Source organism: Miniopterus schreibersii (genome assembly GCF_964146895.1).
Source record: "Miniopterus schreibersii genome assembly, chromosome: 9".
NCBI classification, from domain to species: domain Eukaryota; kingdom Metazoa; phylum Chordata; class Mammalia; order Chiroptera; family Miniopteridae; genus Miniopterus; species Miniopterus schreibersii.
Window position 1 is genome coordinate 6664312 of NC_138118.1, and position 72089 is coordinate 6736400.

General features: G+C 43.4%; 2 protein-coding genes across 2 annotated transcripts; both read right to left on the reverse strand.

The window, feature by feature from the left end:
• Window positions 1–20507: 20507 nt before the first annotated feature.
• Window positions 20508–21467, reverse strand: TAS2R39 (taste 2 receptor member 39; the record flags this gene model as incomplete). Its single annotated transcript, XM_081148047.1, has 1 exon — window positions 20508–21467. The coding sequence occupies one exon, from the start codon at window positions 21465–21467 to the stop codon at window positions 20508–20510; it is 960 nt and encodes a 319-aa protein (XP_081004173.1).
• A 15146-nt stretch (window positions 21468–36613) lies between these two features.
• On the reverse strand, window positions 36614–41111 carry PIP (prolactin induced protein; the record flags this gene model as incomplete). The annotated part of the gene is made up of 4 exons (XM_081147715.1): window positions 36614–36738; window positions 37052–37166; window positions 38916–39021; window positions 41017–41111. The coding sequence occupies 4 exons, from the start codon at window positions 41109–41111 to the stop codon at window positions 36614–36616; spliced, it is 441 nt and encodes a 146-aa protein (XP_081003841.1).
• Between the last annotated feature and the right edge of the window lie 30978 nt (window positions 41112–72089).

Below are 72089 nucleotides of genomic sequence, written 5' to 3' on the forward strand. Positions count from 1 at the left end.
AATTAATGTTTGTCATAGAGGAGACTTTTGGAACATTTACTAGGGAGCGATAGATGGTGCTAATATTGGGCTTTCAATAAAATGGAAGTTCCACGTGGCGAGTTATGTAAGGACGCAGGCCTCACACCCACTCATCTGTGGTGCTCGGTGGGAATCGCTTTCTGCTAGAAGTTAAAAATGGAACATGTCTGGGACACAGAGCTCAGCACCTGTAAACTGGAAGGTTCTGGGACTGTTTGATGAACCGGACACAGCGTCTGCTCACTCGCACAGGCCGGGCTTGGCCACAGCAGAAAGCTGAGGAGAGTCGTTGAACTGTGGACGTGAACACATTCTCATCGTTCGAGAAATCTCGCTGCCTGTGCTAAAACAGCAAAGATTGTTGCCACGTAATTGGCCCTTTGGGTTGACACTGTGGATGGTTCTCGGAAAAGGTACCCATAAGTGGTTACAAAACGTCACGGAGAGAGTTGTCCAGCATAGAGCTACTTGGTTCCCTTTCCTCTCTTAGAATTGGTTTCTAGAGATGGAAAGTGATGGGAATTGTGTGACACTGAAAACTGCCTTCCCAAATAGCTTATTGATTTCCACCTCTGTGAAGATAACCTCCCACTGCTCAGGGCTCCTTTATCAGCTCTTACCTATAGCGTGAAATGGGACCCACGGTGTGTTACAGGACAGAACACTTAGTACGGGGACACTGGAATGCCAAACAATTGTGCAAAGGGTTTTGAAAATTTTTGAAAATCATGTTTGAAAATGCCTACATTTTTGCACAGCTCCCTCCCCCTGCTGCCCCATTATTAAACTAAGTAAAACTAGCCCTGGCCAGTGTGGCTCAGTTGGTTGGGTGTCCTCCTGACAGAACCGGTGCACTGAAAGGTCACCGGTTCAATTCCTGGTCACAGCACAAGCCGGGTTGTGGGCTCGATCCCTGGTAGGGGGTGTGCAGGTGGCAGCCGATCCATGTTTTCCTCTCACATCTATGTTTCTCTGTCTCTTTCCCTCTCCCTTCTTTTCTCTCTAAAAATCAATTAAAAAATCTTCAAAAAAAAAAAACCTAAGTAAAATTAAATATCACCCCAGTATCACTCCCAGTCAAGGCTACCTGTCAAGGCTGAATTCCATATTCAAGCAAACATGACACAAGATTTAATTTAACCACAATATGTTGGTGCCAAAGAGAAATTTGCAGATTTCTGGTTCCAAGACAAAAATTTAAAAAATTCTCAAAGAAAAATGTTACAAGTAAGATAGATATATGTTTTTAATATGTCTTTATTGATTTCAGAGAGAGGAAAAGAGAGGGAGAGAGGTAGAAACATCAATGATGAGAGAGTCATTGACTGGCTGCCTCCTGCATGCCCCCGACTGGGGATAGGGCCCGCAACCCGGGCATGTGCCCTGATTAGGAATCGAACCCTGATCTCCTGGATCCCAGGTCGACACTCAACTGCTGAGCCACGCCCAGCCGGGCACAAGTAAGATATTTTAATTTTTATCTTTTCTTTTTCAATTTTGAAGTCAACATACAATCATCAATATCCTATACAATATGCATGATGTAGTATGGTTGCAAACAAAAAAAGTTTGGAAAAATAAAGTTTGGTTATTTTCCAGGAATGACTTTTTCTGCCGCATGAATCCACAGACATTTGTGTCCCCAGCTTCTGTAGACCCTGGAATTTTTTTCAAGGACCTTTTAAATGCAAGTCGCGTGTGGACAGTGAATGAAGAGGCCAGTGCTAAAGCATAGCTGACAGTTTTCACCAGCAGATGGAGCGCGAGTCCTTCTTGAAGAAACCGAGCAATTACTCAGCCCGTCCACTAGTGGGCGGCGTGCTCCTCCTTTCTGACTGCAAGCCTTGGAAAGCCTCGACTTTTGGCTGAAAGTTTTCCCTGCCCACTTTTTAGGCACAGCTCTGGGTCCTTATACTCACGCTCAGAGTCATGTCAGACAGTTTTCACGAGAAAGTGTATTTTCTTTTGGTAAAGTATCTGTTATTAACAGAATGGTTAAGATTTATTTTTAAAAGACAAATTGCGGAGCGGGAAGATGGCGGCGCTGTGAGAAGCGGCAGAGGCCCCCGCTCCCAGCCACGGACTCGATTTCCTCCTGAAATCCTACGGAGCCAGCTGGGAAAACCAGAGACACATACCTGAGTGGGGAGCACTGAAGACACATCACGGAGTCCGGTAAGAGCGGGGGCGTAGGAAGGGGGAGGCCCCCTGAAGCCTGTGCTGGGCTCCGGGCCCCGAGGCCTGGAGGCTGCAAAGCTCCCTCCCCTCGGGAGTGTGGACCGGCCTCCAAAAGCGGGGATCCCCACTGGGAGCGACGAGAGGGGAAGGGGTGCCCTACACGCGGGGAAGGGGGACCCAGGGGAGCGGTGAGTCCGTGAGGAAGGGACGGCGCCTTCCTAGGAAACAGCCTCTAATGGCGGACGGCGCCTTCCTAGGGAACAGAGCCTCTAATGGCGGCCGGCGCCTTCCTAGGGAACAGAGCCTTTAGTGGCAGCTGCGACCGGCGTCTAATGCTCAGGGTGCCGACCATGCGAAGGCTGTCCCAAAGTGTGTGGCACCCGAGTGGTGAGGGACCAGGGGTTGGAACTGAGCAGCCACACACGGGGCCCCTCTGCCTCCCTGTGGGGCACCGTGTTGAGCCCCAGAAAGCACTGAATCTGCATGGCGGGGGGAGGGGAGGAGCCCTCCCGCCCTGAGCTCCCGGTGCCCTGAGGCTGGGATCTGCGACCAGCCTGGAGGGGCGCCGTGGTGGCGCGTGGAGCCGCCCCAGCTTTGCTGAGACCAGTGGTGTGGGGAGCTGCGTGGAGCTGACTTCAGGTCCCCTCCCGCTGGGGGCCTTGGCACACGGGTGACAGGATCCTGCGGGGCAGACTCTCTGCCTGTGTGTTGCTTTGTGCGGTTGTGAGTCTGATCGAGGAACTGGCTCTCCCCTTCCCTGCGTGCACTGCACGGAAGGACCAGTGGGGGCTGCAATTGGGGTCTGCGCAGTAGACAGTCTGAGGGGCGGGCCTGGTGCGACAGCCAACCAGAGCTGAGCAGGGAGGGGCGGAGCCCGCCGGCCTCTCCGGCAGCCGGGAGCACCGCCCCCAACAGGAGAGGGGCGGTCCCGCTCCCTGAGGCCCAGACACACCCGCAGGGCACAGTCTTGAGGGGATGGGAGAGCAGCTCATAGGAGGACTTTACAAGAATAAGACTCTCAGGGACTGTTGTTTGGGAACTGGAGGAAACGCTGAAAACCCCTGCTGGGGGCTGGGCAGGCAAAGGGCTCACTGGCATGTTCTTTAATCGAACCCACTGAGCCCAGGCTGCTGAAATGGCCCAGACAGAAAAGGCAACAGGCTGAGCTCAATCTGAAGCTGCAGCAGGCCAGAGCCTGGGGGACTAGAATCAGAGGACAGGGTAGGGACAGAGGAGCTGGCGGTGGAGCAGAGACTAACTCCCGCAGAGTGAGCGCCTGACAGTGACACCTCTAACGGGAGTGATACCCTGGGCTACACTAGCCACCCTATACCCTAAAGACTCTACAGAAGACTCTGGAGTCAGACCAGGCAACTACAAGGCTGCAAAATAGCTGACAAGAGGAGGTGGCCCACAGAGAGCCTCAGATCAACCATCTACCTAAGGACACCAGAGCCAAACCTAGACGCTCCTCAGAGTGGGTGATACACAAACACCTCCCAGGAGAACGGAAATCAGAATACAAAACAGTGAGTCTCAGACAACACAAGCTGCCCAGAAGAAACCCACCTGATTGACTGTCTTTTTCTTTTTTTCTTCTCTTTTTCCCTTAGGAAGAAGAGAAAGGGGGGAAAAAAATAATTTGTTTTTTCTTCTTTTTAAATTTTATAATAATTTAAAAAAATTAAAAAAAATTTTTAATTAATTTTTTTTCTTATTTTATTTTATCGTTTCAAAGAATTTTGTTTTGCTTAGCTTAGTTTTGGTTTTGTTTCTCTCTTTTGTTTTGTTTCTTTGCTTTGTTTTGTTTTATCATTGCTTCTAATATCAAGACTTTCTTGGTATTCCTGCTTAATGGCTGGGACTTTATCATTATAACCAACAAGTTTATTGCTTTTCTCTATAGTTTCCCCAAATTTCTTATTGGACTCCCTCCCTCTCTCTCTCCTCTCAATCCATTTGCATAACTTCTTTTTTTCCTCCCTTCTGTCTTCCTGTCTTTTTCTTAGATTGTTAGTTTCTCTTATTCTATTTAATGTAGTTTTAGTTTTTCATTTTCAGCTATTATCCTATCCCTATTCTCTCCCTTAATTGTTTGCTGGCCCTTCTTTCAGAATCTTTTCTCTGCCTCTATTATGTCCCAGTAGCTTCTCTATTTTTTACATTTTAGTTTATTATTATTATTATTTTCTAAATTTTAGTCACTATTAACAACAAAATACTTCTCTCTCTAAGCTTTACTTTTCTTTCTCTTTTTTTTTCAAAGCTATTTTTTCCCCTCTAGATCTTGTGTTCTACCTTCACGCTTCCAGTTCTATTTTCACTTGGGTTGTCTTCATTGTGACTGTCAAGATATTTTGTAAGATACCCTTTGTTTCCTGGAAGTTTAGTTGGGTCTTGTCCAGCCTTGCCAGCACCCGTACAACAGCTTACATGACGAGGTTGGGGCTGAGACACACAGTTAGCCAACCTGAGAGGAGAGTCCTCCCAAGAACTGGTCAACAACACTCTAGACCCAACCACAACAGGAGAACCCAAAGAACCCACAAAAGGGACACGCCTATAGCAAAGAGCTCAGAAGTATAAGGAAAACACGCCTCTGGGCTCCACTGGTCTCACAATACAAAATCCCTCCCCACAAGACTGGGAGACAGCAAATATACCTAGTATACAGATACAGACACTAAGACCTACCAACATGGGGAGACAAAGAAACAATCCCCAAATTAAAGAAAAGGAAAAATCACCAGGAAAAGACTTTGATGAGATGGAGTTAAGCAAGTTATCAGAAACAGAGTTCAGAGTATTAATTATGAAGATGTTCAAGGAACTTAAAAAGACATTAGATGATAAGATCGAGGACCTTAGTGAAAACATGAAAAAAGAGATACATGCAATAAACAAAACTCAGAGATAAAGAATGCTGTTTCTGATATCAAGAATGCACTGGAAGGAATTAAAAGCAGGCTCAATGAAGCAGAGGATAGAATAAGTGACTTAGAAGACAAGATAGAAAAAAATCATTCAGTCAGAGCAGCAAAAAGAAAAAACACTTAAAAAGCAAGAGGACAGTCTAAGGGAGCTTTGGGACAACATGAAGCAAAAAAACATTCCCACTATAGGAGTGCCAGAGGGGGAGGAAAGAGAGAAAGGGATAGAGAACTTGGAGGAAATAATGACAGAAAACTTCCCTATGCTGGCGAGGGAGAAAGCCTCACAAGTTCAGGAAGCACAGAGGGTTCCAGAAAAGAGGGACCCAAAGAGACCCACTCCAAGACACATCATAATTAAAATGGCAAATGTCAAGGACAAAGAAAATATTAAGGGCTGCAAGAGAGAGACAAGCAATGACCTACAAGGGAAACCCCATAAGGCTGACAGCTGATTTCTCAACAGAAACTCTTCAGGCCAGAAGGGAGTGGCATGAAGTTCTCCAAGTAATGAAAAGCAAGAACATGCAACCAAGACTGCTTTATCCAGCAAGGCTATCCATTTAAAATTGAAGGTGAAATAAAGAGCTTCCCAGACAAAATTAGGCTAAAGGAGTTCAGTACCACCAAACCAGCATTGCAAGAAATGCTAAAAGGACTATTCTAAGAAAAAGAAAGAATAGTGAGAGAAGGGTACATTAGCATAAAGGGGAAAAATGGCATTAAATAAGTTGGTATCAATAATAACCCTAAATGTAAATGAAATAAATGGTCCAATCAAGAGACATAGGGTAGCTGAATGGATAAGAAAACAGGACCCAAATATATGCTGTCTACAAGAGACCCACCTGAGAGCAAAAGACTCACACAGGCTAAAAGTGAAGGGGTGGAGTAAAATATTCCATGCAAATGGAAAGGAAAAGAAAGCTGGAGTAGCAATTCTTATTTCTGACAAAACAGACTTCAAAATAAAGACCATAACAAGAGACAAAGATGTTCACTACATAATACTAAAGGGATCAATCCAATAGGAGGAAATAACCCTTATAAACATTTATGCACCCAATACAGGAGCACCTAAATGTATAAAAAATTTCTTGGTCGACTTTAAGGGGGAGATTGACAGCAACACAATCATAGTGGGGGACTTTAACACCCCACTGTCAGCACTGAACAGATCATCAAGACAAAAAATCAACAGGGAAACACAGACCTTAAATGACTCACTAGACCTAATGGATTTAATTGACATTTACAGAACATTTCACCCCAAAGCAGCAGAATACACATTCTTCTCAAGTGCACATGGAACATTCTCAAAAGTAGATCACATGTTAGGGCACAAGGCAAGTCTCTACAAATACAAGAAGATTGAAACCATATCAGGCATCTTCTCAGATCACAATGCCATGAAACTAGAAATCAACCACTATAAAAAAACCCAAAAATATTCAAACACATGGAAGCTAAATAGCATGCTATTAAAAAATGAGAGGGTTACCAAGGAGATCAAGGAAGAAGTCAAACACTTCATGGAAAGTAACGAAAATGACCAGACAACAACCCCATATCTATGGGACACAGCGAAAGCAGTCCTGAGAGGAAAATTCATAGCATTACAGGCCTATCTCAAACAAGAAAAAGATCTAATGAACCATCTAACACAACAACTAGAAGAACTAGAATGAGAACAGCAAGAAAAGCCCTGAGGAAGTAGAAGGAAGGAAATAATAAAGATCAGAGCAGAAATTAATGACATAGAAACTAAAAAAAAATACAAAAAAATCAATGAAACCAACAGCTGGTTCTTTGAAAAGATAAAAAAGATTGATGTACCTTTAGCCAGACTCATCAAGAAACAGAGGGGAGCCAAATAAATAAAATCAGAAATGAAAGAGGCGATATAACAACTGACCCAACAGAAATACAAAGGATTCTAAGAAAATACTATGAGCAACCATATGCCAACAAACTGGACAATCTGGGTGAAATGGACAAATTCCTAGAAGCATACAACCTTCCAACACTGAATCAAGAAGAGGCAGAAAATCTGAATAGGCCAATTACAACTAACGAAATTGAAGCAGTAATAAAAAAACTCCCAGCAAACAGAAGTCCTGGACCAGATGGATTTACAGGCAAGTTTTACCAAACATTCAAAGAAGAATTAACACCTATTCTGTTCAAACTATTCCAGAAAATCCAAGAAGGAAAATTCCCAAACTCTTTTTATGAGGCCAGCATCATCCTAATCCCCAAACCAAATAAAGACACTACACAGAAAGAAAATTACAGGAGTTGAGTACCCATTATATTATCTGATACCCGTCAGGATCAGGAACATAATGTTTCACTTGACAAAACATATTTTTAAATTAAAAAATATATATCTTGAAAAAAAAAGATAAATTGCAGGTAAAAACTAAATTACTTAGACTAACCTGAGTTGACTACAGAGCCTTTTCTAAGGAATCTGAAAGATCAGACTAGGATACCAATACTGCACGTGACCTGAGAGCTCACCATTCCCAGCTGAGTGAACTAAGGCCTTAGAAAGTGCAGGCAGCTAGCTGTCTAAGTCCACACACCTGTGAGGTCATTATGGGGACATCAAGTAATGCATCTTGGATAGTCTTTCACTGGCCTTGGGATTTCTGTTAAAGTTCTCTGCAGGCTCTCTCTACTTCCATCATCACATCTCCTCTGCCTCCAACTCTCCCGCCTCCCTGACTCTTGTGATTACATTGGATCTACCTGGATAATCCAGACTCATCTTCCCATCCAAAGGCCCTAAACTACATCACATGTGCAAAGTCCCTTTGACCTCGGAGGGTACGTGTTCACAGGCTTCCCACGTTAGAAAGAGGACATCTTTGGGGAGGGCCTTCTTTGGCCCACCACAATCAGCACCTGGGTACATGCCAAGCAGAGGGCATTGAGCAGCCAGATGCACCAACACTGGTCAAGTCCTACCTTGTGCTTTCTAATTCCATATTTCCCTGCCTCCTCCCAGGACCCGAAAGCAGCCGAGCAAGTGGGAAAGGAGACTGAGAAAAACAGAGCTCACCCCAATCTTCCTCATCGCTGGAGCAAGAGTGGAGCTGAGGGGCTTGGGTCTAGCTGGAGAGAGGACAGGCCTTGACATTGGATGGCAGGTAATGGTTTTGATTACAACAGGACTGAACTTTTTCTTTTTAACTGAAAATTACGCTGTGTTAATTCCTAACACATTTGGAAAGCCACGGCTCTACCTGAGGGTTGCTCATGGCTGGAGGAAGGAACTCAACAGTGAAACTGAAGGCAATGATGGAGTGAGAAAGCCATCCCATGTGGTCCCTCGTAGACTCCAGCTCATTGAATGAACCTGGTGCAGGTGACTTTGGGGAGAGAGGGGATTTCAAAATTCTACTGATTCACTCCACGAACTGGAAAGACCGTCTTCCTGGGGGGCGTGGGTGAGGTGACTGAGTGTTGTGCCCATTGCACCAGGAAGCTGAGAGGTGGGGGATGTCGGATGCCCATGGATTTCCAACAAACACTGGATGATTCTTCTGTCATTTAGAAATTTGGGGGGAAAAAGTAGAGGAAGGATAGAAAAGAGTGTGGAAGAGGTGGAAAGACCTGGACTGATAACTATGGACACTCCCATGGTCACGAACAGCTGGACAACATTTTGAATCTGTGCTGGCAGGAAGATCTGGGGCATGTGGCTGCCACGGGGAGGGAGGCACAGGGCTCATCTTGGCAGCTCTGAATCAGACGTTAGCATGCCTCCCAACTCATGAATGTCTGGCCTGCCTAAACCCTCAAACTACAACCAGGAAACTTTCACCAGCTTCTTGAGGACACCCATTAGATGTCTAAACCCAGGTTTCTCCCTGATGGCGGGACCAGGCTGCTGGCTTCACCCCTGGGACCCGGGAACAAGCCTACAAACGGTGAGTGGCTGAAACCAAAATTACTACCTACAGGTCTTATTACATGCGATATATAATTATAATGTCTATGTTAACTCAATAATGACAAACATATTCTACTGACAGTTCTTCTACAAAGACGGATATAATGGTTTGGGGTGAGGAGACATTTTTGGAAGGAGATTACGAAGCACCAGCAGTGGATGTGTGTGTCGTGTGGGAAGCGGGACCTTGGTGTGTCTGTTGGAATAGAATGGATGAGTCAGGATAAAGTGCAGCAGGTACTGAGCATAAAGCAAGGAAACAAGTGGATGTTTTGTGTCTTCCTCTTCATATAGGGCCCCGGGAAACACAGAGCAGGAGAAGGGGGCACCAGCCCTCAACAGAGCTCCAGGTCCAGAGACAAGAACCCAGCTCCAGAGTGACATGGGGGGGCAGGGAGCAGGGAGGGTCCTTAGGCAGAGCTCACCTTTCCCTAGGTTCTCAATGGGCAGTTGAGAGGCGACTCCAGGTGCATTACGGAGACTAGAGTCGGACATTGTTGATGCTTATCTGGGTGTGTGTGCTGTCTCCATGCCCGAAATCTTACCTGGGACTGTCTGGCAAAAGAATCTGGGTACCTGGGTAATTTTGTTTTCCTGAGGTAGGCGGGCAGAAGTAGCCAGAGGAATCTACATCCTGTCTCTCTCCCTGTGTCTGTAGCTCTCTACCCTGGGAACAGGGGCTATTGACTTTGAATTGCATGTAATTCAGTCTCGTTTTTTGAAAGTAAGGAGATTGTGCCTGGTCACATGGTAGGCTCTTAATATAAGTCATTTGTTGAAGGAAGGGAAAAGGAAGGAGAAGGGAAACTGGGGAGGAAGGAAGGACTGAAGGAAGGGAGAGAAAGAGGAGGGAGGGGAGAAATGGGGGCGTCCTCTACGTGTCCTGTGCGATCTGTCACATGGATTTGCTTCAGGACGTGGCTCAGGGGCCTAAGGAGGAGGCAAGCTCTGCCGAGGAAACCCGAGGTTTGGGTTGTGACGGAGAAAGCAGGGAGGCTGCTTTGCTGCCAGATCTTCAAGGTTTGTGGGGGCGGGACCAGAACTATTCTGTGAGTGAGATAAGAGGCGTTCCCAGGAGACGGGCTGAGTTACCAGCGAGCTCAGGGACCTGGGGTGCTGACTGTTCCTGAAGAGCTGCCCAGTACACTCAGCTAGCCCCTGCTTTCCTCATTACTGCCTGGCCTTAAGATCACTTTCTTCACTGCCCCCGCCCTCTCCTGGGCTCCTTCTCCCTCACTGTCCTTGTGTTCGACACTATCGGCCTTATGCTCTGCACTTTTTTTTTTTCCTGGGGTGTGTGTGTGTGGGCGAGGGGGGGGGGTTGTCCACCTTCTATGATCCCTAGGAGAAATCACCTTTGCTCTCACTTCACAAATACCCAGTGTGCTCTGCTGTGACTTTCCAATGTGTCTGTTCTGAGGTGGCTGGAACTTGGGTAGGTGCAAACAAGGGGTCCCCTGGATATTAAATGTAAAGAATCTAGGTATAGAGCGGGCGTTGACCAGTGTTTGCGGGAGTTAAAAAATGCTCAAATGCATATTCTTTACTCTTTACCTTTCTGCGTGCTCAATGCTGTGTTCACGTGTTCTCCAGTAAGGACCCCAAGTCTGTGACACCCACAATCAAGAGGGTTGCTTCCTATTTTGACAAGTGTAAGCCACTACGTTTCTGAAGGGAGGTGGCACAATCTGGACATTCCCTAGGGAAGGCAATGCCACCTGTTCTGCTTGCCTGGGGTCAGTTAGGGAGTCTAAGTTGCAGCGTTGGGAGGCTGATTACAAGGAAATGAGGGAATAAAGTAAGACATGCCCTTTCCTGCCCACTGTCCTCTTCTACATATCATGGGAAAGAGTTTTGAGTCCAGCAGAAAACAGGAGCTCGTGGAGATGCTGGAGCCAAGTGAGACAGGAATGCTGCCCTAATAGGGCTCGGAGTCCCTGTATGTCCCACCCCCTGATAGGTAGCTGGGCTGTGTCATTAGCTCTGGCCAATGGGCTATGAATAGGAGACTTGTGACATCCTCTCCAATGCACAGAAGAGCAAGTGCCCCTGGTCACCTGCTGAGGTGACCCCTGGGGCCTCCTTTGAGCTGGTGGAGCTCTGGCTCTATGCAGCCTGGATCCCTGAGATGTCCTGTGGAGCACAGCTACCCTGGGAGTGTGTGGGGCTGAGGGGGCTTTGGATGTGCAAGAAATGAACTTGTATTTCTTAAGCCATTAAAACTCAGACTTTTTTTCTTTAAAGAGAAAATGAATTTAACTGGATACCTTAAATAGTACAATATTTAGTTTAAAAACATTTACATAGCACTTTATCATTTATAGAGCATTTTTTCATAGATACTATTTCCTTTAAAGCCCACCACTCTGCTAAGGCAATTTTTGTTTCTCTTAGCTTCTATTCTGACTTAAATTCAGACTTGTAGGAAAGTTGCAAGAAGAGCCCAAAGGTTTCCTGCCTGCCCTTCACCCAGATTACCTAAACGTCGCTCATTTCCTACGTTGCTTGACTCTTTGTTCTAAGTACGTATCACACATATCACTTTTCCCTGTGAACTGTGTGAGAGGAAGCTGTAGATATGATGCCCCTTCCCCCCTAAATACTTCAGTGGGCTCCCTAAGACCAAGGACATTAGGATTGTGGGCATTGCAGCCCAACCTACCCTACTCCAGACGAGTACAAACTGTGGTGTAGACTCCTAAGCGGGAAGGGTTAGTAGAGACAAGAGGTGGAAGCTGTAGAGCAGAGGTTACACAGGGTCCATTAGGGAAAGCCAGGCCAGAATTTGGGAGCTTAGAACCTTAAAGGAAACAGGTTTGTAACTGATGTTTTTATGATATGACTGATTTGGTATTTAGGGGTCCGGATAAGGGCTGATGGGAAGGGAATTACTGTATTCAGGTGTGTGGATAGAGATGACTTCAGGAAAACCTAATTCCTAAACAAGATCAAACTGGACTTTGTTTCTACTTCGTGCCCACAGTCGGCTATTACTGTCGCAGTATATTGAGATGTTTGCACTCATCACTGTTGTTTGCTCCAGGCCTGAAAATGTGCCCCTGGCAATGATGACATTACTAAACAGGATGCAGTTAATGAAAGTACAGGAAGCTGTCTTTGGGTGGTGTTGGAGGGCTGGCAATTGCAAATGACACTCATTCAACTAAAGGAAACTCCAAGTCAGCTTAGGAGGAGTGAAATGGACTCAGCAGTCCCAGTTTCCAGAGCTTTGTCTTTTCCCTTCACTCCAGCTTTCAGTCTGTGCCCAGGAACCGGTTTGAATGAGCCACCGGTTTATTTGCAGCCATCAGGGATCTGGGGTGTAGATGCAAACGACAGTTTTCTCTGGTAAGTGTCCGTGGCAATTGGATCGGTTTCTGATTTGCATTCCCAAGGCCTCGGGGATCTCAGGAAACCACATCTCACAAGGCAGTCTGGTGGGGGTTATTTTTAATCTCAGCTATAAATGCTAGTCCATCATAGCTCTTAAAACTGAAAGAGCTTTCATTTGTGAGGCAGAGGGTAGCAAAATTCTGGAACCAAGAAGGAGATAAGAAGAAGGGACTCTGGGGACAGAGAAGGCTTGGGGATCAGGAGTGAGATGTGGACAGAAACAGATTTGGAGGCCGCTGGCTCTTTGGGGGACTTGAGCAGTGAGAGTGGAGGCGTTTGCTCAGAGAGAGCATGTGGGAAGGGAGACCTACCTTGGGCATTGTAAGCATTCTGCAGTTTCCCTTCAAGGTCTGTCTTGTTGACATAAGAAATCATTCAAACCCGTGAAGAATTTTTGTGAGATTTCCTGAGCCAAACTGTTGACAATTGCTGGGAAGCCAAAACCTCAACGGATTGAGATAATGCTCCCGAGAATGGCAGTTTTGCACTTTGTTTTATACATTACAATCAAAAGAGGAGATGTAGGTGGGTTACATGAAATTCTTTGGTGATAGATTAGGGAGGTGGGCAGAAGCAAAGTGAGGAAACCTCTGGAATTGGAGGAAAGCAATATGATAGACATACACTTCTTTTACGTAGGTGGGTGCAGGATAGTTACCAGTCAACAATCAACTCAATAACAGTGAGGGATTCGTGGTCTCCGTAGAGCAGTGCCTGTGCTTTGAGGGGTCTGGAAAAAGGAAAATTACTGTGACATGCCAACGATATGTTATCGTAGATGCAAAAAGACAACAGACAGGCTCAGTGAAGGTAAAGATTGACCTTTGTCAGGGAAGATACCAGCCGAGGACATGATTACCCACCATAAACTACTTTTTAGTTAACAGGTTTTAATTTCAGACCATCCTTTGTGGTTATTTTAGGTTTCTGAGTTTGCAAGGCCACCACGCAGGCCTTCCCTGAGCTTGTCAGGTTTAGCATGTGGCCCCTTTTTGTCCACAGTCTCTTTATAAATTATCCTTATTTTTGATGTTAGCAGTGACTTCTGAGGGTCCGTCTCAACTATTCTAACCACTTCTTGATCTCTTGTCTCCCACTGGTCTGGGCCTTGCCTGCAGAGCACTTCACTCCAAGTTCTAGTCCAGGTTCAGAAATGGTTTGTGTGCAGCCAGATGTGAGGATATTTGGAAATCTCAGATCAGCTCCCATATAAAGCAGGAACAAGTTTTTAAATTTGCACACTGAGTGAGTAAAAAAGCAATGTACATTTTAAAAGTAATTTATTAATCAGTATTACCCCCCATACTTTGAATTTAAAACATTTAAAAAGTAATCAGTTTAATATCGGAGTAGGGTCCCCCCAATCCACTTGGTGGGTGAAAGTGTAATTCTGGGTAAACTCACTCATTTCACGGTCCACTCATCCCACTCAAGATACTCTCTCCTGATTCTAGCCTGGCTGCTAGTTAAAGGCGGGAGGAAGGTGGTTTGGGCTGGTCTCCAGGCCAGAGGTCCAATCACCAGCCCCCTCTTTCCCATCTGCAGAATCTCTCCGAAATCAGTTAAAAAAACTCCACACACACACACACACATAAAATGACTCCATAGAGAAAGCAGAGAAGGCTGAGCCACAGTTACAGAGCAGCAGAAAGAAGGATGGGGAGGGGCTCATGTGCTCTTTTTATAGAATGGGAGGTGGATGGGCATTGACTATAGGTAGCAGAACAAGACTTTGAAACTTAAATGGTCAATAATTGAAAGGTAACGAGAATAGGAGCTGAAAGTAGGAGATTTAACTTGTAGAGTTTGGGAGGAGCATAATACGGAAGTGACGCTTCCTCCTGTTTCGGGGTAATGAGTCAAAGGGCATCGTTTATAGACGATAAAAAAATTCTTGTGTATGTAGATGTATACGTGTGTGTGTGTACGTGTGTGTGTGTGTACGTGTGTGTATGTGTGCGCGCGCACATTTGGAGCTCTGAGAGTAACCACCACAAAAACTAAAGCCCGAAGTCAATATAAATGTTGCTTTTGGGGAGTGGAAACTGGGGCGAGGCAGGAAACTTGCTTTTCACAAAATATTCAGTGTTTGATTTTCTTTTTTGGGGGGGGAGGGGGGCCTGAAGCTGGTATTACTTTGATAATAAAAATAATTTAAAAAATAAACTTCAGAAACAACTCTAATTTCATCTCTATAATTTTTGTGGGGAGATTTATAAATGAGGAGTAGTATTCTGTTTTTCTAAGAATTGCCAATCTCGTTTTTTAAAAAGCCACACATGAGAATTGGTGTTGTGATGCTTTCGATCGACAGCTTTTTGGCAATGGGGTTATTCTGCAGGAAAGTAAGCCTCACAGCATTATCAGAAAATAGTGACAAGACGTTGTTGACGTGTGACGTGTGACAGGGACGTCCCAGTTACCTGTGACTCAGATGGTGGGGAGCTGCTTGCTGAGGAATCTGTTTCCTGTACATGTTTTCTCCAGGTGATTTGCTGATGGCCTTGACGCCGTGTTTCCAGGAGCCCATGGTTATGCCTCAATAGTCATTGACTTAACATTTTGAGCCCCTGAGAATGACCAGATAGGAAAAGGGGTTTACAGAGCACACCTCCCAGTTTTCTCAGCACCCAGCATATTATTCAAAGGCCATTTGTTTAGGTACAAGGAAGCGTGCCATCATTTTGCATATCAAATACTTAAAAAAACCCAGCAAGGACAACAAAATCCTCTGTAGGGATCGAATGACAAATAATGATGCAGGTCTGACAGTCAGGCCCGAAACAGTCATGTTCCTTCCTGGAAGGCTTTCATGGTGTCAACAAAATGTCCTATTACTTGTTGGTAGCTTTTGGGGATGGCACATGGGCGCCTGCGGGGACACGGGCTAGCACAGCTAAGTCTCTGGCCCAGCGAGGACCCCCCAGAGGTGCCCGCGCCTGCAGATGGCCCCGTAGACTGGTTGTGAAGTGCGGGAGGCTGCTGGCCTGTTTTCCTCTCAGGAGGGTGGCCCCTTTCCACTCCAGGTGCCGGAGCAGTGAAGCAGTGACTCAGCCTGGAGTCCGGGACCTGTGATGAACAGACTCAAGTGATCTGTAGCATCTCTTTCCTGCATTGAATGTTTCCATCCGCGTCGGGCTCTTTTGCCTTAATTTGCTCGTAGAAGTTCGGGAAACAAGACCGTTTAAGGGTCTCTGCATTTTCTTGAACAGAAAGAGAAACAGTGCTTCGATTTCCAAAAGAATTTAACCCAGTTCTCTGCGGATGGGAAGAGATGGTGGGCTGAGTGTTATTTGCTGAATTTATCAGATTAAGTTCTAGAGATCGTGATCCAAAGTTAGATGCTATCCCCAGCGAGGCTCCTTTTAATAATGAATGCGGTCATCTCTCAGGCACTTTTTCTATGAATACATTATCTTAATTACTGTTCTGCGCCCTCCCGTGGGGTCAGCATTACTATTCGCCCCCTAACACTTTAGCTTCATGACAAGCCTGTCTTCCCAGGGGGTTAACCCTCTCTTTCCTCCTTAGTTTTCAGAATGTTTCTGCTATCGTTGCTTTAGTTTTGAAAATAAAGTTTATAGTCAGTTTGCGTAGAAAGTTTTTGGCATTTGTGTCAAAATCACACTAAATATTGATTTATGGAACTGTTACATCCAATGACATTGACTCTTTCCTCTCAGTGACCTGATAGCCTTTGTACTCAATCAGATTTCTGCTTTGTACCTGAGGCATTTTAAGGTGGTCTTCATACAGGTCTTGCTTATTTTGTGTTAACTTTATTGTCAGTACTTTATCTTTTCTTACTTATAAGGACTCCCTCCCCTTCCATATTTCGTGCTCCTATTATTTGTAATACCTTTCCAGTTGTTTCTTTTAAGTGTTTTATTTATACCATTATATCATCTGCATATAATGATCCTTCCAATTAAAAATTACTTTTGTTTCTCTCTTATATTTGCATGGGATAGTATCTACGGACGATATTAATTAATAGGGTGGAAGTGAACATCTTTGATTTTTTTCCTGAATTTAATATAAATAATAGTGTTTCCCCCTAACTTATGATGCTGGCTATTAGGTTGAGATAGATGTATTTTATCACATCAAAGAATTATTCATTTGTTGTTATTTTATTAAGATTTAAAAAATAGGAATAGATGTTAAAATTTTCTCATTAAAAAATCGTTTATGAAAATTATTATATGATTTTCTTCCTTTGTGTTGTTAATATGGTAAATAGCATCGATATATTTTCTAATACTAAGCCACTTTTTACTTTTATTGAATAAACCTGTGTTCTGGAGTTCTTTGTTAAATTTTATTTAGTATTTTTGCATAAATATTGGAAGGTGAAATTGTTTTGTAGTTTTTGTGGAGAAAATTTTGTGTGTTTTGATATGAAGATTATATTTACTTTATAAAACAAATTTGGAAGCTTCCCTTAACTTTTATGCTACGAGACAATACATAGCCTTGACATTATCTGCTTTAAAAAAGTCTGTAGAATTCCCTTGTAAAAATATTTGATCTTGACAATTTTCTCTGGTTCTACTACAGTGAGTATTCTGTTTGGATTTTCTCTCTCTCTTGGAGTCCATTTTAGTAAATTACATTTTTCTAGGAACATCTATTTTATGTAGGTTTTCAAACTCTTACATAGATTTGAACAAAATGACTTCTTAAGAGTACTGTAATTTCTCCAATTTGTGCTAATTTTTTCTTTATTTCTTATTTTGTGTGTTTTTATGCCTTTTGGGTTGATTATATAAGCAACCAGTACTAATTTTATTTTTTTCAATGAGCCGTCTTATATTCATTTTAATTCTCCCATTTCTGATCTTTAATTTATGAAATCAATATTTAATGAATTGTGTTTTTCTTCTGATTTCCTTAGATTTATTTTGTAATTATTCTTATAAATTCTTGGTTTGGGTTTATAATTTTTTAAATTATAATTAAAAAAAAATCTCACTTATACAGCTCCTTCCTGGCTAGGTTGATCTGACACCCCCACCCCCACCCCCCATGTTGCTTATCCTGTGTTATTTTCTGTGCTTTCCCACAGAAATAGGAGGTCTATGATGACAGCAGCCCAGTTTATTTTGCTCAATACTGTATCCCTAGCACCTAGACTAGTGACTTCCATATAGTTGGTGTTCAGTCAATAATAGTTAATAAACAAACACTCTTCTAATCATATACATCATATAATAGAAATAAATGACTAACCGATGAATTGAATGGGGTGGGCAAGGTGGTGCGTATAGAAAAACAGACCCATAGATGGTTCCCAGAATTCTAGCTTCATCAGTGGGAAATATTTTAGTGATATTTAATATTAGTCAGCTGGAGAAAACTGAAGGAGAAATGTGTTTGGGGAGGAAAACTTAGAATCCTGTTTTGAGTGTGCTACTTTTGAGATGCCTCTCGCCTACAGGCTTCAATATAGTTTTTGTATTCTAAAAGATTTTAAAAATTAATTTCAAAACTCTGCAATCAGCTTCTTAGTGCTCACATTCAAAGATCACAGATATTTGGGGAAAGCCTCAACGACGGAAGAAAGAAAAGAAAATACACAAAAATGGAACTTTTAGGAAGGAGAAATAATGGAGCAGGGAGAAAATTGTTACAGCATTTCCAATCATTTTCTTAACAGAGGGGCCTTCTTTCTATCGAAATCTTAGGAAAGGAAGAGAGAGTTGGTGGTCTTACAGATTTGCTAACGGGAAGATGAAGGAATGTCCTTCGAATGACCTTAATCAAAGAATGTAAAGGCAACTTCATCTGGAAAATAAAGCAGGGAGAAGAGGGCTTGGAGGTTTCAGGATGGAGGAAAAGATAGGACATAGTCATGTTGGGTAGTTAATGAGTGACTTCTCCAGGGACATATGGGGTAGAAATGTCCAATGATGTTACTCATTTGAGGCTGAAGAGCGTGGATCTAGGAACATAAGTTCATCCAGTTTTGAAATACTCTCAAGTTACACTAGGCTGCTTAGAGGTAAAGGTGGAGAGCTACAAATGGTCGAGTTCATCTAGATGTGGGATTTTCCAGATGCTGGGCGCGAAGAGGGAGAGGGCCAGGAAGCTGGAGTGTTTTGTAGTTCATTTATGCACAAGTATATTAGGGAAAGTTCAAACATACCCTGAAATAGGGAGACTAGTATAAAGAACCCTCATGCACCTGAGGCCTTCTTTGACAGACTAATCTAAACCTCTCTCCTCTTCACTCCTTTGCCCTGGGCCAGTTATCTTAAAGCAAAGCTCAGATGTAATCTCAGTCCACCCGTAAGGACCCAAAGTATTTTTAAGAGTGTGGGCACAATGCTTAACCAGTAATCCAAGCTAAATATGAAAGGGAAGTCAAGAGAGTGAGAGAGAATATAGGAATGTCAATGGTTGAAAGCCCATGACCTTGAGCGGTTGCCCTTGAGCGAATGAATAAAGTGGAAAATAGGAGATAGGGAGAGGTTTGATCCATGAGTTGGGTGTTTGCATTTTTTATAATCACAAGCATAGTGAGAGGGTCAGTCAACCAATTAGCTACAGTCCTCTCCTTCAAACCTTTCCTACTTACCTAGTTTTCTTTCTTATAAAAAACACCAATATAGCCCGGCCGGGCGTGGCTCAGTGGTTGAGCATCGACCTAGGATCCAGGCGATCGGGGTTTGATTCCCGGTCAGGGCACATGCCCGGGTTGCGGGCTCGATCCCCAGTCGGGGGCGTCTGGTCAATGACTCTCTCAACATTGATGTTTCTATCTCTCTCTCTCCCTCTCCTTTCTTCTCTCTGAAACCAACAAAGATATATTTAAAATCACACACACACACAAAAAACAAACACTAATATAAATCACAGCGTTATGCATAACAATGTTGAATCATTATATTGTGAACCCAAAACTAATATAACCAATATAAGATCGTATGCCAACTATACTTAAATAAAAAAAATTTTAAATTGAAATTAATGCATACATGTTCTGAGCAGTTCAAACAACTTAGAAAGTTAGAAATTGTGATGTAAATGTTTCAATTACCCCCAGATACCCAGCCATATCCAGAAGTCCCCTGTTAATCATTTCTGGTACATCCTTCCAGAAACTTTATATACACACATATATACACGGGAAGCATTTGTACATTTCATAAAAGGGCATAAATGGAATCATAAAGTATCTCCTTGCTTTTCGTACTGAACAGTATATTGAAAGTGTTTTCATTTCAGGATACATGCATCTGTCTCACTTTGAAAATGTTTACACAATATTCTGTTTTGGATGTATGAGTGTCCTCATTAATGAATAATGCTACGATGGGGATTTTCTTGCACAAACTCTCACATATGTGCATATATATGACCATACCTTATCTGTGGGAAAAATTTGTAGTAATTTTTAGGTTAAAGGGTGTTTTATGTACTGTTAATTTTGGTAGATATTTCTGCAGCATTCAGGTTGTGTCTTTGGAGAATGGAGACAAAATGCATTTCCGCTGTTGCTCGGAAAGCTTCCTGGGTCACCTGATTGTCTAAAAGGCACATGGATGTGTAAGGAGAGGGGTTGCCAGGAGTTCTGGTTGCAGAGCCTGCCTCTATTTTGGTGGCTATGTCAACTCTGGCTGCACATCAGAATTATCTTGAGAACTTAAAAAACTAAGTTCCAACACCAGAAGTTTTGACTTAATTGACCTAGAGTCAGGCCTCGACATTGGAATTTCCAAAAATCTCCCCTAGAGATTCTAATTTGGAGCCAGTGTCTAGAATCACCGCTTTATATAGAGCAAGGGAGGCAGAAATAGAAGGCTCAGGTGAATGATACCAGTTCAGCATTACTAAGATTGTGCCCATGAAGAAAAAGAGAGAAATTAAAAACAAGCTCCTCTACAGAAAGCCACACCAGGTGAAAGGATCCGATCAGGTTTGGGGAAGAAAAGAGGGGGGAAGAGAGAGGTCTGGGTGAGGGAAAGGCAGAGCCGGCTAGACCAGGTGCCGTGAAACTCTTTCGATGTCGGTCATAGAGTTTACTTTTTTAGGCAAAGATGAACTTGAGACTGAAGTTTCTTCCAGGCTCTTCTCAGCCCAGAGTTGTCCTGAATCAGTAGAATGGAGTGACCAGCAGGGTAGGCAGCCATGATGATTTTGCACAAAACATCCCAGGAACTGTTGGCATTGAAGAAGTTGGACATATAGAGAAATAGAGCAACGGCGTTGAACATGTAGAGAATGAAAAAGTAGCTGATGGCTCTGATGGCCCCCAGGTGCGCCTCCATGCTGGGGTCGCTGGAGCCGGTGGCATTGCTTCCCATGTGCAGGGTGTGCCTCTTGAGGGAGATGATCAGCAGGGAGGCCGCCAGCACGAACACGATGAGAGGAATGAAGAACCCCAGGCTGTAGAGAAGAGCCAGGTTGACCACGTTGGTCTCAGTGAAGGATACTTTCTTAGTGGAGTTGGAGGAGGGGATAGGGAAAGAATTGTTACAGTAAACGGTGTAGATGCCGTAGGAAAAGAGTGTGCTGTAGCCCAAGGCGAAAAACACTGAGAGCCACAGAAGCCAGGGCATCAGTCCAGTAATTCTCCACTTCAGCTTGAGAAAAAGGTGGTAGGAGAAATCAGCAATCTTCACAAAGTAGAAGAAACTGAGCCAGGAAGAAAACCAGAGACTACAATAATGTAAGAATATGAAACTTACTTTGAATGTATCATATATACCATCTTCATAATAAAAATGTGGCGATGTTGAGTGAAAGGTGATTTCTAGCATCATCAAGCTCTGGAGAGCTATTCTGGATACACTCAGGAAAAACAGGATCCTGCTACTCATGGAGACTGCCTTGTTCTGAATCCATTCAGCTACGCTTATAACCACAATGAACCCATTGGCAACGATACCAATGATGCATTCAGTGCCTATAACTGTGAAAATTAAGATGATTTGAAATGGTGACGACTCATCTTCTTGGGGAGTGCAGGTTTCGGGCATCCTGAGTCGTTACTCCTCTTTGGTGTCTAAGGGGAAATGTCTCCCTAGAATTTGATGGGCAGATCCTTGGTGACTCCTACTATTCATGTCACAAGAGGAAGCAGTTGATGGAGCATTTCCAAATTCACTCATTTGTTTGCCTCAATTCTTAGCTCCAAACCTGGAGATGCAAATGATGGAGGGATTTGGTGACTGATAGTCTTCCATATCCTCTTGGACATGTTGGTATTAGTTTAACCATGGGGCCCAGGGAAGGACTTGAGGAGTCACTCTTTTATAAACCACTGACATGGTATTGAGAGTCCTGTTCTCTACTAGCTCCAGTTAATTCAAACATCTTTGTACCAAGTCACCATGCAACTTAGTTCCACTTGTGACTTTAGAGAACTGATTGAAAATAAAAATAATTTTAGGGACATATATAGTTCTGATGATGTGCTAGGCAATGTGTGAACACCTTATATATATTACCACATTTAAGCCTCACAACAGTCCTGTGAAGAATGTACTTTTATTATCTCTATTTTGCAGGTGAGGAAACTGAGACTAAGTAATTTGTCCAAAGTCACAGACCTAGAGAGTGATAGAACTGGGATTCAAACTGAGCCAGCTGGTCCCAGAGTCCACCTTCTTACCCACTATGTTACACTACCTAGACCTGTGGGTCCTTTTGTGCATTTCCAAAGACTAAATGCAGGCTGACTTGACTGTAGCCTTTGTTCCTGATGGTCTTTTATGATGTCCTCACTATTTAAGGGGAGAATACTTGAGTAGGGGGGAAAAATTAGTTTTTCACCTGTGAGGCTTCCTTTACAGCTCACACAGGACACTTCTGACATTTCTGGTCACCAAATGTTTGGGTTTCTCTCCCCCTCCACATCAAGCAATTCTGGGTGTCTTACAATTTAATTCAGTTCTGACACTATCTACCTGGAGATAGCATCAGATACCACAGGTTAAGGGCCCAGTCCCACAAGGCCGCCTCCCACCCCATGTGAGATGTCAAATGCAAGTCCAGGTTGGCTCCTGTATTTCTGACCCATCAACTGTAAATCAGGGGTTCCCATGACTCTCTCCTCCTCAGGTTTGATTAGTTTGCTAGAGGCTCATAGAACTCAAGAAAACAGTTTACTTACATTTACAGGTTTATTATAAAAGCATTCAGATGAACACCCAGATGAAAGAGAGGGGTAGGGCAAGGTATGTGGGAAGGGGCATGGAGCTTCCATGTCCTCTCCAGGGAACACCACTCTCCCAGCACCTCTACCTATGTTCAACATCCCAGAAGCTCTTTGAACAGACCTTTTGTGTTTTTATGGAGGCTTTTTTACACAGGCAATTTGATTAAATCATTGGTGATTGTATTCAATCTCTAGCCCCTCAGCCCTCCTCAGAGGTGGGTGGGGGGCAGGGAGTAGGGGGGACTGAAAGTTCTAACCCTTTAATCACATGGTCAGCTCTTCTGGCAACCAGTACCCAGACGGCTTAAATTACAGAAAAAGGTGGTTTATACCCCATGTCAACTACTTTTGCTGCACTAACACCCCTTCCTTCAGATTGGATCTACAGCCTCATGAGTGGATGAATTCACCTTGGCTAGGTTTTGGAGGAAAAAAACCCAGGTGTGGTTTACAGATGAGTTGGTTCAATTTATTGTTTTGAACTAAAGATGGGCTGTATTTCCACACTAAAACTTCACTCAGGAGTGTTCTAGAAACACTCATCTGGGGGAAAGACCTCTCAGTGGGCAGAGCTGTAAGCAGTATACCTGGTTATCAACTTTGCATGGAGGGAAAAGTGACTTAAATCATTAATATACATGGACAGTTGAGCAATAGCAAGTCTCTTGGCTGGTCTGTCAGGGGCCTGGTAGGAACATTAGAATTCTCAACAGAAGGAGAGCTGGAGAAGAGCCATCTGGATGAATCGTCAGATGTGAAGACAAAGTGTGTGGTTCTTTGCGAATTGTGTTAGTGCTCATAATAAACTATCTGACACAGAGGAGACACTGAACAATTAGGACAGGATGATTGGTTCAATGGATGTCAGCCAGCTTCTGTCCTCAGCTACTCCCATGCTTGTGTGATGGCTGACGAAGGAGTGATTGATGCTATGTACGTGGTTCTCCCCATAAGTGATTCAAATGTAGCTCTTGACCGTTCAACAACACAGACTAATGCTGAGACCTCAGTAGAGTACCCTCTCTCAGAGAGACCATTTGGTAGAATAATGATTTCTGAGTACCCTGGATGCTTTGGACTCTTGAGGGGCAGTAGTTGTCTTAAGAGGGATTGATATCTATTCAATGTATGGATGTCTTGGCCAGTGCCACTATCTGAGGGCTCAAGAGTGTTTGATTTCTAGACATGGGATCCGATCTAATATCTCCTAGGTCAAAGGAATTCCATTTGTTTTTTTAATGAGAGTGTTGGCACATGATCAGGGAATTCTACTGGTTTCCCATTAACTACATCATTAGGAAATTACACATAGCTGCTCGTTGATGAAGTGTCTTTCAGCATGCTAAGGAGATAGCTTCGGGATAACACCAACTAGGCTGATGGCCATGTTCTTCAGAATGTGGCATATATTTGGAAACAATGGCTATTCAGTAGTGCTTTGTCTTTGACAGCTTGACTATGTTGGCCCAGAAAGCCAGAGATCAACATGGTCTCTCTTACCATCACCTCCAGGGACATTGTGGTTAGGAGTTCAGCAAACCTGAGCTCCTGTGAGTCTTTTCCTTGCCATCAGATGAAGAGGAGGAAGGCATAACCATTTGGGGACTTCAGATTAGTTGACATTTCACATAGCTAGGAGGGGTGCTGGATGTAGTTGGACTAAAATAGGAGGGCAACTTGGAATCTTTGCCCAGCTCTACCCTTAATTTTAGTGCTCGCACAAAAAATGCCCTCTCTCTGGGCATTTCTTTTTGTAGGTTAAATGGTGAGAATTATTCCTGTCCTTTCTCCATTTTCTAGTGAGTGAATGGTCATTATATTTTGTCTCAGAAAGTTTCTTGAAAGACTAGTGCTTTAGAACTCTGGGCAGATACAGTCCTAAGTTGTGGGGAAAGGACACACAAGACACTGAGAAGCCAGTGGGAAGTTTATTTACAGTCCATAGATGCCCACAAACTTAGGGTGGCTCACTTTCCAGATCAGCATCATTGGGTGATATGGTCCACAACAGAGACTTTGTAACCAGTTTTGGGGTACAATTCCACATCAGGAGGGCATCTGCTTTGTTCTGACACAACCTGAGCCATCCCTGTAATGGTTGCATTTTCTGGAAAGAGAAAGGAGAGCTATGTCCGGCAACAGGACTCCACACCCCTTCACTCTGGGCTTTTCAGGCTCCACCCACAGACCATCTCCTTTCCCTCTTTACTATCTGTGACTCAGCTCCCATTTCTCAGTCTCATCCATAAGGCACAGATGGTCCTAACCAAACTCCCTCCCTTCACACTCAACTTTGTCCACACTTCATACTTTCTCTGGGTTGTATTTTATTCTTACTCCAATGCCTTACTCCTTTTGCTTTCTGCCACTTCTTGCTGCCCCCTTTAATTTTGACCTCTCTCAACATCCCCCCTTACACAACATTAGTGCTCAGGGAGGAAGTGGACTCACTCACCTGAAGTTTGTATTTCCTAATAGAATCTTCTTATATCACACACACAGGCAGTGTAAATAAAATTACCTAAGGGAAAAGTGACACTTTGGCTCGTCTGGATTGTGGCTTCAACCTGAGGGGAAGAAGGCGTGGAAGGGTCACAGATGGTACAGATTTGGCTGATGCAGACCTGGATTAACCATTAAACAAAATAAGCACATTTTTTAGGGCACCACAGGAAGGGGGTACCAGGGATTCCTCCCCCCTCTAAACTATCATCCTTAACACTTCAAGTACCATACTGTTCTTTTTTTTTTTAAATGTTTTTATTGATTTCAGAGAGAAGGGAGAGGGAGAGAGAGAAACATCAGTGATGAGAGAGTCATTGATTGGCTGCCTCCTGCACACCCCCCATTGGGGCTCATACTGTTTTTTAGTCAGCTTTTTTGGGAATTCTTTCTAACTGCCACATTCAACTTTAACAATTGCATAAAGAAAAGATGTTTTCTTTCGATGGTGAATGGCTGCAGTTTAAAAGTTGGGTTTGAAGTGTCATCAGGTATTACACTTGATTCTGTCTTGTAAAAAAGAATACAAGCAGAGCCATTTCAAAACGGAGTTGGACTTGCCATCCCAAAGGAATTGCCTTACATATTTTATTCCTCAAACCTTTGGGAGGTTAAAACTGGGCAAAATAACATTTGGACTGGGCCTAAAGCAAAATTGTATTGACAACAACTGTTTGCAAAGCTAATAGAAGAGCAGGCATTATGACCACCAGACTGAAAATTAAAGTCATCCTTTAGAGTTAGTATCACTGTGTCAGATTAACTGAATCTATAGAAATTCCCTCCTTAGCTTATTAACACCCACAGAAATTCCTTCTATTCATGTAATTATTCCCCTTCTCTTTCTCATAAATGCTCCTTGGCTGCACCTCCTGATAGGAACACTGTTTGGGTTTCTGCCTGAATCAGTTTTTCCTGAATAGCTACTTTTCTTTTGGATCTCAAACACCTTCTGCCTCTTCCTTTGGCCGTTTATTTTTAGATTATTTTGTGTCAGTATCAGGACCTGATGTGGCCTCACCTTTGTGAACTGTTGTCTCCTGGAACTAGGGCATGGTACCTACAGAATCTTTTCTGAGCTCATCACTTCATGGACCTCCTTCCAGACTGTGAAGCCTTCTCGGGTTTGGACCACCCTTTCGTTGGTTGATGTTGGTACCTTTATTTGAAACCAGGAGGGGTTTTCCCTCAGAGAGGAGCTCGCCCTAGGCACCGCTGTCCCAGTGCTCACATGCAGCTGCTGGCACAGGAGTTTGCTACCAGATGACAGTTTTTCCTTCAGGACGAAACCTCCTCCAGCTGTGGCAGTGAGCAACTTGAAGCTTGGTACCACACGAGAAGAAATATTTTTTTTGTTCTCAGGAAGGATTTTTCACAGTTCTCATGGCTGTAAAAAATTGCATTGTGTGTGTGTGTGGGGGGGGGAGGAAGCACCTTGCAGGGGTTTTTCCCTGGTGGGCGAGTACTTCTTTTGCTGGTCGCTCTTTGTTTTTTTTCGTTTTTGTTTTTGCTCATCTCTGTCTTTCACATTGTTGTCATAAGAAAGATGTTGTAGGGGAGGGCAGAGGCATAAATCCTATAAACCTATTTTCCAGGCCAGGCCCTGCAAACCAAGGAGCGTACAGATCTCACCAGACTAGCACCTATTGAAACAAACTTGACTGTGGGTGACATGTACACGAGGTGAAAGCCATTGCTAAGGGAATCCTGGAGCCAAAGCAGCAAGATGGGTGGGCCCAGGTCAAGCATGGAAGAGTCAATGGGATGCTTGCCACCTTAAAAAAAAAAAAAGTCAGCTACCACGACAGGATAGAGAGGTAATGGAGCCCGTTGGATTGCACATCCCCCTGGGTATCAGCCTGGCTCTGGGCGACTCCAGGCTTAGCAGACGCTGCTCACGGCCGTATTTCCCTCTCACCCTGAGAGTCTGCCTTCTGACCTCCGCCGTTCACACAGGGCACCCGCCTGCCTGCGTTTGCCAGTCAAACCACCCGGGGGATTCTGATGAGCATCTCTTCCGTCTTCTCGCCCTCAGCGCTCAGGGGCATTTCTCTTTAACGTGGGATCTTGACCTTCTGAAAGTTCCCCCAAAGCTCCCTCCTTGGCAACTCCAGCTAGGGACACGTACAAGCATTTGGGTTCCTCCTCTTGGGTCTTTTTAGAGTACAATGGCCCCACTTACAAAAGTAAAACACGGATGTTCATTGGGGCATGGAGGAGAACCGTTGTTCTAAGCCCTCTCCAAGTCCCGCCTCCGTCATGGGGAGGGTGCGAGCTGCTGCCGGGCGCACCGGGCGAGCTGGGCTGGCTGGACCCGCCTGCACAGGGGGTCTCGGGAAGTCAGAGAAAAGCCCCTCAGGGGCTCGGGTGCAGGAGGAGCTGAGCAGTAGCGGCGGGATGGCGGGACCCGAGGGGAGGGCGGGGGCGGCGGGGACCCGAGGGGAGGGCGGGGGCGGCGGGGACCCGAGGGGAGGGGACCCGAGGGGAGGGGATCCGAGGGGAGGGCGGCGGGGGTCCGCTGCAGGGCCTCTCCCCGGGCTGGCGGCTCGGCTCGTCTCACGGCAGAAGCGCAGCCTCGGCGGCTGCAGGCCCAGGCCCAGCGCTGAGAGGCGCGCCGCTTCTGTACGTCTCATTTCCCCATCTGCCGAGGCCCATGGCACCAGGGCCGCCATGTGACTGGCGCTGCGCTCCGGCCCCCGCAGCCGCTACACCCAGGCTGCACGTGGTGAAAGTGCGTGGGCTGTGCCTGGGGCCTTCGTTAAATTCGATGATATCCTCTGGCGTTTGGGAAAGGATAAATCTTCTTTCAAAGGAACCAGTTGTCCTCATTCTGCCCGGGCTTGTGCTGGGCCCTCCGCATCCGATCCCGCCCCTGGGTCTTCCCGGGGGTTGTGCCCTTACCCTATCCAAGGATTTCTCCCAGGCTAGACTCCTACCCTGTATGGCGGCCATTTTGGCTCCTACTGCGCCTGCGTCAAACTTCCGCTGGCTCGACTGGCTTCTACTGCGCATGCCCCAAAGTTTTTGGTCATCGGGTTTCTACTGAAGTTCTTGTTCATCTGGTTTCTACTGCGCATGCCCCAACGTTCTTGCTCATCCGGTTTCCACTGCGCATGCCCCAAAGTTCTTGCTCCTTCGATTTCCACTGCGCATGCCCCAAAGTTCTTGCTTGTCTGGTTTCTACTGAAGTTCTTGCTCATCCAGCTCTCACTGCGCATGCCCCAGAGTTCCTGCTCATCCGGTTCCCACTGCGCATGCCCCAGAGTTCCTGCTCATCCGGTTCCCACTGCGCATGCCCCAGAGTTCCTGCTCATCCGGTTCCCACTGCGCATGCCCCGGAGTTCCTGCCCGTCTGGCTTCGCCTGCACGTGGCTCCGCAGAGGAGTCCTCCCCTCGCGGCTTCATCCCTCGGGAGAAAGGCGGTGGTTCCCGGGGAGGTCGGGAAGCTGGACTTTCCTGCCCACGCGGATGCCTGCAGTGACTGTGCAGCGGCCCCCTCCTAGCCAATCCGCCCTGATTAGGCGGCCGGCTCCCTCCTCTCTCGTTACTGCCTAAGCGCCGCCTCCTGTACCCACACCTCTGGAGGAGACGCGAATGCGCTCTTCATTGATGTTCAGAAGCTCCCGAGAGACAGGGTGGCTTTAAAAGTGCTCTGAAAGTCCCCTAAAGGAAACCGTCCACCCGCGCAGGTGCTTGCAGCGTCTTCCTGCCCGTCCCACCTGGAACCTGACAGTTTGGTAACTACGATCAGAAATTTGGCAGAATCGAAAGTCTGATAGGAGTTTTTGAAGCCTACCTCGGAATATCAGAAATGTAAACACAGCCCACAACTGCCCGAGGTTAAAGAAACCAAGGAGAAGAAAAAATTGGGAAAGGGGAGTCTTTTCAAAGCTCAGCCCCCCCCCCCCCCCCGCCCTCCTTAAAGATGGTTTGTTCAAGACAAATGCAAACCTTAAAAGTCTTCTCCAGAGCTGGTAAAAGCCTTGGCTTTCCGAACAAAGAGACTTGTAAAGTTATTGCAACTGTTACAAAATAGTGGTTTTGAGCCTTCCTCTGTTCTGGCCCTCTTGTTGCTCAGATGTGGTCTAAGGCCCCTAAGAAAGTCACCTTTCCTCCTGCCTGGGACATGACACACCCAGAAGGAGCATTGCCCGGAGACCAGACCAGCGCTAAAATGGCATATGGGAGTGAGCCTTCCTAGCGACGATGGACAAACAGTGCTTTTAATAACTGATCAGTATTGCTTTCCAGTGATCGATCAGTAATATTTTCACGGGAAGATCTCAACCAAAGGGGGGAAATGTGAAAAATAATATGAACAAACCACTTCAACGTGAAGTTGGAGCTGCCAAGAGGAACTGCTTTGCGTGCCCTACTCCTCAAACCTTTGGAGTGTTAAAACGGGGCCAGATAGCCTTTGGACTGGGCCTAAAGCAGCATTTGTATTCTAAACAGCTGTTCTCAGAAACTAACAGGAAAGCAGATATTATCACTAGAGGACTGAAGATGAAAGACATTCTTAAAAATTAGCATCACTATATTAGATTAACTGAATCTATAGAAATTCCATCCTTAGTTTATTAACACCCATAGAAATGCCTTCTTTCTATTCACATAATTGCTTCCCTTCCGTTTCTCATAAATACCCCTTGCCTTCACGCACTAATCGGAACACTGTTTTGATTTCTGCGTGGATCGGTGCTTCCCAAATAGCTGTTCTTTTGGATCCCAAATAAATGTTTGTTGCCTCTTACTTTGGCCTTCTATTTTTTTGCTTAACAGTCCCATGGAGTGGGAGTAAACACACTTACATGGGTCTGGCCAGCACTGAACTCATCAGCTGATTTGTGAAATGGATCCTTAAGTTCTTGATTTTAAGTAATGGAAGAGCCAAGTGGCCTCCATTGTTGGACATCATTTAGTTTTGGACTCAGGGGCCCCAAGTTGGAGTCCATTGGAAATGAATTAAATTGACTTCTCTGTGAATCAAGAGAGCTATCAAAATCTGAAACATCAGTTGGTCTATTCTGGTGTGGTGGAAAACTCCCCTCAAGTAAATGAAAGCAGGGTTTGTGTCCCAGTTCTTCTGCTTTCCAGCTTTGTGACATAGCATTTATCCTCTGAGCTTCTATTTCTGCCCTTGTGAGAAGGAAGTATTGATATTGACCTGTCTGGTTTATATGAGTTAATGAGTTTTTGAGCTTTGCGAACGATACAGAGCTCTATGAACACAAAGCACCATGGTTATTGTGTAAGCAAACACACTTGGAATCTGAAAGCACTTGGCCGACTTAGCACATCATGCCTGTTTTCCTCAGCTGACAGAATGGTCAACCTTTTACTGAGAGAGAAGATACAAGTAGTGACTTTGAGGTTCTCAGATGGGAGAAGAAACCTGCTGAGACCAGACCTGAGAAGAGAAAGTAGCAAGAGCTTCCTGAAACAGCATCAAAGAAGATCCGTGGAAAGGGGATTTCTCAGAAGCATTTGTAGCATCACATATATTTGCATAAATATCGGGGGCAATTTGTATGTTCCTTAAGGGTTTTGGTAACTCTGCAGCTTTCTCTCCTGTTGGCACCTGTTTTCTAAAAACCCTAAGGAGGCCTCCAAGGACTGGAGGATTGATAACAAAGATAGTGAAGCAGGAGGGGGTGTGGGTTCTGAAGGCTCAAGGAGGAGAGCAGGGGAAGGTGCCGGAGCTAGTGACTGGGAGAGCCAATCCCTGTCGGATGGGAAGTGTCCCATCTATGAGGGAGATCATAATTAGCACATTCTTGCAGCTTCTCTTATGTCTGCCACGGCCTGTTAAATGGTATCTCCCTGGCTCAGCCTTATCACTGAGCATGGGCTGGTGGCAGGGGTGGGGACAATGGGACAATTTTAGCAGAGCTCCTCGATCACTGTTACTCATTTTTATTCCCATTTTTATTGCTTTTCTCTCTTCTTCCCTCTCCTCCCTAAATGAAGTGAAGAGTCCTGACCCCATACTTGAAAGCTTCCACTCTTTTATACTCTCCATTCTACCACTTTTTTAATCTTTAAAATAAAAGTAAAAATAATAATACGCACAATTCTAAGAGGGCTGCTCAGAGGCTCAAGGCTAATGTATGCCAAAGCATTGGTAGGCAAAGTATTCCTAAGGCCTTGTTTCACATCAAGTCAGTGATGACTACCAACATCATTGTTAGTTCCCTTCTGTTTCCCCAATGAATGGAGCCCCAATACTTACTTACCACCATGCACAGACACACATTAGATGTAACCTCGAGTGATACCGAATAGTTTACGTCTCCAGATTGACGAATGGACAGATTCGCTGAAATTACATTCTCTCTAGATGTGGCAAAAGAGGCAGAAACCCAAAGTCAGACAAAAGTCCAATATTGCGATGGCCTGGGAGGTAGGATGAAAGCAGGAGGGGCAGAGGGAGCCATGGGATGCAAGGAACGGTGGTGACACAGAGGTGATTATAAGAGTCCCCTTTGCATGACTCACACCTGAGGGCTCTGTGTGTCATCTGGATAAAAAGAGGTAAATAAAGGCAGAATGAAAGAGGTCGTATTCTTTTCCAACTAATGAGGGCAGGGAACTGGGCAGAGAGAGGTGCTTTCCCTTCGTCCAAGACTCTCAGCTGAATCTCCATGGTGCTGTTTGGGGCAGGAAGTGATTTGGTTACATGGCCTACTTTAGCCTGGGATGCTCTCCCTTCCATCCCATTTTTCTTGTGTAATCATCTCAGAATCCAAGAAAGCTCCTTTTTTCTGTGCTAGTAGAGCTTATAGGAAGACATGAGGTTCTAAGGGTCTGAGATATTTATCACATGAATGAATTAAAGTTTAATATGATGATCAACTAGCTCAATTTTTTTCATTAACTCACTGTTCCTCAAGCCTAATGAGGGGGGAACTTACAAGTCCCCCTAAGTCAACCTACTGAGGTTCACTCCTGACTCACCCCATATATCACCCTGTCCTCTTAGCCTCTCTTCTCCTTAGAGAAATCCCCAGGTATCGTTTCTTCACCAAAATCTCCACATCTCCATTCCCATGCTAGATATTCCTTTTTCCACATTTTGTTGGCTACATGGTTATGTCTCCTAGGGAGCTCCTGACTTCTTTTTTGGAACTCAGTCCTTTCTTCTCGCAAAGACCTAGGCCCATTTCAATGCCTCTCCCCCCAACAAGGAACTGGAATCTGCTATTTCCTTCCTCCCCTTTGGCAGATAATTATAGAACTGGAGACCAGTTTTATCACATCATAGATCCTGAATATAGGAATTGGTCCATGAAAAGGCAGGTCTCAGGATTATGTTCTACCTTTCCTTGATTGAAGGAACATGCTCAGGTCTTGTAGACCCTGAACTCCAGCATATGAGTCAGATCTTAATGAGAAGGAGAGCACTGCTGCTAATGAAGCCACAGGGATCATCTGAGTTGGTGGATCATCACAACCCCTTATACTGGGTAGTAACCAGGGCCATGGCCCCTCCTTGTGCCGCTCATATGTCTTATCCAAAGCTTATCCCACAGTTATTAACCAAGTCCACACCCCTACCCACGCTTTTCCTTTTAGAAAAAAGAAACAGTTAAAACCCGAAGTAGCAGTAGGTCATGGATTCAGTAACTTCCATAACAGGTATGAAAAGGGAAAGAATGAGACCAAGAGACACATATAGTGAGGACTCCCAGGGTGGGCTATTTTAGGGTAGGAAACCCAGAATGTAGATTTCTGGGTTAGGAGAAATATCCCCCCTGAAACATTTTCTGTAGGAAAGAGGAAGAGGTGACTTACATCTCTTCTTGAGCTGTACTTGTCCCCAGTCTCAGGCAGAGAACCAGGAGCAGGATGGCAGAGCTGGCCTGGAACAGAAGCTGAAGAGCACGCATGCTGGAAGATCTTGATGTCAGGAGGACTGTGCATCCAGGGCTCAGGATCAGTCTTTATTAGTGTAGCAAGACAGGCAGGCCAGTTCATCCAAAATCATCATACTTGGGATTTCCCTCATCGCTACCTTGTTTGTTTTTCTGTGAGAAAAGTCAACATTCAGCTGGAATTTAAATTGGCAGTAGAGTGAGGTAGGAAGGTGTTGGGGAAGGTCATGAAGAAGATGTGTCAGTCTGACCCATGAACTGCACCTGGGCAATCTGAGGTTCCCCTGTCCCTTCTCCATGCTCAGAATGTTACTCTGCTTTTCTTATGTTAGAAGTGGGCCAAGGACACAGCCTTGAGATAGTAATGTGGTAATGAGACCATCTGGATTGGGTATGTGAGTGAACCCAATTATAGTCTCCTGTGTGTGTGACTGACCCCAGTTAAAGCCTGTGTGTGTGTGTGTGTGTGTGTGTATAATATATATACTTCTTTTTTCTTTAAATTTTAACAATTGTTTTTATTTACAATTTTTTACCTTTTTTCTATATTGATTTTATTTATTTATTTAATCATCACCTGAGGATATGTTTGTATTAAGGGGGAGATAGAGAGAGAGAGAAACATCAACATGAGAGAGAAACATCAATCTGTTGCCTCCCGTAGGTGCTCTGACCAGGGATCGAACCCACAACTTTTTTTGTGGACAGGATGAAGTTCCAACTAACCGAGCCACCTAGTCAGGGCTATATATATATATTTTTTAATTATAGTTGACATACAATATTACTTTAGTTCCAGGTGTACAACATAGTGATTCAAAATTTATGTCCTTCATGAAGTGATCTCCCTTATAAGCCTATTAACCATTTGTCATCATACAGAGAAATCTTGTCACTGAGGCAACATGGATGGACCAAGAGACTATTACGCTAAGTGAAATAAGTTGGACATCTTGAAATTACAGTATATTAGGCTAAATAAAATATATTAGCAAATTAAATTCACCTGTTTCTTTTAGCTTTTTAAAATGTGGCTATCAGAAAATTTAAAATTACATATGTAGCTTAAAATATATTTTTCTATTTTTATTGGCCAGTGCTATAAACAATCAAGAATTCTAGCTGCATTGCAGGACAAGCAAACAGTAGGAGGAAACAATGTGCTTGGAATTAGTGCATGAGCTAAAATTGGCAATTTTGAAATGCTTTTTGTTAGAGATTTTGAGGGGCCCACATAGGGTGGGAGGGGAGTGTGTTTTTGCAGTGTGTAGTGGAGAGTGTGTATAGTATAGTGTAGTGTGTAGTGTGTATAGTGTAGTATAGTGTGTAGTGTAGTGTAGTGGTGTAGTGTGTATGTAGTGTGTAGTGTAGTTTATAGTGCAGTGTCTGTGTAGTGTAGGGACAGAGGCCCTCCCGTGTGTCAGGCTGCCTCTGTGTTTCAAACTGAGCTCTGCCACTCTCTGGCTGTGTGAAAATTACTTCTCTCATCACAGTTTTCTCATAAAATAAAAATAGAATTTAGTTGTTTATTGGCTGGCCCCCATGAAGAATATAAATTTTATAAGAAACTTATATTTCTGATTCCTGTGAGTAAAACCAAGTACCTAAAGCAATTAATGGCCCAGTAGGCATTTGGTAGGTTATTTATTGAATGAATCAATACTTAATGCATGTGGTTTTAATAAATATTTATTTATTTATTTATTTATTTATTTATTTATTTATTTATTTATTGTTGACACTCTTACAGATATCCCCCCTATTTCTCCCCCTTTACCTACCTCCAACCAGCCCTTGCCCCCCTCCCTCTGGCCATCACTGCAATGTTGTCTGTGTCCATTGGCTATACATACCTGTTCTTTGGCTAACCTTTCCACCAGCTTTATTGAGATATAATTGACCTAAAACATTTTGTGAGGTTAAGGTGTATGATGTATTGATTTGATTCACTTATATGTTGTAAAAGGCTTATCACCATGGAGTTAGCCAACACCTCCGTCGCTTCACATAATTACCATTTGTTTTTTGTGGTGAGAGCCTTTCAGATGTGCTCTCTTAGCAACTTTAAAGTATAGAAGACGGTGCTGTTAACTGTAGTCACTGTGATGTACATTAGATCCCTAGAACTTGTTCATCTCGTAACTGGAAGTTTGTACCCTTTGACCAACATCTCCCCAGTTCCCCTACAACTCAGCCCCAGTAACCACTCTACTCTGTGTATATGAGTTCAGCTTTTGTAGATTTTATCGATAATTGATATCCCACAGTATTTGCCTTTTGCTGTCTGACTTTGTTCACTTAGCACAACGCCCTCAAGTTTCATTCGTGTTACAAATGGCAGGACTTCCTTCTTTCTTATAATATTATTCCAAATAATATTCCATTGTGTGTATGTATATGTGTGTGTGTGTACATATATATGGTTGTTTTTAGTAGGGCATGTGATAGAGCATATAACTAAGAATATTATGTGTATTTTGGCACATGTTAGGCCTACAATCAATGCTGCTGTTCTATTTACCATATGAAGGGATCTTCCCCAAAGACTGTTTCCCTGCCCTGGATCTGACAGCCATTCAGGATCAGTGGCCTAGAGGATATGGTCTTGCCTTGTTGACTTACAAACTTGTTTTGTTCCTGTCTCTTTGTCAGCCTCCTCTCTAGGCTGCCTGGCTTGCTCTTAATCCTGAACACGCTTTGAGCTCTTGGTGCCTACTGTTCTATCTGCCAGAATGCCCCCTGCCCACTTCATGCCCTTGACTCTGGCTCAGATTTCCTTTCTCTCAGGAAGCCCCCGTGGCCCCCTCTACTCCTCAGCCTCCTGTGCAGCCCCACATCCCTGAGCACCACTTAGTCTGTCACTTTTCACTGGCTGAAGGACCGAAATAGAATTGAGCCCTGCCGGCGTGGCTCAGCGGTTGAGCGCTGACCTGGGACCCAGGAGATTGGGGTTCGATTCCTGGTCAGGGCACATGCCCGGGTTTCGGGCTCGACCCCCAGCAGGGAGCGTGCAGGAGGCAGCGGATCGGTGACTCTCTCATCAGTGATGCTCCTATCTCTCTCTCTCTCCCTCTCCCTTCCTCTCTCTGAAATCAATAAAAATATATTTAAAAAAAAAAGAATCGAATACAGACTCTGCCCCTGGCTACTGTACGCAGCTGACTCCCATTTCCTGGGATCTGAAGGGGCCCCTGGAGGGATGGTGGGATGTAGAAGGCCAAGGAGCAGAGAGGTTTGGACACTGGTCCAGTTTCTGCCCCTCGGTTGCTGCGTTTTAGGAGACCACCACTCTCCCTCTGTGAGAATGGCTCAGCTCCTCTCCATTTCTGTCTCCCTTTTCATGGGCAGTGAGAACCCCTAAGCTCTCTTCAGCAAAGCTTCTTTGAAGGAAAGAAGTTCTAGAAATTCTGGGGGCTCCAAGGCTCCTCCAGGAGAGATTTTGGCGGGAAGACACAACAGAACACAGAAGCCTGGGAGAAGTTTATTTGACAGACCACAACGCCCTCTCCCCCCCAGCCAAGTTCCCTTAGAGGAAGCCACCTTGGGGTGGGGTGGGGTGGGGGACAGTGAGACAACGGTTCCAGTAGGATCAGACTACAGTTAGGGTCTTCATGATGCTGAAACGGTTTGCTTTGATGGGTACCACTGCCATATCGTTGGGGCAGATATTTAATTCACGGACGATGTCAACCACTGCTGCAATTCTTACAGTATCTGAAAGGCACAAGGACAACGGTCATCTCTTAACACTCTCACCCCCAGGGGCCTAACTTTTCCACCAGTAGCAGGCACCTCCCCGCTGGGACTCAGTTTCCCCAAATCATTTGCAAGTATATCTCCCTTATTAGCTTTTCTCCCACAATCCCTCATCTGTTGAACCTGGGCATGGTCCCCATCTAGTCTGCCCTTTCTCTCCTCTCCCCCTCCATCCTTCTGCCCCAGTTCTCCACCAGATCTGGAGCCACGCTTCTCTATGGTTCCTCCTCCCTGGGGGGCGGTTCTTCTCTTGGGTGACTCCTTTACTTACTGTTGACCGCAAAGTCCCAGAAGAAGGTTCTTGGATAATCGTCACACAGGCAGGCGGTGTATTTATAGTTAAAAGGCCCTTCCATTGGTCTGCTGCTTTTCAAGTAAGTTTTCATCTGGGGCGGAGGAGGTGGAGAAAGGTGACCCAGTGTTGGGGTGGGGAGTAGGACAGGGAGAGGAAGACAAGCGGGGGTCAAGGAAGGGGAGAGGGTGGCTTTAGTGAGCAAAGCTCAGGGATGGAGGTGGGAGAGGCATGAGATGGGAAGTCCAGTTTTGTAGTATCATTTCAGGAGCTGAAGTCGAGGTCAGAAGGTTTTCTGTCCTCATATCCTCAGGTTCAGGCGTTAGCATGTGTGTGCATGGCTGGGGAGGGCCGAGGTGAGTGAGTCCATAGGGCCAGGGGCACTCAGCGTGCGCAGCACTAGTGTAGGGGGGAAGCTGGCTTTGGTTTGCAGCCAGGGCAACAGGAATTGGCCTGTGACCGCAGCCTGGCTGCTTGGGTGTGGAAGCCGAAGTCAGGCCTTGTTGCTAGAGCTGTGACCAAGTCCCCGCTGTGCTCCTCTCAAACTCTGTGCCTTCAGTAGTGACAGTGATGTCTCTCACCTTTGCTTTCCTCAAGTGTGAGAGAGGACAGCGACCCACCCAACCTGGCTGTCAGGTGAGCCAGTGAAATCTTGAAGGTAAACTTCCTTTTCTCTTTGTTAACTTGAGCGTGCTTAAGATCCCAGAGCACTGCATGTGTGAGTTTCAGCAGTCGGGCTAATGTTCTAGTTCATGTTCAGCACAGGGGGTTAATCCCGGGGCCCATAGACCCAAAGGGTCTGTGAATAGAATTCAATGAGTCTGTGAACTCAAGTACCTTTATCTTCCTAAGCTCACCTTGAAATTGAGCATGCCTTCTGCTCTGAAGGTCATCAGTGTCCCCCAGTGGCATTAGCAGAGAGTGATTTTATCACCAGGAGAAACATAGATTCGTTTGTGCTACATTACAGATTTATATATCTCGAAATAGTGAGTGCCCTCATCGCTACCCTGAACACGGGGTCTGGGGTGGCGTCACTGGGCTGTGTGGTCATCGGGCTGGGGCTGGCTGGCTGATTCCTGAGACCTGCCCCAAATAGGTCTGCACCAAATAGCCTATTAGCCCCAAACAGTGAGTTCAGTTGTTCTCCCTGTTTCCATTTTACTCAAAAATACTTCAGCCTGACCAGCGTGCCTCAGTGGTTGAGGATAAACCTATGAACCAGGAGATCACGGTTCGATTCCCGGCCTGGGCACATGCCCTGGTTCTGGGCTCGATACCTAGTAGGGGGCGTGCAGGAGGCAGCCGATCAATGACTCTCATCATTGATGTTTCTCTCTCTCTCCCTCCCTCTCCCTTCCACTCTCTGAAATCAATAAAAACATATTAAAAAAAAAAAACTTTGGAGATCCTGGCGTTTCTTTAGAGAAGCCCAACCTTGAGCTGTTTGTCTTTTTATTACATTTACAACAATATATCTTCATAATTCAGAATTTTCAACACCTCGTATAATTAAAGCAAAAACTCGGGACCTGTCGGATGTCCAGCACTGTACGTGTGATGTGTTGTCAAGGACCAGTGCAAAGTTGAAGATGCTTAATCAGGCTAAGCAACCACAGCCGTCACATAGGTAATCTTTATAAACTAAAATTTAACTCTTCTGTTGTAAATGCGGCTAATGTCTGGCTAAAGAAACATATGCATTACTGTATCACAAGCTGATTTTTAATAATTTTATCACTGCCCTTTAATCTGGTAGTTTTCCTGTGCCATCCAATGCATTTTACTTAATTAAGGAGTTGGGTTTTTCTTCACTTTACTCCCGCCCGGGGCCGCTACTTACCACCATGCACTCTCTCAATTCTGTTTCAACTCTGAGCTTCGCAGTGGTCTCTTCATTTGCCACTGTTTTGGGGGGCATCTGAAAATTCATTTTGACCAACTGTCGCCTGGTTTTGGGAAGACAGAAGCAGGTAGAGAGCAGAGATCAATGCACAAGAGAGAGGGCACAGCGAGCAGGGTGGAGGGGCCAGAATTCCCTGGGAAGTTTTGATTTTTTGGCTAGTTTGGTTATTTTGTACTCATTTGCTTAATAAAGCACCCTGGACACTTTATTTGAAATTGAGTAGCTTCTTTCGTTCCATTGACCAAAAATAAAATAAAATAAAATAATAAAATAAATAAAATAAAATAAAATATAAAATAAATCAAATCAAATAAAAAATAATAAAATAAAATATAAAATAAAATAATAAAATAAAATAATAAAATACAAAAACAATAAAAACAATAAAAGTACAATGTCATGTCATTTCCTAATGAAATTCTATAGGTTCTGCTGATTGTCCACTGACTAGGAGGACCCGTGTCATCCTTAGTATTAAATTTCCTATCAACAGAATCATAAACATTTCAACCTACTGGAGGTGAAACCATTCTTAAAGATCTTCCTCCTCTGCTTCTTGGTGGGGCCTAGGATTTGTATTAGCACTTAGTTCTGTAGGGGATTTGGACCCCTGGCCATATTTGGGACAACAGATTCCACCTTACACTCAGGCCACACACCACAGTCTGATGGGGGAAAGGACACGGAGACAAAGAGAATAGTCAGATGTCCGCTTCAGCCAGTGAGGACTGGGTCCAGGACCAACAGAGGTACTTTCTCTTTCCCAGAAACTCCTGCCAAAACTCCCCAGGGTTGGGTGAGACCGGAGGGAATTCAGTTTCTTGGCCTCCAGGGCTTCCCAGCCCCGTTTTCCTAGGGAAAGCATCAGATTCTGGGGAGATTCCATTTCCTGTGCCAGCTGCTCTAGTGCTCAGTGCACAGGGAAGGGACATGCGGCCCTCAGTTTCTTCAAAATTCCTCCCCTTTGTAAATAAGTTTAAGATTGATAGGAGGACCAGCACAGCTAGGGTGATTAATCACCCCAGTTTTGCCTGACAGTGAGGGGTTTCCTGGGGTAAAGGACTTTCAGTGCTAAAACCAAGAAATTTGTGGGCAAATTGGGATGGCAGGTCACCCTAGTTAGCACAGCTTATCAACAACTAACTGACCCTTGGGGCTAAGTGGAGAGACATCTGTGTCTGAACCTGTCCCCACCCAGGGTTTTCTGGACACCCAACGATGTCCATTATATCAGCTTGTCAAAACCCTGGAAGGCTTCCTCCAAGACTTGGCATCTGGTCATCCCACAGAGGGTACAACCAGGACCACAATCCAGAAACCCTGCATCCCAACCCCTTTTCCTGCTGGGAAAAATCCCTAGATTTGGTGAGTGCCCCTGCTTCTTCCCCCAAACCACCCCATTTCCTGCTTTGTTTTGCATGGCCCGGATTTCCTGCTTCCTTCAAACGTGTGCCCTCAGTGAGTTGGCTTCCGAATGCGTGTTCCCAGGTCCCAGTGGGGGGGGTGGGGTGGGCAAGTGGTCCTCACATTCGTCTTCAGGCTTCCGAATAGGAAGAATTCCCAAACCTCTGGGCAAGCTCAAGCTTGGGCGGTGGGGCCAAGGATCAGTGCCCAGGGCCTCTGAACATTCAGTGAGTCTTGCCAAAGGTGCCCAAAGCTATTATTGGAACTCACAGACCTGCTCAACCCTCTCTTCTAGGAGGTGAAGTTAACTGAGCAGAAATCTAACAAAGGTGTAGACTATGGACAGCGTATAGGACAGAGCCTTAGAGAAAGACTGTTAATGACAGCCGGCATGTGCACTGGGAGCCTTATTTCCATGGGCAACTTAGAAGCACCCAGTGGAAATTGCAGAGAATTAATGGGGCTCCTCAGAGGAGAGAGGTGGGAATTGGCATGGGTTCATGAGAGCTCCTGGGATTAGATTTCTGGGAAGTTGAAAAAGTTTTCAGGAAGGGATATGTAGATTCCCAGGATAGGAGACAAACCCTCTCCCCAAAAGATTTATTTCTGTGAGAAGGAGAAAGGCTTGGCTCACGTGTCTTCCTGAGCTTTGTTGGTCCCCAGCTGCAGGCAGAGAACCAGGAGCAGGGCGGCATGGCTGGCCCTGAGTAGGAGCTGGAGAGAGTGCATGTTGGAAGAGACAGAATCTGATGTCCTGGAGAAGTAGTGTTGAGGTGTCCAGCACGCTCTTTTTATATGCAGATCAAAGGAATGGGAGAGCTGCCATGCAGACCCATGTGACCAATCACCCTGTTATGCTTTTCATTCTTGATCTTTCCTTGTTGAGCTAGTGTTTTGTTTTCTGTGGAGAAAGTCAACATTCACTACAGTGTTAGAGCCTGGGAGAGAAGGTAGGTGAGCCTGCCTCATTTTCTCAGTACCAGAGTTTCTCAGAATGGCCAGGACCTCAGAAGACACACAGCTCCTCCCTAGCTTTCTTGTCTCTCATCATTACATGCCTGTCTGTCCAGCTGTATGTAGTCTTAGCTTCAGTCCTTCCTCCCCTAGTCTCTGGGGACAAGAGAACCCAGCTATGGTAGCAGATTTCAGATCACAGCTCTAGGACACATTTGCTTGATCCCCTTATACTAAGTTCAAGAGGAGACGTTAACCACATTTGTTAGGGAGCTAGGGTGACCAGGGCTTCCCTAAGGGCCACAACCAACCATGAGGGGGAAAACTGGAGTTGGAGAACCGAGGCCACAGCGCTGGGTGACACGGAGATGTTTGTGATTGTCAAGTCCTTCTTAACTTCAAACGGCAACGTTCTACAGGTGCTCAAGATCCCCAGCTACCCAAAGTCCCCAGCACAGAGCAATATTTTGACTCTAGACTGTACCTGTAAATAGCTGGCATCCCCAAATCAGACTTCCTGACACTAAATATTCTGCTTATTTCACTATTGGCAGGACCACTTTCTTACACTTTTCTCACAGCACAAGGCACATAGCAAGACCCACACTGGGAAGGTTTCCCTCCATTAGAACAGAACCAAACTGTGTCCAGAAGATTGCTCTGACCCTGGGATTCCTCTCCCTGGGGTGGGAAGGAGGCTCATCAGTTTTTCTGACACTGGCATTGTGATATTTCTCTTTCGTCAACTAAATCAATTCCTTAACCTTTGAAGTATGACATTGTGGATTTTGTTACTATTCTTTGCACGACAGATGGCAGGCCAGGAAGGTCCTCTCTGGCATGGATGTGAAAAATCAGAGATCTAGGAGTTACATATGCATGTTGTCATTGGCACGATTCAGAGTTAAAGTCCAGGTGTATGCTTCTGGTTTCTGGAAGCATCTTTCTAAATTGCTCTGCCACTTATCCTACTCCCACACTTCCCTTCTCATTCCTTTGAACTTGACACCATTCATGTCATTCCTCACTTAGAAATTCAACTATTATTGCGAGCATTTGTTTTCTTCTTTGTTTCTGTTCCTTGTACACAAGAACAATGCTTTCATTTCACCTCACCCTGGTCACAATGGTCCTCCTCTATAAACAGTCGCCCTCACTGTAATTTTCTTTACGTCTGCGCTTTTGTTTACTTACTTGAATGATTTCCATCAGAGGGACATGCTAGCTGAGATTAATGACGCAGAGAGGTGAAAGAATCTCGGAAGCCTTGACATGGGAAAATCCAGGAAAGACTCTTTGCTGGGTTGAACTCCCTTTGCAGGTATGTCCCATCCTTGAGTACCTACTCCCAATGAAGCAGTGCTCCCCAAGGGGCAGATGACAGTGGGTTGAGAGGATCTACTGAAGGTAAAGGGGCTCTTTTCCTATCGGCCAGCAGGAACTGCAATATTCAGAACCTTCAATGTATATGACAAATCTTAGTTACTATGCAGGTCATGGCCAGTGTGGTAGTTAATTCTGTGTGTCAACCTTGCTAGACCATAGTACCTAGTTTTTGGTAAAACATCAGTCTAGATGTCACTCTAAAGGTATTTTTAAATCAATAGACATTGAGCAAAGCTGAGTACTCTCCATAATGTTGGCAGGCCTCATCCAATCAGTTGGAACCCTTAAGAGAAAAGACCGAGGGGAAGAGGGAATTCTGCCTCCAGAATGCTTTTAGATTTCAAACTTTCCAGTCTTCACTATTATGTGAGTCAATTCCCATTGGTTCTGTTTCTCTTCTGAGAAACCTAATACAGCTGGTGTTCGGTAAGGGACAATAAATGTCAAAAAGATTGGAACTCATATTGGTTGAAAGCATATTTGAAACCCTGGAGTGAATTGAGCTTCTAAACCCATGATATGAGAGCCATTTCAGATGGGCAGATGGGAAGGTCAGATGGGGACTGGAGATGAGGTGCCACCTGGGCATCTTGTGCTGAAGTCTCAGAATGTTTCAGTGACACTTCAATAGGTGGTGAAGTCCTGGGATAGAAGACAGATTATTGTCTATTGAACATAATTTTGAGAGGCACTACATGATGGTATTTACCTCTCTTTTAGTTTAGAAATTATTATTATTTAAGTGATGGTCATATATTGGTCAAGGATGTCATGGAAAATGTCATGGAATAAGGGCTAGTATGAATGATCATAATTTTTGTTTTTCATTCCATCATATGTTTGATTATAGGACTCTTGGATATGTTGGCCTTATTTAAATGTTTGCAGACATTGGTTAAATAATTCTGATTTAAACAGCAATGGATATTTATTCTAGAAAGTGATGTGTTTTGAAGGCCAATAAGCCAATAAATCAATGCGACATAGTTCCCTCAACTGCTACCCAAACTGCACAGGAGATCTGCCTGGAGATGAACAGTATCAGGTGAACCTTGCAGCTGCATGTTTTCTTATACATTTACACTGGGTTTAGCTTCACACCAGGAACTAGGCAAAACCACCAGGCAAAAATCCATGTGTCCCAACTCTGTTTCACAGTTCACGCAGAGGCGTCGGTATTCATGGGACTAAATATATCTGGAAAGATAAATATTTCAGAGGCAAGATAGGATTGAAGTAGCTACCACAGCCCTGTGGATGGTATGTAGAAATGCTTTCAGAATGTTATTTATGACAAAAGTTTGAGGATAATGACATCTTCTTCCTCATGTTATCGTTCAGAAAACCGATCTAGCAGATGGAGCCTAGGAAAAAATATAACCAAAATTGTGATGTCCTTTAAATAATGATTAAGACTACTAGGTTTAAGAAACCAAACAGAGGTTGATAAAAATCAGAGTGTAAATAACCCAGGAGGCTCTTGGAAAAGAATGCACTGGTGCGAAGGGGAAGGGATTTAAGGGAAAGGAGAAACGTGCATAGGCTAAATTCATGAACACAAAGGCGATCCCAGGCCTGACAGGGCTCATGAGAAAGGAAGGTAAGGAATAACCCAAAAAGTGAGTTATACAAGCCAATACACATGGAGCACATATACATGCATGACACCGTGCTAAAGATCTTACACGGATTAACAGAATCTTCAAAACAGCCCACTGGAAGTAGGTTGCCAGTTTTATCCGATTTTATGAATGGGGAAACAGAGGCACATAGCAGGTAAATATATTGAGCCCAGGTCACATAGCCAGTAATGGGTGGAGCCAACTTCGGATCCAGGTTTTGTGGAATCTGACATTTTTGTTTTACTGGGGACCTCTTTCAGGGATAGAATACAAACTTTCAAATATGAAATATAGATGCAGGACTTTGGAAGAGGCTGTCAGTGAGGAGCCCTGAGGCTCATGCCATTAACTTTACAGCCAATACAGCTTTAGATGGAGCCAGAATTTGGACAGCTTGGCTCTAGAGCCTGAACTTTTAACTATTCCACTGCCTACTGGTGAAGACAAGGCCCAGGAAGGCACCTCTAAACTCTAATGGAGAGGCACAAAATGAGTAAATAAAAGACATACTACAAGCATACTTATTTTTTTGTATTTTTAAAAAAATTTTCTTTAATATTGAAAGTATTACAGATGTCCCCTTTCTTCCCCTCATCAATCCCCTCCACCAGTGATATTTTTCTTTAAACAATTAAATCGATTCCTTAAACTTTGATGTATGACATTATGTGGAACTTGTTCCTGTTCTTTGCATGACAGATGGCAGACCAGGAAGATCTCTGGTGTGAATGTGAAAAATCAGAGTTCTGGGAGTTCCATATGAGTGTTGCCATAGGCACGACTGAGGATTAAAGTCCAAGTGTATGCTTCTGGTTCTGAAATTATCTTTCTAAATTGCTCTGCCACTTCCACTACTTGATATTTTATGACAGTGTATATGGTATGGCTTAAAAAGTCATAACTAATAGTTTGTTAGTGGTATATAGAAATATAATTGGTTTTGTAAACAGACCAGGTGTCCAGAAATCTTGCAAACACTTAGTAATTTTATTCTCACCTGAGGATATTTTTTCCCATTGCTTTCCAGAGAGAGTGTGGAAGGCGGAGAGAGAGAGAGAGAGAAACATTGATGTGAAAGAGACACATTGATTGGTTGCTTCCCCCCTGTGCCCCTGACTGGGGCCGGGGTTTGAGCCTGCAACCGAGGTACGTGCCCTTGACCAGAATCAAACCCAAGACCCTTCAGTCCACAGGCCAGTGCTCTAACCACTGAGCCAAACTGGCTAGGGCTTTACTTTTATACTTTTATACATTTTCTTGACTTACTAAATCACTTAGAACCTCCAGTACAATGTTCAACACAAGTAACTATAGAGGACTTCCTGTGGTATTCCTGGTTGCAAAGTAAAAGCTGTTAATAGATCAATACTAAATTTAATACTTGGTGTGAATATAAGATTAAAGAGTTTCCTTTCACTATTAGTTGTGATAGGCAGAATAATGTCCTCTCCACCCCCCCACCCCCCCAAAGAAGCCCAAGTCCTCATTACCTTATGGGCAAAAGGGACTTTGCAGATGTGATAAATATATTTTTTAATGTTTTTATTGATTTCAGAGAGAGAAAGGGAGAGGGAGAGAGAGAAACATCAGTGATGAGAGAGTCATTGACCAGCTGCCTCCTGCACACCCCCTACTGGGGATAGAGCCCTCAGCCCCGGCATGTGCCCTCGTCGGGAATCAAACTGTGACCTCCTGGTTCATAGGTTGATGCTCAACCACTGAGCCATGCTGGCCAGGCAGGCAACATTGCTTTTTGGCTGTTAAACCAACTTTTCATTGCAGGGATAAACTCATTGGTCACATAGTATTATATACATATGTACATACACATACATAGATGTGTATAAATAGATGGATTTAGTTTGATAGAATTTTCTTAGTATCTTTGCTTACCTGTCCATGTTTAAAGCTGTGTTTTGTTAAACTGTGTTGACAAAAGAAATTTGTTATATATTTTTCAAATTTATTGGCATAAATCTGAACATAATAATCTGATTATATTGTTAACATCAGCAGGATCTGTAATTATATCTCCCACTTGCATACTTTTAAAATTAGTCTCACTAGATATATATCAATTTTATTAGTCTTTAAAAAACTCTTGACATTATAGATTTTTTTTTAGTTTATGCACATTTTTCATTTATTTCTTACTACATTCTGTTTAATTTGCTATTTTCCCTTAATTTCATGGGATACCTGCTTGAGTGATTTTCATCATCTTTTGTAATACATATTTTTAAAGCTACAAATCTGTTTCAAGGCAAAGCTTTAGCTGCATCCTATAAGTTGCTATGCTCAATTTTAATCATCACTTAGCTTAAAATATTTTCTAATTTCCATTGTGCTTTCATCCTTGTTCTGTTCCTTACTTAGAAGTAGGTCTTATTTTCCAAATATAGGATTTTTCTAACAGTTTCATTGAAGCATAGTTAATATACAAATACTATACAAATTTAATGCACAGCGTGGGGCAAAAGTAGGTTTACAGTTGTTCATATGGAAAATAATACAATAACGAATAAATAATGCAAGAATAAACTCTGTGTTTCATGTACTCATAATTGTAAACCTACTTTTGCTTTACCCTGTATATAATTAGATAAGTTTGAACATGTGCACATACTTGTGGAACTATCATCACAATCAAGGTACCACATATAGGATTTTTATTATTGATTTTTGCTTATTTGTATTGAATTTGGAGGATATACTCTGAGTGGTAGACAGAGTAATGGCACCCCAAATTGTACATATCCCAATCCCTGAAACCTATATGTTACTTTATATGGCAAAATGGATTCTTTAGGTATAATTAAGTTAAGGGTCTTGAGATGGGGAGATCGTCCTGTGTGGGCCCATTGTAATCACAAAAGTTCTTGTAAGGGAAAGAGGGAGGCAGGAGAGTTAGAGTGAGAGGAGATATGATGACAGAAGCAGAGGTCAGAGTGACGCAAGGAAGGGGCCACAAGCCAAGGGATGCAGGTGGTTTCTAGAATCTGGAAAAGGAAACAGATTTTCCCCTAGAGCCTCCAGAAAAATGGAAGTGAGAGCATAACACTCAAAAATATTGTCAGTGATACAGAAAAAAAAGAGAGTAACCTAAGGAAAAGAATAGTACATTATTAAACATCAGATAGTTAAGAAATAGATAGACACTGTAGTAAATGTGACACTTTACCTTGAAAAACACATGACCTTTACTGGGGAAGTGGGTGTAAGAGACGTGTCTGGCACAGTGTGAGAATAGGGTATGGTCCCATCCCACCGATTGAGTTCCATCCCACACATGTTCCCTCTTCAATTATTTGGGAGGAATTTAAACTGCCAAAGGTTGCATTTTGGTTCAGGATAATTTTAAGTCTCCTTGACCTGTCCTTGGAGTAATGATAGCTCTCATTCAGATGATATTCCTGTTGGGTTAGTGATGCAACAGTCGGAAGGAACTAACATAAGCCCTGATGCTACTCCTTGCCAGAGATGTCATAGTATTTGACTGGCTGACAGTTTCCTCCCTCTGGGCCACTATGCTTACATATATCATTTTGGAGTCTTCAAATTCCTCTCAAGTTGTTATTTTTTCATCATCTTTCGGAGCTGTGGTACTTGAAAGCTGATGTTACTTTCAATTTTATTTTGTATTGGTTGCAGGTGTATAGCTTAGTGGTTAGACAATCATATATGTTACCTAGGTGTTTTTATGTAGCCACACTTTTCATTAACCAATCAGCAGACATTTTAGTGCTTAAGGTGCAATAGCTGTATTCCTCTCATTGAGTTATACAAAGATACCTTGTTTATGGAGGAGTGAAAACTTAAGGGCTACGTTCTCCATGGGAATGGGAACCTGGAGAGTACTTAGGTGGGTGAGCCTGGTGCAGAAAGTTAAGGTCATGGAGGGGCAGGTGGAGGTCAAATTAGAAGTGCTCAGGGTTCAGGAAGGAAGAAGTCAGAATGACTCAGATCCAGAAGAACCCAAGTTTGCCAGCCTCTGTTTGCAGCCCAAGGTAGAAGCTGGTGAATACTATGGCTAGTAGGCCAGTATTGGGCTGGCTGTATCCAAATCTCTGGTGTAGCTTTAAAACAAAACCACGCTGCTAGGCTCCATGCCCATAGGTCTTGATTCAGAGGGTTGAAAAAATGACATAGGAATTTGGTATTCTTATAAAGCACTGTAGGAGATTCCAACATGCCATCAATGTTATAGAGAACCTAAAATACATACATTAGAGTCAAGGACTCTTAGGGAGCAGCAGTTTGAGTGAAACATGAAAATTAAAGATAGCCAGGAAGATGGACATTGCACAACATGGTCTATTGCCAAATCTGAAGCTATAACCCTGCACTGAGGTTCAATCCATTTTCCCCTGATGATGTTTTTTAAAGAAATTTTAGTTATGAATTTAGGCTGAAGCTCTAATGAGGTTGGACCATGTGTTGTCAAATCCCCATGTAAATGAGAACTGCTTGAGCAGTTAAAACAAGACAGAACAATGGGGCCCATCTTAGAAATACTAAATCAACATCTCCACGTATGCAGGGCATTGGCATTTTAAATTTTAGATGATTTTACTTATATCTCAAATAAGTGTAGTGGTTGTTAAAGAAACAGTTGGACATGATTACTGCATGATTTGATGACCTTGGAGGAAGCCATGTGGAAGTGAGACTCTGAGAGATGTAGGGAGGGTAACAAGGGAATAATTTTTACGTGTTTTTCTCCACCATCCTATACATAGGCAACTCCCTTGAATGTTAGAAATAGGCTGTGCATGGGCCATATGCAGGATCCATGTTCCACACAAAATTTTTGTGATGTCCTCAACATGCCCCTGTGACCCACTGCATCTGTGAATGTCTCACCTACCCCTGCATTATCCATCCCATCCCCATTTCCACCTATAGGACTCTGATAGTCAAATCCCATATTCTCCAAAGAGCCTTTCCTGATCATCTTAACCATGTGATGCCTCTTTCTTCCGGGTTCTCATTGTACTTGAAGTCCATTGCAAAATTACAAATGCTCATTGTAGAGAAAATGTAAACAAATGGAAGCAAATAACAATCAATCCATCATAATATCACCATGCTAAACTAACCACGCTTGTCATTCTAGTAGAGGAGTTTCAACTGTTTCTGTTTCTTTCTCTCATTCTTTATTGACCAAAATATAATTCTAAAATTATAATTCTAAGATATGTAAGTATGTACATAGGTATGAAAATTTTTTTTTTCTGTGAGAAACATTAATTTTTATTTCTCTAAATCACGTACATCTGGAAGAGCCCTATGTACTAGACTTGGAAATCCCACATTTCAGTCATGAACTTAGATTCCTCTGATGTAGCCCCCACCCTTACACCAGCCTCCTTCTTTGGGCCCATATACTCACCTTTATGTTTTGATTTTCCAAATCCCTGAGAGACAACTTAAGCTATGGAACTCAGACTCAGAACACAAAGGCATATTAGGATTGGGGAGAAATCATATCTGTCACTTATTCCTACAGCAGCAACAGCAACAAAAAACTCCACAAAACCAACATCTCAGTGACTTGTCCTGGCATGTGTGTGCTCATGCATACACATATCATATAATATATAAATGCATCTGTATTACATATCCTGTTTTTAATATCATTATTTACTGCACAATAGCTTACAGATATGTGCCCTTATATTTCCTCTACATATTTTAGAGGCTATATAATATTGCATTGCATGAACACACAGGTAACTTATTTAACCAATCTCTCATTTAAACATTTAATTGTTTTCAATTATAACTCTTTCAAAGGACACCGTAATAAAATCCTCATTCGAATACGAGGACCATGAGGGCAGATATGGGTGTGTATGTGATAAAATATATATGCATATGTATTATACACTTATGTATATATGTATATATTTTGCTGCTATATTCTCAGTATTAGAACAGTACTTGGGATGAAGAAGTCTCAATAAACATTAGATAAATAAAAGGATAAGTGACTCATTATTTCTGGAAGTGGAATTACTAGGTTAACAGTTTTAGTTCCAAACTGCTTGTTCCAAAATGACACCTCCTCTAGGAGTGTGTGGTATTTCCAGTTTCTCCGCATTCTTACCCCCATTAAGAGTTATTAAAAACAGCAATGTATTTTCCCATTACATTCTATTGTGTTCTTCTTATGCCATGTGTTGTTTTCTGACTGTCATCCTTCACATGATTATTGACAACCCTGTCAACGCTGTAGGTCCTCCTCCTCCTGTCCTTAACCTCCAAATGTTGGATGACCTTCATTCACTAGGATTGTCCATCATGATGCTTCTATGTGGTAACAACTCCCAAATTTTATCTCCAGCCCCAACCTTTCCCCTGGACTCCAGACTTGTTCATTTAGATGCCTATGTAACAGCTTCACTGGGTGTCATAAAGTGTCACAGATGTAACACATCCAGGTCAACTCTGATTGCCCACATTCCCAAACCGTTCCGTCTATAGTTCTCTCCACATTTCAGTAAATGGCTTCTCCAAGAACCCAGTTGCTCAGGTCAAACTGTTGGGGTCATCACTGATAATGCTCTTTCCCTTACAGCTCACATCCAATCCACCAGCAAGCCCTGTGGCTCTGCCTTAACAGTACGTAGGATGCCGCATTTCCCATCTCCAATGCCACCCCCTTAGTCAAGCCCCAAGCATCTGTCACCTGGACCACTGAAGCATTTCCTAACCATTGCCCTTTTAACCTCACATATTCTATTCTATGCCTGCTCATTACATTTTCTAATTTCAGCTCCTATCACTGTTCCTCTCCTTCCTTCTGTTTCATTTGCCTTGGCCTTCTTGCTCTCTTTAAACTCGCCAAAGCAAACACCTGCCTCAGGGTGTCAGTGCTGTGGTTCCCTGTGCGTGACAACCTCTACCTTAGGTGTATGAATGGCAGGCTGGCTCTGCTCAAATGTCTCCTTTTCAGAGAGTTGTCCCATCATAGCCTTGTTTAAATGATCACGTTCGGACTCTTTTTATCCCTTTGCCTCACTTTATTTTCTCCATAACACCTATTACTCAGCATTTTACTGTATATTTCTTTATGATTTGCATGTCCCTCCCGTATGTAAGTCTTAGGGGGCAAGGAATTTCTATTTCCCATTTCCTGCTTTATCCAGAAGGCATAGAGCAGTAACCGTCGAATAGTAGGCAATCAATAACTATTTGTTGAAAGAATAGAATAAATGAGTGAATAAACTCTTTCCAGAATTTAAATGATCTTCACAGCTTGGAAGTCATTTTCTCAGTTTGGGAGGAAGAATGGGCAAAGAGATGGGTGGAGGGGGGCAAAAGGGGGGAAATGGGGGACATCTGTAATACTCTCAACAATAAAATAAATAAATAAAAAATTCAATGTGACACAGCAGCATTTTGGCCTTTTCTAACACTGTTTGCTGAAAACTATATACTCTTCCTTCAGATGCTTGGGGCTCAGCAACCCCCTTCTCATACCCTAAAACAGCTGAGATTGGGGTGAGAGGTATCTCTGGCCCATTGCTCAGAAATGATGTAGGGGAGGAAGCTGTGTTCCTCTACCCTCAAGATTCTTTTATCTGGCCTAACAATCTAATAGATGTGAGATAGATGAATAAGAGAAAACAACCAAATTTTATGCATACGTATGTATGGGAACCCCACGTGCATGAGAGGTTCAAAAGCAAAGAGGGAAAATGTGTTTATATTTTGAGCCTGGGGTGTGGTAAGGTGCTTTGGGATGTGTGAAAAGATCATTGCAAGATGACAAGAAAAACAGAGGTTTAGTTAATAGAGGCTTGCCCTGTCCTATAGCTAAGTCAAAAGAGGTGATCTCTGGCCTGGCTGGGGCGGCTCAGTGGTTGAGCGTCGATCTATGATCCAGGAGATCTCGGTTCAATAACCAGTCAGGACACATTCCCCGGGTTTCAGGCGGGCCTGCAACGATTCTCTCATCATTGATTTTTTTCTCTCTCTCTCTCCCTTCCTCTCTCTGAAATCAATAAAGACATATTTAAAAATTAAAAATAAAAAGACTTTAAAAAAAAGTTACCTCTGATAATCTTTTATTTTGAGCAAGGCCCCATAGTTCAAATTCCTCTAGATAGTTAAGGGCCAGGGGCCAGAAGTTTTTCTTGAGCCTGCAGGGCCTCAATTGCTTTTAGCTCAAAACAACCTGCATACCACTGAGTTATGCCTTGAAGTGGCTCCTTCTGAACCCCCACAGTTCCCTCCTCTGAAACTGCCCTGGAAGTTTCACATTCTGGAAGTTGGGTTGATAGATTGATCTGTATCTCATTAAAGCAGCCTCAATCTTAGGAAAAGTTCAGGGCCGTTCAACAGTTATGTCTCATTTCAGGAGGCAGTGATGCTGGTGGGCTTCCAAAGTTAAGCCTATGGTGCAAGACATCAAGTATTTAATAAGAGGCATATCAATGGAAACAAAAGGCAACAAAGGTTAATGGCTGGCGGAAACTATTATTCCAGTTTCCAAGTTCAGAATTTCTAGATGTCTGTCTCAAGCATCTTCATATGGAGGGAAGGCAGACAGTGGAAGTCTGATAGATTCTCCTGATTAGCATCTTGAATATCTCCAGTGCTATTTCTGCAATAGGTAAAGGTTGTCCATATATGAGCTGTTGCGGTAATTTCTCTAAGTTTAACTTTAGTTTGCATAGCTTCAGGACAAGGACAGTCGTAGTTCTCAATGATTCCAAGTTGAAGCATGAGAAAAAAGTTAAAACCTTCATTTGGAAAGTCATAGACAGACATTGGAGGAAACTGGAAGAATTTAGGGCTCAGTCCAAAATATAAGTAGCAAACAAACACCCTCAAAAGACAATAAACAGCACAGAATCTAATATTAATGAAAAGGCATGTTATAGTTTGAATTGAAATATAATTTTTCTCTCTACAGGTTTAAACGTTTCTTATGTTGACAGCCTGCAGTATCTATAGATTGGGTGTTAATTCCTCTCTTCTTCAGGTCCCCAAAATATCCCGAGGTTCTGTGCATCTTCCAGGGAAGTGTCCTTCGTTACATACCTGGAAAGACTGCTATGAACCATGTAAGAAAGGTGCCAGGCCAGTTTTTCAAAGGGGCTTGTTATTGGCTTGTTTTTCAAAGGGCCCAAACATGACATTCCAGTCAAAGCCTTGGTAGTATTCCCAGTTTTCAACTGCATCCTGTTACAAAGAGAACAGATTCTTACAGAACTTATGCAAATAATTACATTGCCATGAAAATACCAGTACTCATTCATTAAGAGTTTCCAAATTCCGGAGGGATCAGGTAGTGAGGGGGAAAAAAAAGTTTCAATTCTGCTTCCAAAGGTATAATTTACCAGATTGCTCAAAGTCACAGGTGGCTATAGACAATTTTTTTTTTCCTTATATCTGGAAAACAAAAATCTGAAGGAATCAGCAATGTTTCAAAGTCATAAAAATTGTAACCATTCTTATCAGCTCTTCTAGTCTCTTGTAATTAAACTTGTTCTGCTTGGATCCAGTTTTTCCATCAGCTCCCTCGATCTTGCCTGATTAGAGGATTGTGGATCAGTGATAATTCCCAGAAGTGTGCAAGGCTGTTCAGCGAGGCTTGTACGATTTACTCACTGAAGTGTGTGCCTCTGTCACTAGACATTGTGAAAGGGGTGCCCTAAGTGGGAAACACATTTTCTAACAGTTTCTTTGTCACTGTGAGGGCATCAGCCTTGTGGCAGGGGAAGGCTTCACCCCATTCAGAAAACGTACGTACTAAAACAAGAACTTACTGACAACCCATACTAAGTGGCAGTTGAATGAAGTCTAGTTTAAATGTACTACGATACATGAAGGAATGTAAACACACACACACACACACACACACACACACGGGGGTGGGGTAGGTGGTGGTTCGGGGAGTCTGAAAGAACCATGTGGTCATCTTGGTCATCTTGGGTTTCCCATAGCTCAACTATTCATTTAATTTACTACCATTGTTTACCCATCAATATGCTCTAGAAATTTTTCATCCCTTTACAATGCTTCCCATGCAGTTTAACAAACTAAATAAGCCTAATTAATTTAAAATTCCTCTTTTGTAAGCAGAGAGAACACCTCTTTTGAGGTGTTTTGGGGGCTCTCCCGGATACCTCAAAGGTATCCCCAAGTCAACTTAAAATTTAAAATTTGAATTTGGGAAGTTTGTAAAAATATACCAAAAGGTTTGGACATTTGACTAAATAGGATCAGAAGTCATTATGAAGCAATCCTTAATTATCCATTTAATCAAAGTGACAATAGAAGATTTCAAAGACATAATTGTTAGCAAACCCAGTTGTTACTATTGAGGAAATTCAGTTTTAAGCAATCGAGGACCTGATTAAGGCAACATAAAACACAGAATATTATTTTGATAAAACACAGAAACTTTGCTTTCTAGGCAGAAAAATTTTTCGTGGTATCTTATCAATAGCAGACCTATAGTCAAAGAAAACTTTGTGCTTTTAGCAGAAAGAGAAAATGAAACTCTAATTTTTCATTGCCTTACTTTTGATATTTAAATTCAGTGTGGTGATTGGAGGGGGATGAGTGGAAGAAGGCACAGAGGGGAAAAAGGGTGATGGAAAAAATAAAATAAATTCACTTACTTGATTAAATTTTAGTCTTATTTAGCTTTGACCACACATGAAATTTTCTTCCTTGAGATTTCTTTTTTACAGACTTTCTACAACTTTCTGTGTCCCTTTTAGTACACAGTCTTGTTCTCTCACCCACTTAGAAATAATCAGGACAAAATTACTTCATTTTCTTTAACAAAAACATATCTTCATACTCCATACCTTTTTTAAAAAAAGCCAAATATATCCTACTTTTCTTGTATACATAGCTGTTTTCCCTATTATTAATTTTTGTAGCTTTACATATATATATTAGACTTCTTAAACTTTAGAAACTATAATTTCTAGCGAAAACTAAGAATTACTTACTAGGAGTTGTGAACTGTTACTCCAGTGGATTGACAAGTTTTTGAACACATTTCATAATTCTAGAAATCTATTATTTCCTGATAGCACAATTCTTTTAATGTGGCACAGGTCATGTTCACTAATAGACCCAAATATCTTTAATTTCTCTATAATAAGAAGCAAGATGTAGCTAAACATATGTTTAGTAATTAATATTTTATTATTTTATCTTATTTGGACATGATCAAGACATTCAATGAATATTCATCATTTAATTTAGCTAGTAAAGCTTTAAATTTTCAAGTTACCAGAGAGCTTAGGGAAGCCATTATTAAGTACACATACAATATAATTATTGCTAAAGAGTACCTAAAAAGAAACATTTTATCCCACTTATATTTATTTAATTTACTTGCTCTGAACAATTAATTTTAGATTACTTAGGAAAATTTCATCATACCAAGTTATTTTTCTTACTGACAAATTTTTCAACAGAGATAAGATGAATTTCTTTGACTGGTAAACCCAGGCAAAGTTTTGAAAGTATATTATTTAATGCTGCGGACTCCACAGACATGGCTATTTAACCAAACCAAGTTGAAACCAGCCTCAATATCAAATATTTTCCCAGATCACATGATTCTGAAAAGCATTTGGATTAGTTTCTGTTATATTTTTGAGAATTCTCATATAGGTGCTTTCTTTTAAGCCAACTTAATAGTACTTTAAAAAATAAATTAACAATATCATTAGAGGTAGAAAATACCACACAGCACACACAAGCATACAGACAGACACAAACAGAAGCCTCCTAGTTTTCATTTTAAAATTACTGCCATAGGATGGGCAAGGTAATGGAAAAGAACTGTTGGATCCAAACTGTTTCTGGCAGATGGACTAAATTAAGGTCACTTGTATAGACGGCTAAAGCTTTTTCTTATTAACATCTGTGGAGAAGGCAATTAAGATTTGTGTTTGTCCTTGGCAAGGGAGCCTTGGGGCCAGATCAGCAGTCTAGCCTGTGCTTTCGACAACACCCTCATCTCCCGTGTTTTCCTTAAGTCTCAGGGACTGGGGATCATGAAGACATCTGGGCTTTGGACTGCTTCTAGAGCTGCATTCCTGGTTTTGCAAGGCTTTGTCAGAGAAGCAAAATTGCTCTCAAAGTTTGGGCTGTAACGTAAGTGACATCACAGGTTGGCCTACCTGTCTGAGGGGCCTTTGAAAGGCGTTATGCGAGTGTGCGGGCACTTTTGTGCCAGGATGGAGAGGCCACGGCATTTCAGACAGTGGAGTGTTGTTTGACATTTGGGCCCTGACGGTAAAAGGAGAGTTCCTCACAGCCTCCCACTGGGCAGTCTTTCAGGCATTTAGTTGCTCTGAAGGAGGTCAGCAGTGAGGAGAAACTGAGGCATGAGAGAGTCAAGTGCAAACTTGGAAGAACCAGGAATCCCTTAACTTTCCCACCTTCCCAGCCAGCCCTGCCCAGGGGAATGGAACCTTCCATTAAACTTGTTCAAGGGACCTCCCCCTCTATCCCTCTCTTCTAGAACCTGGCTCTTTCCAGGCATCTCTCTGGAAACCTGTGGCGGGCTGCTTGGTATCAGTCTCTTACCATTTCCCCCTGGCCTGGCCCAGCGACACAGAGGCCAGAGAAGCAGATGGAGGGTTGAGGGTCTCTAGTTCTAGACTCCCCTTTTTTGAGAGTCCCCAGAATTCCTTCCTTTCTGCTGTAAGTTTACATTGATAAAGAATTTCTTCAAACTTCCCGGTCTAGAACCCTGCTGGTCCTCTGCGGTAAGATTCTTTTCTTAGAGACTTTCATGGTTGCCCAGGAGCTCATTGTATACGAACCAAAGTGAGAACAGGGAACAGAGGTGAAGATTGACAGAGCTGGGAGGGGCTGACAAAGGGAGGACTTTGGCTTATTTTCATCAAGGGAACTGAGTATCTGGGGTTGGAGGAGGGATCATTTTTGACCCAGTTATCCCAGCCGGCAGAGAGAGGCCTTTGGAGCAGCAGGCCTCAGAGGCAGAGAGAGCTTCACGTCTCTCCGGAATGAGAGAGAAACAAGCTCCTGTCCCCTGTCACGGTGGGCGGGAAGCACCAGCATGGAGTCTGTGGGGAGATGGGGAAGCTGAGCCAGCCTAGCTTTGGAACCAGAGCTCCAGCACCCGGTTAAATAAAGCTGCTGAGGAAGAGAGGGCGTCTGCTCCTGGATAAGATTCTAAGCCAGAGGGTCCTCTGAACACACGCATACACACACACACACACACACACACGTGCAGTCATACACACATGCCCCCCACCACAGCCACACCCCCATAGCCACGCCCACAGTCACACACACGCAGGGAGTAGGTCACTCTAGGAGAAGATGGGAGGGTCCCTTCCTTACATGTTGGCGTTAGCTTGGCATTTGCATATGGTTTTTCTTTGTCTCACAAACCCCCTGTGAGATACATGTTATTAAACCAATGTTATACTTTAATTCGCCCAAGATGACTCAGGCAGTCAGTGGCCAGACTAAGTGGATGTCCAGGTCTCTGGAACTGCAAAGGCCCTCCTGTTCTCATCACACTGAGCTGCCTCTCACAGTTTAAAATTACAGTGTCGTCCGTGGCCAACCTCTGCTGCTGGAATTCAGGACTAATATCTAACCTGGCAGCTCAGCTAAGCCCAGGTGGGTGAGCAAGCAATGCCCTGGGAGGTTCCAGAAGGGCCGGGAGGAAGGGGTGATTTGTGAGTCGCTTTGGGCCAGTTGGCAGGGCTCCCAACATATCTTCTTAACCTTTCAGATGCCCTTTTAGTCAGTCTGTTTCTGCAGGAAAAGTCAACAGGATCTGCACGTAGCGCATGCCATGAATATGTCCCGGGACAGGAGACAGGCTGTCCTTTCTGGTTTCATAGACTAAATAATGTCCTTGTTTCAGAGGTCCATTTAATCCCCTGTCTTCACTTGCTTGCCATTAAACCACTTCAATCATGCAAAACAGTTGTTGAATTTCCATTTGCCAGTCTGGCACCGCCCTGGCCCAAGCCCGTCCCCCACCCACCTCCCTGGGCCTGTCACTTCCACCCTGTTTTCTGCCTTTCGGTGTCTGCAAGGATTGGACTCCAGACACTTTTCCTGGTTAGGTCTTTGGGGCTCCAGTTCTATTGGTGAATGGTTGCTGATAGAGCCCCCAGGGAACCAGGAGCTTGGTCCACCTGAGCTGCACACACGGAACTTAACCCACACTTTCCCTATACGTGTCTGCCTCTGAGCCCTGGACACACTTGGAAAAAATTAATTTAGAAAAAGAATTGATATGAGAGAGACGAGATTTCTGCCTGCGTCCTTAATTCCGCCTCCCTGGGGATGACCCACCCGTCCTGGTTTGCCCAGAGCCTTCTCGGTTTTAGCCCCGAGAGCGCTGTGTGAGGGAAGCCCTGGTTCTGGGCGAAGCAGGGCGAACCTTGCTCCCCTCCCGTCTCAGCTTCTAGCTCACTGTGTCCCTCAGCTCTCAGGGTAACTCCCAGGCACCTTGGTTGGCTGGGATTGGGATGCTGCCAGGGTCATACTAAACTAACCCAGAACTAATCCAGAGCTGCTCTCTTCCTTTGGACTTTCAGCTCAAGACGGTAAAATCAGCCCCTTCTGTCTGAAATAAATGCATGGAACAAAAAAGAAACAAACAGCAACAACAAAATGCACAGCAGAAAGGGGGGGGGTCACTTTATTATAAGGCCCCTCTCTTGTTTTTCTGTCTGTTTTCCCCCAACCCCATAAACGAAGACTTTAAAAAAATTATTATTTATGGGCATCTCTATTTACACTCCCTTCCCACTTCAAATATCCCTTTGGTGCTGAGATCTCACTGTCCCCTCTGACTTCATTCCTGAGCTCCTGACCCTCACCCCAATTGCTTGTCATTTACTTCCATCTGGCTGTGCCATGAACGCTTTAATTCAGTGTACCCCAAACATATTCTACTCAAGTAATCTCTTTCTCCCCTTGTTACTACCACTCCCCTAGTCCATCAGGTATGAAAGGTAGAGCCTCTTCTTTGCATGGGGCAAGGTAGGTAGAAAGGTGGGTCAAGCAGCCATCGGGCCACTTGGAGGTCTTCTCCGCTCCATCCCCACGCACCCTTCTTCCTTCCTTTCTTGGCCACATTTGTTCGCACCCTCAGAAGTTTTTACTGTGATAACTAGAAAAGCTTCCAACTCCTGTCTGTATATTCTATTTCTTCCAGTTTAAATAATCTTAAAAACTACTGCTAAATTAATCTTTATAAAGGGGTACTCTGATTGGGCCACTTTATTGTTCAAAAATCTACACAACTCTCTCACCTACTGAGGTGAGTAAAAATTCCTCCACCTGGCATTCAAGGCCTTCTACCTTGACACCAAGTTGCGTTTACAGGTGCGCCTACTGCTCTGCTATATAAATCCCGTGCCTCCTGGCCGCAGTGGGCTTTCTGTTGATCCCTAAAGGTGCCCTGCTAACAGAGCTCTGCTCACCCTTCCAGCCTTTCTCAGTGCCTTCGCACAGTTCATGTTTCCACTTAAAAATCACCTGCATCCCTTGAGGTGTGGTTCACATACTCCCTCCGTAGGAAATATAGTTTAGTCCCGCTAAATGGATGTCATAATACACAGTTAAAACTCAGCACTTTGAGTGTACCTTTCTTAGGGAACCTCCTGCACTTCACCCTGAGCTGTAGTTATCTGCCCACTTGTGTTCAGCTTCTAATGAGACATAAAGCTGGTGAGGGATTAACTTGTGCAGCACCTGGCAGTGTTTTGCATGTCACAGGTGTGCGGTAAGAAGGCGATCTGTTGAGTATTGAAAGGTGGGTGGCATTCAGAAAGGATCTAGGCATCGCTATGCTTAAAGATGTGACCAAAAGTGGTGGGAACAGAAAAAAAGATAACTTACCTCGAATACAGTGAGAAGACCAGTGTGGCTAGAGCAAAGGATTTCTGATTAAAATCCTGGGAGTTCAATGTTAAAAAAGTAAATTGGAGTCAGATTGTAAAAGGCTAATTTGGGCTCACACCAGTCACTCAAGAGCGCAGCAGTTTACCATGATGTGTTGCTGGACACTTCATTTCATCTCTGGCAGTTTCCTCTTTGAAATGTGCCAAAACTGGGTTCCTCAGACCAATGTATTCAGTGAGGAAAGACTGGCTTTGCGTGTTGTTCTACTGTGGGCTATTGTTTTATGCTCTGTGACATGCAGGAACAAAATGTAGTTATCTGCCCTTTCCTTGACCTTGGATTCTATGTTCGGAAACTAATGATTGACTAAGGTGCTTAAAGTTCACTACTGATCGCTCGGTTACTGATGCTTATAAGCACCTGCACTTGAGCAGCATGTCAGAGTCAAGCACAATCAGAATAGTCTTCTGGGAGGTAATATAACTTAAAAAGGACTTTTTAAAGTCAAAGTGAGACATAACACATGTTTAAAAAATCAAATAATGCTAAAAGACCTGTACTGAAAAACCGTAGGCCACCACCCTTTCCCAGTCCTAGCTCACAGAGAAAGCCCCTTTCAACTTCCCTGGTACCTATTTCCACACCTCCTAATGATAAGGTTATACTGTGATTGATTGGTTTATCAGTTTTAGATATTTTCTGTTCACTTGCTGTTATGATAGTTGTGGATTTAACTCTTTTAGACCCCACTTCTCCCTCTCATCCTCCCCCAAGTTATTACTATTTTAATTAAATCATTGATAAGTGACTATATAATTATGGAAACTTTATTCATTGTGGAGTTAGTATGATTGTATTTCCTTTTTTGTTTAGATGTTGCATTTCGAAAAATAAAAGCAATATTTTTTCCGTTTGTGTGAACTTCTATATCCCTATTTTTAGTTCTTATCAGATATCTTTACATGTCATATAGTCCACGGAAACATTCTTTTCTTTTTCTGGGGAACTCCATCTTCCTGCTGCCTGCTGAACTGGCTGCTCTATCCGAACAGTGAATGTTAAGTTGATGCGGTTAACGTAATGTAGGAGCAATTTTCAAGATTAATGAATAGAAAGCAGAGTAGCTGATGAGGTTGATATGCTTAAGTAAAGGAAAATGAATATTTATAATGAGAAATCGTTCGAATTACACTTATCAGACTATGAGCTCAGAGCTTTGTGTTGTACTTTGAGTTCATTGAGGTCCAGGTCTGAGCTATATTTTTTTCCTATCTTATTTCTGGTACAAAGTAGAGCTTAAAATCTTCATGGATTGGATGGATATGACCAGGAGATCTGAGAGAACAGAAGGAACTCTAACTCTGACCACCTCGGGACCTGACTCATGGAAGGCACACCTCCTTACACTCAGTATGGTTGGGTCACCTGTGAAGAATCGGGCTGAGTTCCGGGCCCTGATTCCCTTTCCCTCCAGCCTGGACCTCAGAATAAACTAGGTGATCGGTTGCAGTAGGTGGAAAAGAGGAGACACTAGTCGGGGGTGGGTCCTAGCTGCACGCAGGCTGTTCCGAACTACACAACTTAACCCAGGCTCTGGGGAAAGAGAAAGTTTCTCTGAGGATATTATCCAAGTTCAGTTTGAGAAGTATGCTGGGCATGGCTCGGTTATAGCCTAAGGCACAGCCAGGTGAGTGCTGTCCAGCCAGGTAAACTTCCTTGATCTCCAAGATACCTTGGAGAGGGGTGGAAGGTGAAGACAGCCCAGCGTGCCTGTTGTCACTGAAGCAACAGCCTATCCTGGGGAGCAGAGGGCTGAGCGAGATGACCCCTGGCAAGCAGAGCAATATGCGAAGAGGGGAAGGGAGAGATGTACCGAATTACGTTCTCAGCCCTCTGTGGTGGACCATGGTTCTGAGTAGCACTGATGAGAAGTTGAGACAAAAACTTTCTCATCATGGAAGTTGTTTGAGCCCCTGTTTCTGGCCTTCACTGTGGCTCACCTTTGGGCTTGTCCTATGCCACGAGGGGAGCTCTCTTCTCCCACTAGGTAGGGAAGGGTAGCGAGACAGGCTAGCTCACCTACTGAAGGCCCGCTGCCCTGGGATCGCTGCATAAGCCATATGGCTAATGTCACCACCGGTTAATAGAATCCAAAAATTCAGTGAGGATTCAGCCTATCATGCACTGTCCTACTTTCTCCATGAGGGACAGGGGCAGGGGAGGATGGTTCATATGGTTCATCCTCAGAGACGCCGGGATTCCTCACCTTGCTGAGTCTTTTCCTACATTGTATTGCAGAGGAGCCCTAACTAGAACTCTGATTTAGAACCATACGTGAGAAAGATGCTGTGTCCTCTCATATCTTCAAGCCTAGCATTTACTTGTCTCCCCATCTGGAATGCCCTTCCCTTTCTGTCACTCAAACACCAACTCCTGTTTTAAGAACAGTTTGAATGGCACTCCTACTCGGTCCCCCAGAATAAGCTACAACCCACTCTTGGCTGACCCTTTACTCAGAAGGGGTTTTGCTCCTATCTCTATTTATTCTTTCATATGTTAAGCTGTAATTTTCTATTTACTTGTCTCCTCTACTCAGTTTTGAGCCCCTTGAGGATAGAGGTTATGTCTGATTTATATTTTTCACCAGCACCTTAAAGATAAACTGGGCCTGAGTTTATTGAACTTTCTCTTTCCTCACACACTCAGAAAAGGGTTGATAAATATAAATCTTCCCGGAATCGGATCTTAAGCTAGCAAGTGATTTCTCCAGGTAATTTATTTAAAATACCTACTGAAAACCCTTAGCAGAAAATTCTCTCCTCTTCTGTCTTCAAACATAATGCTTTCATAGAAAATTTAAAAGGGAACTAAGACATGAGAATAATAATATTAGTTTATTAAACTGAACCTGTTTTATTATTTAATGGTGATATGCCTATACAAACAATGAAAATGAACCAGTTAGCATACCTGCCCAAAACATGAGTTATTGAAATGAAAATTTAATTGTTGCTGTAGTGACACGTTTGTTCTTATGAATAATGACTTGAATTGCATCAGTGGTTGTGTAAATACCTGCCACCTGGAGTCAAAATGGAATTGTATGTCGCATTTCTGCCTGAACCAATTGTGTGATACTTACGACTCTATTTGGAACTCCACGGACAGTATATAGTCTTCATATTATAGAGGGATTTTTTGTTTTTTGTTTTTTGGCTGCAACCCTTGATTTATGACTGGATGCCTTCAAGAAGGCATAGTGGGTTGGACGCTACAACCCATTGTTGGCTAGTCAGAAAGCCAATAACGAGCCAAACCGAACCCACTGAATTGAAAGTAGTTTTAAACGTAAAACCTTTTCTCTTATTAACAAAATATATTCTTTGTACTCATTCCACACTCCCATTCTCCTCACTTTCCCTAGCAGCAAGCCATTGTTCTGATCTGCTCAGTGTCTTATTTTCTGCATATGTTCTTGCAAAACACATAATGATGTTTTATGTGCAGGTGCTTTTATTTTATTTATTCTTTTAAATTTTTTGAGAGAATAGTAGATTCACATGACTTTGTATGAAGCAATACAGAAAGACCTCATTTACCCTTAACCTAGTTTCTCCCAATGGTAACATCTTAAAAAAAAAAAAAGTACAATATCACATTTCAGTAATGTCATATAAATAGAATCATATAACATGGTCCCTGAAGATGCATAATTTTATTTGGGGACAGCAGCCAAAAAGATGAGAAAGTTGGTGAGAAATGTAGCGTATAACCTGTAGTAGTACCTGTCACAGAGTTTCAGCTTCATTTCTTTACTCTAACACCTTCCAAATTGCTTTCCTAGTCCAACCTTACATGGTTTTTGCTCTGGCAAGGTGAAATGGCAAAGGAGTATGAGATAAATTGTCAAAGAATGAGAAATAATAAACAGGCAGTCCAAATTTCATGAGAGGAAAACATGTATATGTGTGTTTCAATTTACACCACACCTCCCCAGAGAAGGATGGGGTGAAGTTCCCCAAAATATCTTAAGGCTAAATAATTTGAACTGAAAACAGCCTTCTATTTTTAATATTGCACTTGTAATTAAACAAAACTGAAGAACAATCAATTTAACTTAGAAGTATTCTGTGTTGAGAGGATGCTTTGGAAAAAGTTGATTAGTAAGTAGAGAATGAGGACAGATATGGGGAGTTTCCTGGTCCTCTGTGAGGACCTTCTGCACATATTCAAGGAGCTATGGGATGATTCCTTTGATTTTTTTAAAAATATGTTTTTATTGATTTCAGAGAGAGGAAGAGAGAGGGAGGGAGAGAGAGAGAAACATCAATGATGGGAGAGAGTCATTGATCAGCTGCCTCTTGCATGCCCCCCACTGGGGATCGAGCCCAAAACTGGGGCATGTGCCCTGACTGGGAATCAAACTATGATCTCCTGGTTCATAGTCCAATGCTCAACCATTGAGCCACACTGGTCAGGCAATTCCTTTAATTTTTTTTGGTCATTTCCAATTTGATTAAAAACCCATGAGGTTCCAAAATGGTAATTGTCATTTTCTTTGGGTAGATGGCTAACAGGTGATTTTTATTTCTGTCTTCTGATAATGAGGAAAAGCACGAGTTATTTCTGAAAGAAATTATTTTTCTTTTTCCATGTTAGATACATTAACTACCACTGCCCTTGTAACTGAAAATCTAGATTCTGCTGACTGCTGCAAAGGAAAACGGAACTTGTTAGACAGGTGCTGGTAAAAGGAAAGAGGTTTATTTGAGTGCCTGCATCTCGAGAAGAGGGGGGATGTTTTCCTAGTTCTCAAAAAACCCATCTTAAGATCTCAATGCAGGCAGAGGTTTTTATAAGGAAGGAGAGGGAAAGCAGAACAGAGAGATCAGGGGGAGGGGCTGTGGACATGCAGATAGTGTTCTTGATGGTTCTGATATGGATTTTCATGGTCAGTGTCCTTGAGTTGGCTATCTTTTAAAAAAAATTTTTATCTGTGAATTCCTATTTGAGTGGTGGTTGTTAGCAAGGGCCCTGAAGGTCAGGCTATTCCTAGGTTCACACAGGAACTAAAACTGTTGGCTTGTGAAGTATACTAAAAACTTTTAACATGTAAGCTCTAGTTTTGAGAGAAAAATAAGGTTAGAGTAATAAGCTGGGTTTAACATTTACTAAGATTAATATGGGTATCTTTATATAAGTATAGCATATTCATTCCGTGTTACACTCTTATACATCGTGGTCTTGGTGTGGGTGGTTTCAGGCTTTTAGAAAGGAAGTAGAGGTGAGTGTTATCTGAGGTTGGAAGTTTGGGGCAAAATACCTAAATATGAGTGTGACAAATAATACTTAAGAACTCTAAGAGGTGAAAGGGAAGGCAGGGAGGTGGGAGGGAGAGGGTAGGTGCTTGGAAAGATGTTTATTAGCTAATTCTTGACTTGAGCTCCTATATGAGAAGAGATGGATGTGTTAAGGAGGGGTGGAGATCATCAGGCCCTTTCTGATTATAAGACACTTGTGAATTTTGTTCACAGTTGCAGTCTTCTTATTCTATAACTCATACTTTAATTGTCTGGACCTAAATTTCCTGAACCAAAGCTGGTATTGCCTTAAATTCTTGAACTTTCCATTTATTTCTAAGTGTATATTCTAAATAATGTAAAATCATTTTCTAGGAAGCTATAGTCAGGCATTCATAATTTTGCTGTAATAAGTGTTTAGCACCCTTTGGGGAAAGCCTAGCTCCTCCATGGGAACCTCACTGAAAGGGTGTGTAATATATGGTGATAATGATGCTTTATTGCTGTAGAAATGGACTAATAACTAAGAGCCAAGTGAGGAGCAGCAGAGGCTCCCTCTTTGGGAGGTTCTATGGGTTGCTTGTGATGAAGAAAATTCTTAATGAGCATTTTATCCTCATTACAGGGTAATTTGATTTTCTGGATAGCTAAGAGCAACAGTATACTAGCTCCTTTGTTAATTCTCAGGAATTTATATTTTCCTTCTAATTGCATTGCGTTTTTTCCTCCCAACTTCTATAAGATGTGAAAGTGGGTCTGGCTCTTGTATAATCTAAGTCCATGAGTCCTAATGGAAGATCAAAATGAAATGGCATTAGCAGTTGGGAGAGTGGAAGGAGTCTGGCAAGTTCTTCTACGTGTAGGATGTGAGGTGAGGGAGGATGTTGGGATGTAGCATTTCTAGGTGGAGGAAATGACTAAGCAGTAGTTCCCAGGAGAGAGAACCTGGCATGATAAAGGAGGTAAACTGATTGCTTGATTAGGAACACGTTCTGTTGGTATTCTGAACGGGAGACTGGGTGAGGGATGTTGTCGGGCAGGGGGTGATCAGGAAGCATTTATAACAAAGCTTCTGCTAGAGTGAGGTTTGTACATTTGATTTGAGGATTAATAAGGGGCCTGAATCAATTCTGAGCTGCCACTGCTGCTATTGCTGTGTACGTTTGTTACCTAGAGGACTGTGAAGGATGGACATCTGAGGTATGTTCCAGCCTTGGGCTCAAACGAACCATTGTGGGTAAAAGATCCAGGGCCCCTGTCAGGCTTATATCTCAGAAGCATGACTCATATTTCTTCTGAATTCTTTGAGACAGATGTATTGTGCTTCCCTTGCCCCCCCCCCCCAAATTCTTATGTAAATTTATTGTGCAAATAGAAGTTTGCCAAGCTTGGGATATTTCCTTCACATATACATGGGGAGCATACTCTGTAAACCAGATCTTCAAATGGGAAGATCTGTTCCATATCAGGTGGTGGAGAGTTAAAAGAACAAAAAGGATGCTTAGGGGACCAAGAGAAGATAAACCAAATGGAAAACAGAAGAGTTTTGGAAAGAAGATGGAGAATAAAGGAGAAAAGGCAAGGAGATTGGATGCCTGGCGGGGAAATTCTAATTCTAAACAGTGGGCTCCAAAGTATAATTTCCAGCAAAACAGCAAATGTTCATTATTAAGTGCAACTGAAAGCCATCTCGCTGTATGTGCACAGGATGTGATATCTAGGTGTAACCATACTGTCTTTTTTAGATGTATGAAAAACCTGGTAATGGAAAAACAGGAGGAGGTTCTTCTTTCGTTCTACCAGGAAAGTTCAAGGAGCCCTAGAATAAGAGAAGTGTATCATAAGGGGTGTAACTGAGGGAAGTTTGAGAAAGAGAAAATGTTAAGTCCAGTAGAAGCACAGTACCAGGATTGAAAACCTCCTTTGTTTTTATGATGAAATGGAGTAGAGCATCCCTAAATGACTTCTCAGTGGTTATCCCAATTCTGGGGGTGGGGCCGAGGGTGGTCTATGATCTTTGGTGAAAAGACACTCTCTGCTCTCAAACTATTCCTAGCTGATCTGTCCTGGTTAGATCATGCATTCCAGGATTAAATAAAAGTGTTGTTTAATTTTGTCATTTACATTTGAACGTACAATCAAACAGCTTTAAGTTCAGCGAGCTTTGGATGGAGACTAGAGATGCCGCGCCCTTACTATGCTTAATGGCTGTCTACTTTGTTTTACTTGATGACACTGATGAGACTTACGCTTTTAAAAAACCCAGGCATCATTACTTTTCAGTTTTCTATTTTCACTTTTTAATATTTTTCATTAAAATAACTGCATGGAAAAAAACTGAACTGTTAGGTGGCAGGGGACACCATGTATGATACTCGAAATGTGCATAGGTCAGCAGCCGAACGAACTTGGCAGTGTGAAAGGTGAATTAGGTATGTCAGTGCAGAGCATGTGCAAGGTCATGTGCTACAAAAGTCTAGGGCATGCAAATCAAAGATCACCTGTTGTCTGCTCTTTGGGGTTCAAACCTGGGCACCACTAAGTAGGTGTGTGCCCTAGAGTAAGGCTTCCTCTGTTCCATCAGAGGGAAATGAAGGCACCAGTAACAGCCTCCATGGGTTGCTGAGAGAATCAAATGAGCTAGTGCCCACAAGAAGCACATGATGAGGGTGCTATTGCTATGAGAGAGAGCAAGGGACAAGGGGGGACGAGGGATATGTAATTCTCTGAGTTTTTAGGCATTGGGACGATGCACATCCTGGGCTTGGTGGGGAAGTCAGGGAAGCTGGTCTTGCCGATAAAGAGATACAGAATCTCTGGTTTTGATGTTCACAAGTTTGGAATTCTACCCCTATTAAAGTGTTCCTCTGCCATTTTTAAAATTTCTTCATCAGCCTATTGTAATACATAAAATTACAAATAGTATGTGTGTGTTTGTATAGTTACCACTTGCTAATTGTGAACAAGTCCTCAGTTCCTCATTTTGGTTCCAGTTAATATTTTTCTTTGGTAACCATGAACATGATTCCATCAGTGGCTTCCTCTACCCCCACTGACAGCTTGGGAATGTGCATTTAGGACTCGAGTTCCCTCTTGTCAGTGGGCAAACGGAGGCCCTGAGAGAAGACACTCTGAAGATCATGCTTAGGCAGAAGACTGAGCTCCACCAGTATCTTGACATTCGGGTCTTTGTCCTTTCTTTTTTTCTAACAGAGATGTTTTCACTACTTCAGCATCTCTCACTCCTCGTTTATAAGAAAACAAGTCTGTTGGACTTGGTTTTGCCCTCCTGGGCAACCAGAGATCAGGAGAATTCCTAGTTCCTTGTCTTTGCTCCTGAATGGTCTGTATCTAAAGGAGCTGACGCCCAGCTCCTTGCCCCCACTCCCTCTCTTGCTCATCTCAGAGCCCAGATCCTGGGACTGTCAGGGCTGCACTGAGCTCCATGCCCACAGGAGACAGGAGCGAGTGAGGGAGAGTGGTCATGGTTCCCCAGGAGCTCCCCGAGGACTCACAGTCGCCTGCCTGTCCCTTCGAGCTCACATTTCCCAAACTGGGGACAGGCCTGGGATGTGCCCAAGTCCCCAGTGGAGGCAGCTACCCCTTGGGAACCACTGCTGTGCTCCTGTTCAACCCTGTTGGAGACACTGTCAGCACAGAGGAGAGCTGGATGCTCTACCTTTTCCATACATCTTGGTCTCAGGTCTCCACCAGAAGTGCCTTTATAGCAGGAGGAGGGCCATACAGAGAAAGGGGCCCAGGCAGGACAGAGTGTCTCCATCTTTAAAAATCAATAAAAACGTATTTTAAAAAATTTTTCACCGGACAAGTTCCTATTTGTGGGCCTCTCCAAAAGTGGGCAGATACTTTTGATTCTGTAGTAAAGGCCAGCAGGGAAAAAAGATTTTCATTCTGAGAACTTTCTTTCTCCCCCCCCCCCCCCCAGGGGCTAATTACTTACCCTCCTTGCAAACTTTGTGAAAAAAACTGAAGAACTAAATGGGAAGCAATTATCCCCTTCTGATATGCAAACATTTTCCTTCCCTTTTCTCCCTAAAATAATCAGCACACAAATCCACTCAGATTTCCCCCCTAAGAGACTTCCTCCTGCTACTCTCATCTCCACACACATTCTAGTCTTAAAAAATTAAAAATAATTTTAATTTTTAATTAAAAATTAAAGCCACCAAGAGCAGTCTATTGCCTGCTTTTTCATAGCGTTATCTGTGGGGTGGAATCTCTGACTGGTCAGTTTGGGGAAGAGAGAGCTTGTCCACATTCACAATCATCACCCTGTCACAACCAGCACCACACAGGCATGGCATTCTCGACAAACTTGCCTGTGGTCCCTGCTACTCAAAGAGTGATCCTTGGAACAGCACCGGCATCTCCGAGAGCTGGTTAGACATGCAGACTTTTAGGCCCATCCCAGACTCCTGCATCAGAGCCTGCATTTTAGCAGGGTCCCCTGGTAATTCACAGGCATCAATATTTGAGGACCCCTGACTTAGACAATGTGTAACTTAGAAGTTGCAGTCAGGAAATTCTGTAAGAAAGTCCTGGTCTCAGCCTCAACAACATGAAGGGCACTGGCAAAGGGAATCTGAGAAAGCATTTGCCATTATTGGAGCCATCCTTCCTTAATGACTTCCATCCCAGGTCCTAATTCTGGAGACTGGAACCAGGATTTGGGCCCCATGATTTTCATCTTTGTTTGACTTTAAACTGCTTGAGAGTCTTTGGCCAATGATCCAGCCTCTTACTTGCTGTTAGAATCCTGTGTGGACATGACCTAGAGATGTTTTGGTTCCACACATTAGTCTTTTTTTTTTTTATATCTTTATTGATTTCAGAGAGAGGAAAGGAGAGGGAGAGAGAGAGAGAGAAACATCAATGATGAGAGAGTCATTGATCGAGCCCGCAACCCGGGCATGTGCCCTGACAGGGAATCGAACACTGATCGCCTGGATCCTAGGTCGACGCTCAACTGCTGAGCCATGCCCGGCAGGGCCACACATTAGTCTTGATGTGACAAGTACCCTTGGTGGGTGTCCAGTGGGGCTCCTGGATAGACATAACCCAGAAAATAATGTTAACATACTTTCCATCTTCTTGGAAGGAACCTTGGAATTCCAGTTCTAGGTCAGAGTACCCGCGTCTGAGTCTCCCTGAGTTTAGAGTCATGATGTAACTAAATCCTTGCCTCATGGAATTGCAAGGTTATATGTGGGTCATACTGGTGCACCTCCTCTGAGAACAGGCATCCTCACTACAACACACTTTTCAGGTTGGCACGGAGGCCCTGCTTGATCCAAGTCTAGAGATGGGGCACTCACAGCTGTAAGGGAATCCCTTTCTTTGCTGCACATTTCTAATTTTTAAGATGAAACCCTTGTGTCCAGCCTCAGTGTGACTCACTCTAACAGTCACCCACTGTCCAAGTTCTGCAGTTTTGAGTTACACAGGCAGACTACCAAATAAATGAAGATAGCTACAGAATATTCAGATTTACAAGTGAGATGTGGCCGTTGAACGATTTCTAGACCTCTCACCATCCACATTGCTTCCTCTCATCTCTGTTGTTATGTGGGTCTCAGAACTGGCTGTGGTACCAGGTCAGGCAATTAACTGAGACAGAGTGCAATGGAATAACTTATTTTTTTGTTTTGTTTGCTACATTACTATTACTGTCAACTAAGATGACAGTCCCTGGTTTAGGTCATCACAGTGTTTGTTCATAGTCCAAATTCATCTGCAAACCTCATCACTAAAGATAGCTGGCATTTATTGAACATCTACTATGTCCTAGGCACAGAGCATGCAAAGACCTGGGAGCCATGGTGCCTAACTTGAGGAGCTCAGATCTTAGTGTGGGAAGACCAGACTATGAGTTGGTTACTATCATATGCAAAGCACTCTGGGAATACAGGGAGGAAGTGCCCTATTCTCTTTGGCTAAATTGAAAGTCTTGTCAAACACGGTGTCATTGGGGTTGAACTTCGAAGTATGAAGAGCAACTTCACAGGCTGAGACGGGGAAAAGTGAATTCCAGAGAGAGGCAACCGAATGTGTAAAATAATATATAGAGAAAAAGTGATACACTGTGTGGGCATGAAAAGGCTGGGAGATGGAATGAATGAATGAATGGGCTTTCTGGAGAGTGGTCATGTATGTCTTCACCAAGCAGATCCAAGTCTCTCGGGATTTGTAAGTGTCCTCTGAAAGATGCTTCACTCACGGATATCTCAGGCATATCTGATTCCAAGAAACCTTGTGGTGGTGACAGTGGGCATTGATGTGAAAATCTTTGCATGCTCGGGCAATTATACCGTATTCACAAAAGGTCCTATTTACCTTCAGGGATGGACTTTTATCGCCTTCAGTTTTGAAAATGACCTAAGTGAGTTCAGAAAGAGCTTAGGAATAATTCCGTTAAAGGACAATTGCATGAGGTTTTCTTGCATAAGACACTGCATGCATCTAACTCAAGGGAAGGAGAATGACGAAGGTGCTGGCTTGAATGGGTGACAGGATCTGAGGCAAAAACAGAGGCGGGATGCCAC